The sequence below is a fragment of the Lissotriton vulgaris genome, chromosome 6 (assembly GCF_964263255.1).
Source record: "Lissotriton vulgaris chromosome 6, aLisVul1.2, whole genome shotgun sequence".
Lineage (NCBI taxonomy): Eukaryota > Metazoa > Chordata > Amphibia > Caudata > Salamandridae > Lissotriton > Lissotriton vulgaris.
Window position 1 is genome coordinate 759,955,128 of NC_141694.1, and position 72,089 is coordinate 760,027,216.

A 72,089-nucleotide genomic window follows, 5' to 3' on the forward strand; every position below is an offset into this window, starting at 1 on the left:
AACATTGCTAGGTGTTCATAACATGAATGCATATAGGGGCATATTACCAAGGGCATTATCGCCGCATTAGCGGGACTTTTTCCCGCTAATGCGGCGATAATTTTATCGCCCTATTACCAAGCTGTCGCTAACACCAGTTAGCGACAGCTTGTAGGCGATAGCGGGCATTTAGGGGCCCACTTTGCATGTCAGCGATAATTATCGCTAATGACATGCAAAGTGGGCGTACCAAGATGTTAGCGACTGAAAACAGTCGCTAACATCTCTAACTCCTATTAGCAACTTTTGGAAATATTCACGCTAAGCGCGAATATCTCCAAAAGCTAACGCCTGCTAAAAGCAGTTCTTAGCCATGTTATCCAATGGAAGGTGGATAACATGGCTAAGAGCATTGTCACGATAATGCATGAATATCGCTGATTTTTCAGCGATATTCATGCATTTCGCAGGATTTTTACCACTTTTGAGATAAACCTTGATAATATCAAGGTATCTCAGCGGTAAAAATCCTCGGTGTGCGGCGATATTTTTTTCCCGCTAACCAAGCAATAGCGATAATTATCGCTATTGCTTGGTAATATGCCCCTTTGTTCCTCGCGCTCAGCCAGCCACAATATTTGAAGTAATTAACTCACAGGAGAAGTTGTCAATTAAAAACGGATATTAATCTAAAAATAAAAGCTTCTTTTCGAAAGGCTTCTATGGCACATCTTGTATAACATGGCTAGATTAAGTTCTTTCATTTCACTTCTCACAGAGTCGAGTGCTCCAAATGTTTATATGTAATCAAGGCAACGTGTGTGACAGGGACGACCCTTGCAGCTGGAACAGACCAAAGGGAGAATGCTAGGAGAGGCCGCCATCTGCTATGAAACCACGGTTTCTTCTGTTAGGGCACGACTCTTCACTAATTAATTAATGAAAACATCCTTAATGATAGGACTGTCAAGGACAATTGACAACATGTCTGCGAGGGACCTTGGAAACGACGCATGCGGGGCGGATTTCTAGATTACATCCCCCACGTGTGCCACGCATTCGTTGCCTCTCTGAAATGGACTGCCAAAGGCACCCTACAGAAATGATGCCTTGTAAAATATGAGCACGTTTTATGCACTGCGCACCATCTGTTCAGAGCCAGATTGATGCAATTAAAAACTTTAGGTGGATAATATACTTGGTATTTTTCTAAATACTACTCTTTCTTTTTGTATATGACTTAAAAGTTTATTTCGAATCTGGGTATTTACTGTATTATTGACACAGCAGTGAAAAGTTAAATGTCATTCATCCTCTGTGGAAACATTAGCTTCCCCTGTTTCCTCACTCTTTGAAAAGGACTTGGGCCGAAAGGGGTGCAGCATAAACCACAATCACGCTCTATTATGTGTGAAAAAGACCGCTTTATTGAAGACAGGTACACCTCACAACATTAACCTTGGCCTTTGCCATACAAAACTACACCTCACTATACATTTATTCACCTACCTTGCCTCCCCCCACCCCTTAAGTTTCCCCACACTTATCCTTTCCTTGCAACTATTAAAAAACCCTTACTCAGTCATTAACTTTTGAACTTTAAACATGTAACCTCTTATCTACTTCTCTAAACATCTCTTTAACTAGCTCCTATCTTAATTTCTCCTTATTGCCTGCTCCCGGAGTAACTTGTTCACAACCATAAACTTAACCTGTGAACATGTAAAAACTAGCTCCCAACCGCCACTCAGAAAACTCCCTCTCTTTCTATGACTTTTCTGACCCCCTCAACCTAGGAAGATTTAGGCTACCTCCGTATGTCTAATACCTTGTCTGAAACCTCTTTTATCTGAATCAGATATGGCTCCATCCTGAAGCGAGACAAGTGCACTCCACCCCCCTGTAAAAATATACCACCGCATACTTCGACTAGGGTGCTCCACTTTCCTGAAAATGTCATCCCTACAAAATAATCTCTTGTCCCCACTGATCTTCCTCCATGCTTTGTCAATAGCAGCGGGTCTTTCGGCCTCCCCTCCATTGCCTCTGAGGGATAAATTCCATCCAAATAACATAACATCTGGACCAATGCTGCCTGATCTCCAATTAATCCCTTTTCAACTGCTTAAGTAAAACTAATCCTTTGCATACTACCAGGTCATTCTCCTCTAAATGCACAATGGAAACATCAGGGCAAATGTGTTGTTGCAGTAAATTGTTCAAGCAGGGCAGGAGTTTGTGCCATCTCATACCACCATCCCCGTGCGAAGAAATTTTAAATACCAAAGAGTCCAGCCCAAGGCTCAACCCTTTCCCCTTCTGAAGTTCATGTTGTTCAGCCCATTTTACAAACAAATGACCAACTATCCAAATAGACAGCTCCGCCGTAATCGGCCCGCTGCTGCACCTTGAAAGACACACATGTGAGTATGTAAAAAACTAGATGTTGAGGGACCCAGGCTCCCCCAACTAGACATATCTCTTAAAACAATCAGAAGTCCAATGCCCCTAGAGCATGATACCATCCCTAGCCAAACCCTGCTTCTCTGCATCTGTGGCCACCCCAATCCTGAATGAGTAAGTGCCAAAGTCTTGGGCTGTAAGAACTGTAACAAAGATCCACATCACCCACAATAGCTGCTCAGCAGTCACCACCTGCCCAGAAACCATGCAGAAAAACACCCCAGACCCCCTGGCAGCTATAACTCTCAATATGCATCCCTATGGTACCAAACATAAAGCCGGATCAGCACTGGCCTTCATTACTACCACTTTACCTATTCCTGTTTGATTTGTCTTAGATTGTTTGAGCTCAACTCTACCACACCTCGCTCCTCCTCCCTAACCCCTACCTTTTTACAATCCAAACCTGACACTCCTTTTCTCCCCAATAGCTCCAACACTCTGAATGCACCAAAATGCTTTCATGACATCAATGAAGAAAACAACTTGGTTTCTACAGTACTCTTGCAGATCCCTGGTATAACTCTTAGGAGTCTTGTTAAAAGTGCCCCTGACACTGGCTTTCTAACCCTGGACCTGATCCCCATCTCCTTCACCCAGCCTTCCAGGATATGTCTGCCCAGCTCACCCACTGAAGAAGCATAACCTCACCAAAGCTTGACCATAAAAGCAGTCCCTGCTAGTTTTCCTACAATCGTGAGCTTGGACAAACCTTTGTAAATCAATGACAAAATAAACTGAACAACATCTTCCTCCTATGCCCAAGCTTCCACCCACTTCTGCACCTCTCACTCTATAAGCTCCTGCCAAGCTTGACTATACACACTCCTATTGATAATGGCCAAAGATTCTACCATAAATTGCAGCCTCCTTTGTCTCCTATGGACCACATTCCCACAGGCGCCAGTGTCCTGCAAATGTCTGCCTCCGTGGCCTGCCCATGCACCCTTTCCCACTGTGAACGAGACAATGGGTCTGCAATGTAATTGTCCACCCCTAGCACATGTATGGCTTGAAAGAAGAATATCATATTTCAGACAACTGAGGATGAAAACGCTCAGTAACTTAGGCACCTGGTCATCTCTGGGGTTTTGCTCATTGGCCACATGTACCTCTGCCATGTTATCCACCCTGAAAATGACCTTCCTATGTGCCAGCTTATGTGCCTCCACTGTGACTGCTATGACTAGGACAAAGAATTCTAAAAAGGCAATACTCCTGCCCCCATTCTTCCTTGATGTGGCCACTCTTCAGCGCACCACCTACCCTGCCAGTGCACTCCAAAACCACTAGCTCCTGCCGCGTCTGAATATATTTGGACATTCCATACCCATTCCTTAGGTGCTGTCATAGGGATGACATTGAATTCTTCCTAAAACCTGCACCACATGCATGTCTTCTTTCATCCCTGCGGATAAGCGCAAATGATGGTGCTACATCGTAAGCCCTGACAATGACCTGCTCCGTACCCTATACAATTTTCTTCCTGATCATACCACTTACATGCAAAATTCAGATGCCCTAGCAGCACTTATACCTCCCTAACTGTCACTTTCTGCTTAACCAACAAGTCATCTATCAATATCTGCATGTACAGCTTTTTATCTGTCGGTAGGCGTACTTCCATGGCCACCAAGTTCAATTCAGTACCTAGAAATGACAAAACCGCGCTTGGACCTCGTGTATTCTCTGGTGCCAGGGGTACTCAAGGTATCCCCACAAGCTCTTCAAAGCTTTTTAGCTGCCCCTGACAGTCTGTAGAACCAGGTTGGCCAACCAGGAAGAAGTCGTCAAGGTAGTGTACTACTGTATCTTTACTGGTTTGCATTGAGAAACCCCATTGCAGGAAGGAGCTGAAACGCTCAAACAAGGAACATGAACTTGAACAGCCCATTGGCAATGCTTTGTCTACAAATATTTTCCTGTCATACTGAATGCCTAATAGTTGAAAATCATTGGGGTGCACTGGCAGTTGCAGAAAGGCCGACTTTATATTTCTCAGCACCTCTGCCCACCTTCTCAACCACTCCCCTGGCTACATCCACTGAGGAATATGAAACAGACATTAGTTCCTCTGATATGAAATCATTTACTGAAGCTCCCTCTGGCCAGGACAGGTGCTGAATCAATCTAAACTGGCCTGTCTCTTTTTTTCGGCACCACCTCAATAGGTGAAATTATCAGATCCAGATCAGCCAATCTTTGAATTGGCCCTCCATACTCCCCTCGCTAACTTCCTCTAGCAATTTCTCGCGCACTACTGCTTTGTGTGAAGTCACTGACCTCCAATTTACGGCACGCCTGGCAGACCAAGGCCCAGCATACCCAAGCTTAAACCCCTCACTGAAACCAAGACTCTATAACAAGGCATCCTCCCTGAGGGGATAGTTAGCCATCTAAGCATCCAGACACTCTTGTTTAATGGGTGTATGAGCCTTTTCCCATATAACCTGTGTTCCCCCTGATGATATCCATGGTTTTAAACAAGGACACACACCTCTCTGGGTACTTTTCACAAAAAATGCTTGTGAATATCAGGAAGGCTGCTGTCCAGTTTTCTATTGTCATGGTCACCTTAGGTTTCCTAGACAACTCTATTTACTCCTCCTTCAATCATTCCTTTGACCTAAGTTGCCTGCCTAGTAATTTCTGAATCTCTACATATTCCCCTTTTCATATATTTTCCTTGGTGGTCAGCATGTGTGCCCCCAGTGGCTTTATCATGCCCATGTATGGGAGCTTCTTGAGTTTAATCTTGTGGCTTCTTTTCGCTCCCTCCACCTGCGACCTATTGCTGTCCTTTCCCCCCGCTTGTTCTTCATCCTTGTGTAGTGCTGCCTCCTGTCTTTTGTCTTGAGGACCCTCTGCCGACACCACCTGTGCTGCCTCCCCCTCTAACTTCTGTGCCTCTTTGCCTACTTCAGTATCCTCCCCATCCAACTCCTCTCCGCTTGTGTCAGTCCCAACTGACACCCTGTCATTGGGATAAACATAATGAGCATATTCTTCAGTGCCCTTAATTGGCATCAAGGTAGACATATTCAATGGATCCAGCTGCCTAAACAGTTGTGCAGGGGGTCAAATGGCATTTACCTGGGCTGGGTAACCATCCCTTTTCTTCTGCTTCTGCAACAGACTAGGCACATCATTACTGTGAACCCCCCCATCCCTCCTGTGCCCCAGTATTTCCTCAATGATCTCCCCTTCGTCTATGCTATCCTCATTGTAATCTAACTGTGTGGCATCAATTTATCCCCCCCAAAACCTGCCAGATCTTCCACACTTGCCTCCCCACTTTGTCGCCTGAAGTGAATTAGCTCCTCTAGGTGTACAACAGGGTATCAATGGGTCACATAACACCCTTCAGCCCCAGCCATGTGCTCTTACCCTGTCCGTCTCACCGCTGCCCCAGAGACTGCATTGGGCCAACTGGGTTGGTGCACCACCGAGGCCACCTCCGACCTTTGTGTGGCAGTCCACAGTCCCTCGACACACTCTGCCTGGCCGCCGCAGACCATTTAATCTCTTCACTTCGGTATCGCGGAGCTGCATGGGACTCACCCGAGTCTGCCTTATTCTGAGTCTGCTGTTCCCATGAACAAAAAATAAGGTCCGGCAAGCCGGGGTTAGTAGCCCTGCCTGCTCCTGCAATCCCTGGGACCGTAAACCACTGCCAATATCCCCTGCTGATCTGCTTCTCCCCCAGGGTACCCAAGCTCCACAGACATCACCCTCTCCCCCAGTCATTTTGTGCTGCACCACCCCTTTTTGCCCTACCCCTGCTGAGTGACCCCTCCGGGCTGGGCCCCCACTCTGCCCTGTACCCCGGCACATATATACATTGGCTGGTGGCATATGTTCAGCTGTTTGGCCCTCCCTCATACCCCTTTCTTGCTCATCTCCTTCACAATATTCCAGCATTGCCGTCACTATGGGAGGCACTCCTCCCCCTCCCCATATTCTCCACACCCTCCGCTTCTCCTATTTCTGTAACCTCCCTGGCCCCTGGTTGTGTCGCCTGTTTCCATTCCTCTTCCTTGGACCACCTCGACCTGAGCCCCCAGGGAGCCCTGTCTAACCACCCTCCCAGCACCAAGGATGCTAAAGAGCCCTATCGGGGCCCTGGCCACATCTCCCTTTGTGCATTTTTCCCTCCCCACCTCAGGCTCCCTTTCCCCAATGTCTGCTGCTGCCCACTGCCCCTTGCTGAAACTAGAATCAATGCTATGGACACACACTCCTTCACCGTCTTTCTGGCCACCTGGCTCTCAACGACTGACCCACTAGCCCAGGCCTGGCCCGCCTGCTGGTCTACTTCACGAGGACCCACTATCTTGACCATGGCCTCCTCACCTGCAGCATCCAGGCCTGCCAACCCCTTTCACGAGGCCTTTTTACCCTCCCCTCCCTGTACTTGTTAGGCCTGTGCACCCCTCCCTCTCTCCCTCTGTAGTGTCACACGTCACGCCTCTACCCATGTGACTTCGTCTTGCAGCAAACCTACTACAACCCGCTACCTCCACAAACTGAAGAGCAGGATGCTGTGCGCTGCCCCACCCCCTTTGCCCTGCTATTATTTTACATTGGGGCTCTCTTCCCCTGTGGCCCATGGCACGTACCGTCAGACTCTTTTTAACTCCTCTGGGCTGTGGCAGTGAGCACGCCCACACTGCCACGTCCACACCACACCGCTGGATGCATGACATAGAGGCCACACTGCCTCCCAAGTCGTTGGTACTACAAGGTCCAAGCACCCACCTCTGTGGGCAAGTTTATTGCCTCCGCAACTTATATGTTTCCACTCCTCAGCCTGAATTAATCTGCCAGCAATCTAAACTGCGCAATTGAAGCAAATATTTCCTCTCTCTCTACAGACCAGTTGCTGTGTCACCTTACACAAAATGGTGACACAGTGCTTGCAATGGCCAGTTAAGTACCGGCCCAAACGCCCTAGGGGTGCAAGCCCCATTTGCATTAAGCAGTAGAAAACCGGGGAATCAATCTACAATCTCTTCAGAGCCAAGTTATTGTAATGAAAAATCTCGGGTAAATATTGCAAATACTGCTCTTACATTTTGTAAATGGCTTTCACTCGAAGCTAGCCTGAGCCTTGAACTCGAAATCACATTATGCACTGCTTTTATGTCGCAGCAATAAAACAAAAACTACCTGCCCTGGGCATGAGGGGGTGTCCATAGACTGCCGACCCAGACCGAGGAGAGATTTGGCTTGCTGTGGCAGGGAGTAGGTGGTGGACGTGAGGAGGGCTCCGGTGAGGTGTCAAAGGCTTGCCCTTCTTCATATCTGAGGACTCAGAACACCAAACCATGGAAAGGGGCTGCCAAGAGGAGCATGGGCCCCCGAACTTGGCAGAAAGCAGACTGGTTGGAGGGTCCTTGTGCGGTAACCACTGTTGGAGAGACCTCTGTAAAGTAGCGGGCACTAGGCCCACATACTTGTGAATAATGCACACAGTCACTGTAGTACGGTACTAATCAACTGGCCCAGGGCATGTGCACCTGGGCTCTTTTATTAGCCGGGTTACCTGACCGGTGATGCCTATGCTGGGTGGGTGTATACTGCAATACAATGCACTCTTGAACATTAGAATGTGTCTTTCAGGACACAACATCCCTCCCAAACTTTATTGGAAAAGAACCAAACAAAAGTCCAACCTATGGGAAAAACAAACAACAAAAACACAGCACTACTGAGTCTCTTCAGGCCATCTGCCAGGCAGTGCTGGACCCCTGGACTGCACAGCCAGGAAATTTTAGTCCATGTAGTCAATGTCGTTCGGACTGGGCTGGCCTCACAGTGTTGGAGACTATTTACACAATTCAATGTGGGTGCATCTGGAGCGTAGATATTCTTGAAGGCACTCAGGCTCCAGTTGACAGCAAACCTGCAAAGACTGAGGATAACCATGGTGTATGAGGACATTCCTTGAAGGCGATGATGCTTCCCAGTGCCCGCTGGCAGAGCAGATTCAAATTTGCCTCTCCTACCTTGACTCCCCTCTCAAAGGCCCTTTCTGCTGAGCTGCCACAGGATGGTGTTGACTGTGTGGATAGGCCATGTGAGGGTGTAGCTGAGGAACTGCCAACAGGACCCCAACCAAGTTGCTCATGGTGTGCAAAGGGTGATGTCTCACGGTCTGTGTGCTCCGAACAGGGCTACAGCCAAGCCGCGTGCAACCCTAAGGGTGGATAGTCCAATGGTCGAGCAGGCCTCAGGTTCATGGGGGCACACTGAAGGTTTCTGGGTGGCCAGCCTCCCATGGTGCCAGGAATGTCTTGTTGGTCTCTGGACATTTTAGGTGTTTGGATCTACTCTGGTGGTGCAATGCTCCTTAGCTGTTTCTGGTGATGCTCCGGGGTAACGATGACGATTACAGCAGCAGCCAGTGAAAGGTAGGGGAGGGAGTAGGAATTCTCTCCACCAGCTGAGTTCGCAGAGTTTTGCCCACTTTGCGATCCATGCACTGTTCCATAAAACTCCACATTGTGATGCAGAGCAGAGTTTTTTCTCTTGTGGGGCTCACCAGTGGTAAGTAGGCGAGCATTCGCTAGGCAAAAAGCATGCTGGACATCCTCTCTGCAAGATTTCGCAATACAGGCAGTCGCGACGCTCGCGTTGAGAAATCTGCTGCTCACATTGAGGTAGCTTCCACTCGAGAAGAATGTCTACTTGTCCAGCTGAAAGCAGCAACACCCTCTGGTATGATGCAGAGTGCCGTTCACACTGATTTTACAATGCAGGACAAACTCCCAGCGTTTAAAATCAGTGTGAGAAGCATGACCTAACATACTCCACCACTTGCGGAACTCCACGGAGCACGGCAGAGTTTTTCTGTCACTTTGCAGAGTTCCACAGAGTAAAACTCACAAACTTCACCCAAGCCTAGTAGCAGGTGACTGGATGGTCACATTGTGAAGTGTGGGGCCTGGACGCAGATCGTGCTTGCTTCTTCTTTTCTGAGAGATTCTTCCTTCTGGACTCCTGCCCATGATGGCAAGTTTCAGGTGTAGGCTTCAGCGCACCTCTGACTTCACGCTCTTGGTTCTTTTTTATGGGCACCCTCTTCTGGTGCTTAGCAAACCCATTTTATAGCTTGCAGTGGTGTCCATTCACCACTGAGGGCGGGCGGTTTAAAATCCTTGCTTGCGGTGGCAGACAGCCACTGGGGTTTGCACAAACTGCGCACATCTGTCTCGTGCTTTATTGATTGCTGCCTTGAGCCTTTGCTGTCTGGTTGCTCTTGGCTGGGCAGCTTTCAGCTCCCTGGTGCCCATTGTGGGAGTTGAGTCTTTCCCCTCAAACGATAGGCAGCCTACAGGGGGCAAATGGTGCTCACGTGGTCAATCTCTTTGAGGTGGCAGAGCATTACTCAGTCTTTTCCACTTGTCTCCCTGTTTGGGGTAAAGGTCTGCTTAACGTTCTCCTCATGGGGAGTGTACACTTTCCCCAAGTGCCTAGCGCTTCTCTTTAACAACGGTACCTGGGAGACGAGAAGCAGCTCACTTTGTGCAGGGACCAGCGTCTGCACAGCTCTCCTTTTTCTGTAACCGCTCCAGTCTGTAGCAAGGCTCATGCAGTGACAGATCAGGGCAGCTACTAGTGCTGTGCTGCTTTTCAGTGTCACTTTCCTTCATCAATGCTGTAGGCACCCTCTCCAATGTTCTCCTTGCAGAAGATCACTGCTTCACACTCTCTCTCTCTCTCTGGGAGCTAATTGGTAGTGCCAAGAGCTACTGCCAAGTGAAATTGTATCCACCTATCTTCCTTGTCCTCAGCTGTATTCCCTTATACTGCAGGCTGTGCAGCACTTACTTGAAAGGAGGGGATTACGTTATGATGAAAATCCTACACTTTGTACCAAAACACACAAGATGATGGACAGAATGTTGCACAATGGCAAAAAATTCACCACCAGTCACAGATCTGGGTTTTATCCATCGTTATTTTGCTCACCAAGCCACCCCAGCTCAGACATGGCCATTCTAGGACCGGTTTCTGGCTATCAGCCGTCTTCAGCCAGGATAGCTTGACTCCAGTGGCTTAGTGAGCACGGGACCCACGTCTGGGCATACCCTTCCCACATAGGGTGAACAGCAAAACACAGAAGATGATGGATGGAATGTTGCACAATGGCAAAACATTCACCCCCAGTCACAGACCTGTGTTTAATCCATCGTTATTTTGCTCACCAAGCCTGCCCTCCACCTCACACTGCCTCTAAACAAGCCTGCCAATGCGGTGAGGTGTTGTAGGCTGATGGTCTCCAAATCTGCTCCCAGGCCTGGGCATATTTTTCCCCCTTACCCAGCACTCCTAAACTGGAGCCTGGGTTGAAACTCGGTCACAGTACCAATCTATCTGTCTCTCTCCTTCAAAGCTCTCGGAAGCTTTGATGCTGGTGTGGATGCAGCGGGTACCTGTGGACTACACACACCCCCACGATGAACTGCGAGGCAGCTGCCAGCAACCACACAGGGTCAAACACGCTCATTGTCATTGTAAAGCAGTGGGCGCTAGGCCCACACATTTGCTACTAATGCACATAGACACTGTAGTAGGTTACTGGACAACTGGCACAGGGCTCGTGCGACCATTCTCTTTTATTAGCAGGGTCACCTGACCAGTGACGCTTGTGCTGGGTGTGTGTATTGTGTAATACATTGCACTCTTCAACACTAGAATGTGTCCTGCAGGACACTGCAAACCCCTCAATACACTGTGGACATGGCGAAACAACAGCAGGGAGAGAGTGCAGAAACACAGCTGAGATGGGAGAGAGGTGACTCAGGGCTCCTGCATGGAATGGGGAGCTGTGGACCTACCGGCGTAAGACTGTACCCATATTCGGTGTATGGCAGTGAAGGTCACTCGGCACAGAGAGCATTGGCTGCTTTATTGTGGCACCCCGCGGGAACCAGTGTTTGGAGCAGCGTGGTTGGGGTACTCCTGTGGGGGTGTGGGCTCCCCACTGTGGGCTTACCCGGACTGAGTGAAGGCCGCACCCAACACGGGCCAATACCGGGAATCTGCTGGAAGTCTCTGCGGATAATGTCCTCACCTGGAGAGACTGTTGGAGCTCCTGAAGTGCCCAGTGCTCGGGAGCAGGAAAAAGGTGTTCCCCTGAGGCGACAGGGGGCCAAAAGCGGGGACCTTAAGGAGTGCTTTGTGGAAGAAACCCTCACACTGTTGCTGGAACAACTAATGCAGATATTGCTACACAATGCCTGATTGGGTCTCCTGAATCAGTGTCTGGGGCCTGTGCTATGCTTTGGATGATGCCGCCCCTGAAGCCTTGACACCTGATCCTAAGAGAGGTTAGGAGAATGGGTGAAATTTGCTATGGTCAAGCCAAAATAATGTTTTTTCATGACTACTTCCTCGAAGTGCAGAGGCAGAGGCCCTCCCTGAGTCATAGGAAGACATTAATCTCTTGGTTCATGAGAGCCAATGGTACACACACACAGATAACCTTGCAGTCACTCCGTGACACCTGGGAGGCTGAATTTGGAAGCCCTGCCATACCCATATAAGATTTTCCGCACTGCCAGTGTACAACTCATCCAATTTTACATACTACACAGGGCATACCTCTTGCCAAGAAGAATCCTCTGTGTCTTCCTGGCAGCTCCGTACACATGTGCTCAGTGCCGGGCTCCTGCAGCGGATCTCAGACATGTTTTATGGGACTGCCCAATCCTCTCTCTGTACTGGCATGAGGTCCTTTCAACTATATCCATGACCACAGGCTGCCCACCCCTGGACACCTGGGAGGGAGGGGCACTGGCCATCTATGTACAGCGAAAGAAATATAGGACAGTGACCCACTTTACAGGGAAAGCATGCCATAACTATGCGCTGAAGGAGAGTACTTCCCCCAGCTGCGTGAGCCACAGGTGCGCATTAGGAGGAAACTGAGGTGATGGCTTTACATTGGGAAGATGCAATGGGTCTCCTCCGCCGTCCCATAGCCCTACTCTGGGACGAGCTGTTGTCACTGTTCCTTGACATTGAGCAGGAGCCCCCTCCTCCTCTTCCTCATGAAGATCCTTTCTCCACCTGCCCCGAGGATCCCTGGCAATTGGGGTGTCTGCCCAGTCACAATACCTGCTCCTCACTAAGGGGCATATATACAATAACTGGCGCATCCCTGCAAATCAGCAGGGATGCGCCAGTTATTGTGCGCCTCAGCTCCGCCATCATGGATGCGCCGCATTTACAATGCTGCGCACCATGGGGCAAAAATGGCACACATCTGTGCCGTAAAAGTGACGCATTGCTGGAGTTGCGTCGCAAGCGCGACGCAGCTCCATCAATGCTCTGGGGGCCCTATCTAGTTAATGCTGCATCAATCCTTACGCCTGCTTCAGGCAGGCGCGGGGTTTTGACGCAGCATGGGCCTAAAAGTGACTGAGTGAAATCTTGTAGATTTCACTCAGCCACTTTTAGGAGGCGTTCCTGCGCCGGAACGCCCCCCCCCCCCCCTGCACAGGAACACCTACATGTGGCGCAGGGCATTACAACGTGTGGCATCTCCCAGATGCATCACGTTGTAAGTACCCCCGCACCATGGAGCAGGATTTGCCCCGCCGCTGAGTCACAAAAGTGACGCAACGGCGGCGTAAATGAGGCGCAAGGGGCTTGTAAATCTGCCCCTAAGTGTGAAATGATGCCTCACCTCACATCTGGCCCCCTCATAAGATATCCACTGATCTGAACCTACCCCCCCCCCTTCTCCTCCTTATCCCTGAACCCCTCCCACTGTCTTTTTGACTCTGTAGATTGTTTCATTATACAATGTACCCTTTCACATTGGTTATGTGTAACATGTGGCTGGTTCATGTTAAAGTAACTAATAGTATATGCATAAAAAAGCAGCAACATTTTTGACAGAGTATTCCATCCATCAAACTCAAAATATGGTCCTCAGTCTTTAGTTTATTGCGGCCCAATATACAGATTTTAGAGTACTTTTGTGATGGATTTCTTTGACATGCTAATACTAAAAGGCAGTTGGATAATGGAGAATTTCCAATGAGCTGACGAAAGGTGGAACTCTTGTATGTATATGTGATAGAAGATTGAATCAGAAATAGATTGTTGAGGAGTTAAAGGAGAGGTCACTGTCAATAAGCACACCCAGCTTATGTACTTCTAGCACAAGATCAGGTTGATTTATGGCGAGACATGCTGGGTGTAAGCAGTTAGACTGGATTGAAAGGGTTGTGTGCGGAACTTTAATACTGTTTAACCAGACAGGCGCAACCTTAACCCATTTTTTCACATGCAGCTACTTACCAGGGATAAACATTGAGTCATATTGGAAAGGTTTCCAGAATTGTCTTGTAGTTATAGGTGAAACTAGGTATCAACTGCATGTATGTGGTAACCAGTACCAAGGCTACCTACAATAATGCTAAGCTGTGCCTTAAAGGCATTAAAATATGTTGGTGATAGGGCCCAGCTTTGGGCTACTCCACAAATAAGGCTGGATGTTCATAGGAGGACAGGACCCAAATATAACAATGTGTATGCAGTTTGGATGAAAGACAGAAACAACAAATCTGCTAGAGGAATTCCGGGTAATACTGCAACCCTGTCAAAAAGTACACAATGTTTAATGGTATTAAATGGAGCAGAGCGGTCAACAGGAATCATGGTGCAGGTTTGCCTTGGCTATTGAGAACAACTTCTCTGTTCTTAGGGAGTGTTGCACTATTTGTGGTGCTTTCCGAGCACATGGCAGTCTCTGGGTCTGCCTATCACTGGAAAAAAGAGACCAGTACGAGGCAGTGATTGTATGTTAAGAGCCTGAGGAATGGATCCTGTGTTGAGAGACACATTACTAGAGACAGTGATTGGTGTAACAGCTTTAAGGACGGGGCTTATAATTTAATCACTGCAGTTTTTTTGTGTTACATGTTTGAGCACTGTCACTTTGTACCTACTCTTTATCATTGTCTATTCAAATATTAAGTCCTACATCGATTTTAGGAGCACGGAACATAAAACTGGTTCACCTCTCCAAATTACAAAAATAGGAGGCTCTTTCCTTTTATGACATCAGCAGTGCTTCTTAGGAGTAATGGGTTGTACTAAAACATTGTTTGTGTACATTTGTTCGTGTGGTATTCAAAACTGATGACTTCAAAAAAGATAGTGGGAATTTACATATCACAACTTTCATTTCTGCTTGCACTGCCTCATGTCCTAGGCCAGAGGAGAATGTTTCTTATTTTTGGACCATATTCAGAGTCGCTGGTCGCCGAGATTGTGAACCCGGAAGTCAATAAACTTATTAATCTGTCCCTTCCAGATGGTCCAGCTCCTTCATTATGGAAGCAGGCCAAGATATTGCCCCTCTTAAAGAAACCAACACTGGATCCCCTGATTCCAGCTCATTATCACCCTATTTCACTCTTACCTATCATGGCTAAGGCCTGTGAAAAGGTGGTGAATAAACAACGTATAGATTTTGTGGAGGGTGCTGGCCTGCTTCATCCAGCTCAATCCGGATTCAGAGCCTCCCATAGCACTGAGTCAGCCTTGGTGGAAGTCTTGGTAGCTATTCGGGTGTGTCTGGATGCTGCCGGGAGGGCTGCTCTCGTCTTGTTGGACCTATCGGCATCATTCAATACTGTTACCCACTCGCTGTTGCTTGCCCACATGGCGAGAGTGGGGATCTCAGGTGCTGCTCTGAGCTGGCAAAAGTCTTTTCTGGAGGAATGTACACAACAGGTCTGGCTACCCCCGTACTCCTCCCAACCGCAGAAGGTGACCACTGCGGTGCCGCAGGGGTCCTCTTTGAGCCCCCTCCTTTTTAATCTTTATGTTACCTTTTTGATCTATTTGGCTGAAGAACCAGGGGCCAAAATTATAGCATATGCAGATGATACCCAGTTGTCGTTTACCTGGGGAAAATCTGAGTGCTCTACGTCCTTGGCAAAAAACTGTCTGGCAGCAGTTTTTCAATGGGTCTCCTCAGCACAGCTTAAATGCAACGAGGAGAAGTCAGAAATTCTCCTGTATGGGACCCCCCCCCCCCCCAATTTCGAGAATCTCTATGGACAGCGGAGTTTCCCATGCCTGCCTCCTTGGGCAACCCACAAAAAATCTGGGAGTCTGGTTTGAGGAACACCTATCGTTTTCCATTCAGATTAAGAAGCTGGTTGGGATCTGCTTTGGGCTACTTAAAACCCTCAAGAAATGTCTCCCGTTTCTCCCTAGAGCAGCCAAGGAAATGGTGGTTTAGGCCTTGATACTCTCTCGACTCGACTATGCGAACGTGCTGTATATCGGTTTGCCGGGCTATCTTCTTAGGAAACTGCAGACTGCCAGAATGCTGCTGCTAGACTGGTGTTTAACATCCCAATGAGAAGCAGTGTTCGGCAGTATCTGGGAACAACTACATTGGCTGCCGGTGGCCAATTGAGTCAATTTTAAAGCAATGACCCTGGTCCATCGCGCTCTGCATGCCCTTGGCCCCTCTTACCTTCGGAAGAGGTTTTTGTTTTATGCCCCCGCCTGACACCTTCGATCATCATCTCAGTTCTTGCCTCATATTCCTCGCTCTCGGCTCACAAGAATGAGGGGCAGTTCACTTGCTGTGAGAGCAGCTACGACCTGGAACTCACACCCTCTGGCTCTCCCCAGTATTCAGGATTTTTGTTTGTTAAAAAAAAACTGAAGACCTACCTGTTTTTGACTAATTGAACCTCACTACCATGTTTCTATTCTTCCTCTCTTTGGGCTCATGCCGGGACGCTCCTCTGAGTATCTGCACAAAGTATAAGATTAAATAACATAACATAACATCTGAATAGAGAGAAACCTGTATATTTCAGGGGTGCACCAGGGTGTCCTTTGGACACCCCTGCACCCTTGAAATTATTCTCAATTTGCGATTCTCAAATTGCGAATGGCAAATTGAGAATAACTTCACATTTATTCCTATGGGCCTCCTGGCCCATTGAAATGAATGGAAAATTATTCCTTAATTGTGATTCGCAATTTTCTCATCGCAATTAAGGAATACTAAGGATTCGCAAAAAAATTGCGATTTTCTACATACATCCCAATTTGCGATTCTGAAATAGCGATTTCTAAAAAATTGTTATTCAGAATCGCAAATCTGGATGATGATACATATGTCCCTAAATGAGTAAAATTTTGCTATCCATCACTGGAGCTCGAAGGGTTTGTGCTCATTAAAATAGAACAAATTCAACGGAACAGCTGTCTATGTGCTTAGCTCTTAGCATGAAGGCTGCTTACATATTTGGTGGTTCAGTTGAAAGGGCTGTTTGGGCAAAGGAAGTATTTCGCAAATTGCGGAATTCATTGTACACCTATAGACAACATTGTAAAAAAAAACTTGTTAGTCCCATTGAGGGCTCTGGACATTTTTAACGAATTGTAGAAGGTAAGAATAAATGAGCTCCCTTTCCTAAAAAGTTTCCTCTCACAGAGGATAGTATTGGGTTCCAGGAGGACCTTTTAAGATTTTTCATGTGGTAGACCAACAGCAGTTCATTGATCCAGATACAACTGCATCCACAAAAGGAACTCTCGGAACCTGGTTCATCACTGAGTGTTCCACAGGCTCGCCCTTTCAATGACAAGAAAGTAATAAAGAGAATCACATGTGTAATAGAAGGTATTTGGAACACAGGGACTTTCACCATAAGAGCATCGTGTGGCTCACAACAAAATGCTTAGAAATGAACCCTGCACGGTTGGTAGGCGATTAGATAGAGACACATTTTGACAGTGCTTTTCATCCAACACTTGATTCAATATAGCCAGGTACACATGCTTAACTTTTGGAAAATATGGATCATGAAAATATTACTACATTCAGAGCAAAGTGTTCTAGCTTTTTTTTTACAGTATTGTGTCATTTATTTATTCAGGAACAAGGAATAGAGAAAGAAGTTAGTGTAATCTGTTTAGTTTATTACTAGCAGCCCGTCCCGACGTTGTCCGGGAGAAAAAGGCTTGCAAACAATCAGTGTTCATGGCCCCCGCCCGCCCCGATGTTTGTCAATGACTGTTCTTACTAAATCCCACTTGACATTCTGTCTCTAAAGCCTTTTTTTATCAACTTTGCTGACTGTGTCAATCAATCGAATTACTTAATACACAGTGTTGCGCTGCTCGGGCCTCCAGTTTTAACCTTACATCACGTTAGCATAGACATGGGGCTTGCATCAGCAGCCCAACACACAGCGATGATTTGATTCTGTGGAGACATTTCTTGCTGACTGTGTCAATGAATTGCATTACTTAATGCACAGTGTTGCGCTGGTCGGGCCTCCCGTTTTAACCTTACATCACGTTAGCATAGAGATGGGGCTTGCATCAGCAGCCCAACACACAGCGATGATTTGATTCTGTGGAGACATTTCTTGCTGACTGTGTCAATGAATTGCATTACTTAATGCACAGTGTTTCGCTGGTCGGGCCTCCCGTTTTAACCTTACATCACGTTAGCATAGAGATGGGGCTTGCATCAGCAGTCCAACACACAGCGATGATTTGATTCTGTGGGGACATTTCAATATTACTCACCACTTGTCCGCCTCACTGCTTGTCCGACGCTCACCACTCCTCCCTTTTGATTCTGTGGAGACATTTGGAGACATTTCAGCGCCGCTTTGGAGACATTTCAGCGCCGCTCCGCCTCACCGCTTGTCCGGCGCTCACCGCTCCTCCCTTTTAATTCTGTGGAGACATTTCAGTGCCGCTCCTCCCCGCGCTCATGTCTGCCTCTGTTCCCCGTGCTCCTGTATGCCGCTCCTCCCCGCACTGGTGATGTCAGCACGCACGTCGCGGCCGGCGTTACTTCCAAGGGACTACTTTTTTTTAATTGTAAATTTTGTAAATAACATATCATTTTTTTTTATATAGCCTATGTCCTTCTGCTTGCCCTGACATTTTCAAACATGTATTGGGTGTTTGGATTGGTGGCGTACTTTTCGAGTTTACCTGGCTCAAAGGACACAGTTCTCTCTTTATAATAGTAGTATAGATATGTGTGAAACAACTACATTGGCCTTACTGAAATATAAAGTTAAAAACAACAAAATCAATGCACGTGAAAGGTGTGCATCTAAAACCATTATGTATTGAAAAAAAACAATCTATCTGTCTGTCTATCTATCTATCTACCTGTCTATCTGTCTGTCTGTCTGTCTGCCTGCCTGCCTGCCTGCCTGCCTGTCTGTCTGTCTGTCTGTCTTTCTGTCTGTCTGTCTATCCGTCCGTCCATCCCTCCATCCATCCATATATCTATTTATTATTGAGATTTTAGCCAAAGTGCTGCACACAAGTACGGAGTTAGACTTGATTGCATTTTGTCAAAAGATAATAAAGGCAGCACCTTCCACAGCTTGGGATTCTGGAAAAAATGATTAAAAGTTGGAGCAAGGGGGGACTTGGGTTAACAGCAAACATAAATAAGCAGAGGGTACTTTCAGGGTACAGTTTGTAGGGAAATAAGGGAGCACACATGGGGCACCTAAGATGGGCAAGAGAAAATGAATGCCTTTAAAAAGAGAGTACAAAAAACACTACAAAAGTGACAGCCATTGAAGTGTTGACAGACGAGAAAAGTGATGTGAATGGGTTGAGGGAGTGAAAAAGGCAGAACTAGTAGTAGGAGTGGAAGTTTCGTCAATGACAAGGAAATGATAACGTAAACCCACACATTTTAAACAGTTAAAAACGACAAGATTTGACATCTGAAGCAACTTTAGTTGTGAAATCAAGAGGTGAATTATAAACACAAATTGAGATCAGAGGAAGGGAAGCAGCTGCAACTCTTCCGCTATGGTGGTGGAGCGTCCCCCCCCCCCCCGCAGCAGCTGTAAAAAATAAAAAATATAATGATAATAAACCAGGTTTATCATAATTTTTTCCCTCTCCCAAGTGAGTCTTGTGGGTTGGGTAATCATGGGGGAGTGGGGGGGGGGGGGGGGGGGTGTGGGCAGTCACGGAGGAAGGGAGGTGGACACTGGGATTCAGTGCAGATGATGGTTTTGGCCAGCCTTCTCAGATCGGCTTCAGCATAATGTGCAGTGAAACTCTCTATTTATTTATTTATGTGTTTTATAGAGCGCGAACTTGACCCGTGACGGTATCAGAGCTCTTTACAGGAAAAACATAGTCATGTGCTGAGTAGGTATAGCATCATCCAGTTACGGATCAAAAGGAGGACAGGGTGCAGGGTACATAAGGGAGAAAGCGCACGTATTTACAGAATAAATATCCAAATCAAGATGAGATAACATATTTACAGATTACGTTAACCAATGTTTGCGGCAAGGCCCCAAGCTTCTGATGGGGTGAGCTAGCTAATCTGAAGGGAGGCAATAGAAGGCTATAGATCAAGGCTGTGGTGGTGGTGGAGGCAAAGTTTAAACAAGATATTTGCTCATGAGGAATGATTTGGCATCCTTTTTGAAGCGAGTCAGAGAGAGTATTCTTCTGATCTCCGGTGGGAGAGAGTTCCATATTCTTGGGGCAGCCCCGGAGAAAGCCGGGTTGTAGTTTTTTTTTCCGAAAGCATGCATGTTGGAGCAGGAGGTCTCTGGCAGATCGGAGTTTCTGATTCCTCCGGAAATCACAAGTTTCTGCCTCAGATATGCATGGGAGTTAGAAAATAAGGCCTTGTGCGTCATGCATGCTACTTTGAGCAGTATTCTTGCCTCCAGGTGAAGCCAATTGAGAGCTTTCAAGTGTGGGGAAATGTGTTCGTATTTCCTCGTGCCGGTGATTTGTCTGGCGGCCGCATTCAGGCAGGCTTTTAGAGGTGCCAGGGAGATCTTGGGTAGACCCGAAAGGGTGGAGCAGCCATATTCCAGTCTAGAGATGACAAGTGCTTGGATTGCCATTTTTAGGTCGAGAGTATTGAGGAAGAGTTTCAGTTTCCTAAGATAGCTCAAGTTGAATCTGGCTGTTTTGGCCATTGAATTGATGTGGTCCCGCATGTTCAGATTGTGTTGAGGGTGATTCCAAAGGATTTGGCCGAATCCACGATGGTTGGTGGGCAATTCAGGGTTGTGATAGCCTTAAACCATGATTGAATCTCAGGGTTGGTGTTAGGAGGGGCGATCAAGAGAAATTCTGCTTTCTTTGCGTTGAGTTTGAGTTGATTGGATGCGAGCCATTGGACAGTAAGTTTCAAGGCTTCGTTCAAGGATAGGATCTCTTCGAGAGATGAGGTTTGGATGTAGAGCTGAGTGTCATCAGCGTACATATGATATGAGCAGTGCGTAGTACTTCGGTAAGCGGTTCCAGGTAAAGATTCAAGAGGGTGGGGAAAGTGTTGATCCTTGAGGGACTCCAATCATGACAGGGGATGGTGTCGATAGATTGCTGTTGGCAAGGAATCTCTGGGGCCGGTTATGTAGTAAGGATCTGAACCACTCTAGAACAGTGCCATCCAAACCCATCCTGAGTTTGAGGCGCTCGAGTAGCTTTTCATGGTTGACCGTGTCGAAGGCCGATGATAGGTCCAGGAACTTTAGGAGACAGGTTTTGCCTTGGTCAAGGGCTTGGAGAGCATCATCAATGATGTGGAGCATAGTGGTGTTGGTGCTGTGCCCTGGTCTAACACCAGATTGGAAGTCATCAAGCAGGTGGAAGTTGTTGATGTGTTGACTTAGCTGCTGTTGCACACATTTCTCCTTCACTTTGGCTAAGAGGGGGATGTTGGAGATGGGTCTGAAGTTGTCAGGGGAGGCTGGATCCAATGATGGCTTTTTCAGAATTGGGAGGACTTGGACGGCTTTTAGAGAGTCGGGCATCGTTCCTTGCCTGAGAGAGGCTTTCATTATTGTGGGCCAGCTAGGAATAATGGATTGGGCGACGGAGGCTAGGCAGTTGGAAGGAAGTGGGTCATTAAAATGGTTATTAGGGTTTAGGGAAGATAGGATTTTGGACACACAGTCGTCATAGAGTTTGAAATCAGTCCAGTGAGCATGGTTTTTGGGTGAAGCCTCTGGGGGCGATGTGTCTGGAGAATGTGGGTTGAGAGGTGTTTGGGGGTATGTGATGGAGTAGAGTTAATTTCTGAGGGCTGAGATTTTGGCAGCGAAGAAGGAGGAGAATTCCTCTGAGTATATAAGAGACTTGGGAGTTTCTTTTGATGTTTTGGCCAATTTGTTGGATTGGTGTTTGACCAGTTTGAAGAGCTTTTGTGGTCTGTTCTTGGCCTTCTCTAGTGCAGTTCTGAAGAAGTCTTTTTTAGACTTGAGCATGTTCCTGTTGTAGGCATTTCTGACCTGGCGGAGGAGTTTTAGATGGGCGGCAGAGGGGTGCTGCCTCCAAGATCTTTCAGCTTGTCGGAGGACTCTCCTCTCGTTCTTAAGGGGTCCCGTGAACTAGGGGTTTCTGTCTTTGATTTGGGTTCTTTTCAACTTTAGTGGGGCTAGATCATCCAGGATGTTTGAGATAGACCCAGAATAGCGATCAAAGAGGTCGCTGGCTGTTGTGATATGAGAGGGGTGGAGGTCGGATTTGCAGCGACCCTCAAGTTCTCTGCGGTCTAGATTCTTAGTGTCTCTGATCCAGCGTTTAGGAATCACCGGTTGCGATGCCCTAGTCTTGTGGGTGCCAGATAGGAGAAAGGTGATGGCGTGGTGGTCAGAACAGTCGCATGGGTCTATAGAGATGAGCTTGACTGTTGATTCTTTGGAAATAATCCAGTCAAGGGTGGCCCCTTTTGAATGAGTTGGAAGTGTGCAGGCATGGGTCAGGGCTTGATCGGCCAGGAGGTCCTTGATGGCGTTGACATGTGAATCCTTTGGGTCTTTCCAGTGCAGGTTAAAGTCACCGTGGAAAATATCATTGGGCATATTGGGACTCTTAGCTGTGATGATTTACATGAGGTGGTCGATGAAGGATTCATTCATGCCTGGGGGGTGGTAAATGATGTGCAGGTTTCATAGTAGGGTAGAGTTGCTGTGAATAGCCAGGGCGAGGTATTCGCAGTACTCAGTGGTGTCCGCTAGAAGTTCTGTGACCAGAAGGTTATAGCGGTAGATGCAGACAATGCCTCCTCCTTTCTTTTCAGATTGTATGTCTAGCCTAGCGATGTTGTAGTTAGAATGGACTAGGAGGTCCAGATATGGAGATGAGGATTCATTGAGTCATGATTCTGTAAGGATCACTAAGTCGAGATTTTTTAAGAGGATGAGATTAGCAATGTCTGCGGCGTGCTTAGCTGCTGACCGGCAATTAATTAAAAGACCAGATAGGGAGGAATTGGAAGGAGGTTCTGGAGTCTGGGCAGACAGGTGAACAGGCGCTAGATTACTCTTGACCACCATTCTGTTGCGGAGGGTAGCTGGTCTGTTGGGGTTGATGGTGACGGTGCAAATGGCGTGTTCGGCACTTGCATCTAAAGGAGGCGGGATTGCTGGGGTGGAGTTGTAGTCTCGGAGGGTGGCAAGGATATCCATTTCAGTGAGATCTAGTTGATTTGGAGTGTCAAAGGTGGAGTTGTAGGATAGGACAAGAGTACAGATTTCTTCCTTCGATAGGTGGTGTGGGTGCTTGTGGGGTGAAGCTGTGTCAAGGATAGCGGAAGAGGTTGTTTGGTGAGCTCTGTTAAGTGTGGGGAGGTGGTGTTTGTCAGGGGCATGAGGTTGGCGAGGGAGAGTTCAGCGAGGTGGAGGAGGTTCATTAGCTCAAGGATGGAAATATGTATGCTCTGGGTGAGTTTGGTAGCTCTGGTGTGCAGAGAATCAATGTCCCTATAAGAAGGAGGTGCTGGAGGGCAGGGGGGTAATGGTTCAGGAGCGATTCTGACAGCGTGTGTAGGTGAGAGGGGGAAAGGACTAGTATGGCCTGTGTTGTAAGCCATAGGATCTGTGTTGGAGCCCCTTTGCGGGTTGGATTGAGGGCAGGAAGGGCAAGCAGCATTAGTATCGGAAGACTTAGGGGGCGTAACGGTGACATAGTCTACTTGTGGAGCTAGTAGAGAGGGGGCCAGAATTCTTGGGGTGATTCTGTTGGCGAGGCCGGGAGATGTGCTGGATTGTTACGGGTGGTAAATGATGGGAGACCTAAGAGGGGTTAGAGGGTGGCTGGCCATGCTGGAAGGGCTGGGTGAGGACTCAACAGTGTGGGAAAGATAAGCACGACCTGTATCGTAGTTCAAAGAGGGCGTATCAGTGACATGGTCTACTTGGGGAGCAAGCAGGGAGGGGACCACAGGTCTAGAAGTAATTCTGTTGACAGGACCGGGAGACTTGCTAGCGAGGTTAGAGTGATCAGTGATGGAGGATCTTAGAGAGGTTTGTGGGTTGTTAGCCTCATTGGGTGGGCTGGACATGGGCTCATCAGGGTGGGAGTTAGATACCCTGCTAGTATCGAGTATGAGGTTTCTAAGGTGGGTAAAAAGCTCTGCAAATTTATTCAGGTTTTTGGGCGAGGCTTGGATCAAAACGAAGCCGTTTTTATAGAGAATGATGGTGAGATAAGCTCGCAGCCTTGGGGAGGGTGCTATAGTTAGTTTAGTGCCATGCGTAATGTTCTTAGTAGCACGTAAATTGAAGTTGTGCGCAAAGGTTTTGCGCCAGGCCGATGTTCTTTTAGAATAGAAGATGAGGTCATTCATGACTGTGCCGTTGTCTGCGCTTTAACGTAAGTCAGAGATCAGTGTCTCAGGGTGTCTTTTCAGGGTGGAGTGTTTGAAGCATTTTGTGGCGGTTTTGGAGAGGGTTGGGGGGTAGATTAGAGTGTAAGAATTTTCCCCCATAGAGGACAGGCCAGGCCTTTCCATGTTGGCTCAGGTCGATTGTTCGAGAACCAATGGGGATAGCTATGCAGCAAGGGTGTCTGCCCACTGTGTGGGAGCCAGATTTTTACTGTGACAGTGCCACAGGGAGCGCACTATTAGTATAGGAGTCTGTTTGGCAGCTCTAGAGAGAATAGCTGTTGAGGGTGTGGATAGGTGGTTGGTCGATCTTGAGAGATAGCTGGTGAGGGTGAGGATAATCACTTTGTATTAGGAGCGCAGTCATTTCATGGTCAGGCAATATAAGGTGAGTGGAGTGTCTTTATACCATCACCATTTTAGGGTCAGGCAAGATGCCGTCTGTTGGTGAAATGGTTACTGTGAACATAATTACAGAAACTCACTTCTCAGAATGATTATGAGCAATCTGATTATGAAGAGCAGCCTTCATAGCTTAAGTGAAGTTCTCTTGCACCAAGAAGAGAGAGCAGTGTCCCCGAAGTTTACTGGGGGGCCGCCATTTTGGGATCAGGCAGCCTTCTGTCCCTGCAATTATTCTTATTCCAATATATGCAAGGCTCGTAGCATGGTGTCTTCTTGTTTAGGAATTCCCAAGGTGGGGCTCAATTTAAATGGAGTAGCACAGGTTTTTGGGACCGGATGGCGCCATGGGGAGCACAACTTTCTGCAACCCCAGCTGCATTACTGGGTTGGAGACAGAAGTCACAGGCTCCAAGTCTCCCTGGGAGCACAAATCGAGGGTGCTCATGCCAATCCTGACACTGCTCTCATGAATAAGAGAAGAGCCAGGATTGGCTGCAGGGGATTTTGGGAGTCTGTGCAGGTGGGGAGAAGAGCGGCAATGTGGCAGAACAGGCAGCTAAGTTATTTTTGTATTTGTTTTTTGTTGTATTAGTTAGTACCCTGCCACTCAATGCAAACACCAGTGGCTACTGAAGGGAAGTAGGATTGAAGAAAGGAGGTAGGTGATGGGGGAAAGTATAGGTGTTTGGGAAAAGGAGGAATAGGTGAATATGTATATTGTTCTTCCAGACTGCTCCTTTTATCTTTTCCTCAACACCTGCCATCTTTCCTCCCACCCTACATACATTCTTATATTGCCTTTCAGCCAGCCCTCATCATTCATTGGTCTGTTGTTCTGTCATTCACATTTTTCTTCCACCCACTACAGCAATCTGCATGGTGCAGTGGGTGAGCATACTTCAGCCATTGGCTAACTTTATGTGAGTAATGACATTACACTCTTTCACAAGTAGCTCATACATGCATAAAGTAGTTCCTTTGAGTACCAGTGTCTTCAAAGACAATGCATGCTTTTTATGGTAAAAACAATTGTTCTGCTTCTAGCTTTCATATGGCCTGTCATCAGAAAATCTGTAGGTGAAGGGCTTCGGCTCTGCCCACATGTTGGGAGTCATGAGTAGGTTTTAATTGGGCAGATGTTGTGTGGTTCCACAAACAAATGCTTGCCCAACCACAACTGTGATAATTTTGTTTATTTATCCAGCTGCCTGTGCTTGAACGTTTAGAGGCATCCATATGACAATGTAGTGCTATTAAAGTGTGTTATATAACTAGATAATTCATGGTGTGGGTCGCTGGCAGCAGCACAGAAGGGAGGAGGGCTGTTATTAACCTACATGAATCTTTACGTCTGCCTTGATGGTGCAACAGATAACTGCTCGTTAATACCAATATTATCCTACAGTACTTTGCTTTCATACAAATACATATCAAACCCCAGGCAATCTACTTACAACATTCCTATAAAGCAAGACAAATTGGCATTGACAATGCTTGTTTCTGAATTGGTGAGGGACTGGCAGCTCCACCAAGAATAAAGTTTTACAAAATCCTTGACAACACAAAACAAGCATTAGCTTGTTTTCTATTGATCTAACAAGAATTCGAAAGCAAGCCACCTTAGAGTTATGTCCTCCTTTAAAACCAACTTTTAAAAGGTCATATGTAGCCATATTAGGATCAAACTCATATGGGAGAGGTGACAGAAAACAATGAAACATTATGATGCAGTCAAAATAATAATACTCAAACCCTGAGTTGTGTATAGCATGCATATTTGATATCACTAATTGAATGTGTGATGGCTGAATCCACTGTTCAAATTAAAATAAGTCCCGCAGTCTCCCATGGATTACAAAAGAACTCTCCGTACGAGATAGACTGATGTGCCACACACCAGAAAGCATCTAGTCAAAGACTAATACTTGAGTTCTTGGGACTGAGCTCCCACTGTATGTTTAATTAAAAATATAAAAACAATAGGTCTGTAGGCCGAACTATGAAGGGAAAGTATGGCCGGCTGCACTAGCCAGAGAGAGTTCTTGTCCTTTGTGTACATTTTGTAGTTGAGTCGGATCGGGCTCTGCTTGCCGAAAAATAGTGTACAAAACTGAAAGATGAAGGAAAATGCATGTGCAGGTCGATTTTCTGAGCCTTTTCCACCATGGCATGAAGTATAAAATTGACCTTAAAAAAAGTCCACTTTGCAGAATAAAGTTTTATTAGTTTAGATGTAGAGAAAAAAGATCAAACAAAGGAGGGAATGAACCACATAAGTCTGTGTACCAGAGTCTCAGGAAAATAGTTTCGGAGACCCTCAACCCCACATTCACAGCTGGTAGTCTACATTAGCTCCACTGGTGTGTTTTGGTTTATTGTGTCATCATCAGTTCTATCGCTTGAGTGTCCTGTTTTCCAAGAGATTCAGCAACCTCCACCAAGAGGGAAACTGGGTATTGACAGTGGTATATCACTTACAATTACCTCATATCCTGTCAGGGAACATTTCATATGAAAAAAACTGGATAGTGATAAGGTTAAAGGGTTAGTGTTTTTTGTGGAAATGTTACTGGTCCACAACACCTTTTAGTCAGGTCAACATGTTTCCCATAAATTCTCAAATATTTTTTTTTTGAAAGGGCCATGAGCGGCAGAGGTTTGGCAGCCCGTGTAGGGTTGGGTTCATGCATGGCCGAAGGCCATGCACAGAAGGAGTAGGTCACCATCAGAGCGTTGGGCCCTGCGTCAATCCCCACGACGTGCATGTCCAAACCTATGTTCTGAAAGCAAAACATAGGTTAAAGTGGTGTTATAGTTAGATTAAAATATCCATTAAAAATACCATTTTAAAATACTACATGCTCAAACATTTTCCCAAGTACGCTGGGAAAACCAGGGGAGGTAGCGGATAGATTTCCAGTTGCTAAAGGTGTAAGGCAAGGGTGTGTACTAGCCCCTACCCTTTTTTCTCTATATATAAATGGGGTTAGTTAATATTTTGCTAACCACACCACTGACGCCCCGTCTCTAGCTGGAATGAAAATCCCCTTGCTCATGTTCGCTGACGATACTCTTTTAATTTCCAAGACCAGACAGGGTCTTCAACAGGCCCTAACAAGGCTTGAACTGTTCTGCAGCGAGCATGAGCTTGAGGTGAATGTGTCAAAAACAAAATTTATGGTACTAAGAGGACACACCCCGATTTCAGCTAGGGTTACTATGGGGGGCACATCCCTGAAACAGACTAAGTTGTTTACCTACCTGGGAGTAACGTTCAGCGAGACCCTTAGTTGGTCCCAACAGGTTGATCTCTTGGCTCTAAAGCATGCGCAGATTGGAGGAGCCTTGATTAAAGAACACAAAAGCTCCTTTACCCGGCTTATGTCGCCTCTAATCAAGATTTATGGATCGAAAGTTCTACCCTCTGTCCTGTACGGGGCGGAGCTTTGGGGCTTTAGCAATCTGGATCCCTTGAAAGCTGCTCAAAATAAATTTCTCAGGGTGGCCACTGGTCTTCCACTGTCAACACCGTGGATTCCGCTACTGTACGATCTTGGGTGCCAACCTGTGGAGGACCTTGCCAGGTTTCGACCATTAGCATTATGGCGACGCCTCAGGACAATGCCTGAACTCCAACTATATGCAAGAGCATGTATTGAGGTTAGAGATCTCCCAGGCTCATATAACGTAGGTTGGTTTAAGGATTTAAGAACTACCTTGTGCGCCCTGGGGTATGGAGAACTGTGGTCAAATCCCGCAATTGCATCCTTCCCTTCTAAAAAGGACTTAAAGTCACAATATTGGGATTGGGTTGTACAAAAGAGACATTTGGGATTGACTGGTAGTAACCTCACTGGTACATTCGTTGTTACGAAGGATGCCCCCTGCTTTGAAAAATACTGGGATGCTATAACCAAGCCCCTGGACCGTAAACTATTCCATCAATATAGATGTGGTTCCTTGCCTTTAAGGGAGTTCACTAAAAAGTGGGGCATGGGTGGGTCTGGGCACTGTCCCAGGTGCCCAGGTCAGGGTGAGAGTATAAAGCATTTTGTTTGCCCATTGTATGCTGCCCCTAGAGCAAAATGATTTCATTTCCACAGCCTATGGTCAAGTATGGTAATATGTTATTACAGTATGTTAAAAAAAGAAACGAAATTCACTCAAAAGACAAAGGTGAAAATGATGTCATGGTAAGGTATGGAAAAAACACCTGGCCCTAAAAATCCAAAGGTTAGGGTAACATTATAATTAAGTGACACAGGGCCACATGTATCATAGTTTCGTTTTGCGATTCCTAAATAGCGATTTTTAAGGAATCGCTATTTAGGAATCGCAAAATGGTATGTATGAAGAAAATCGATTTTTTTAGCGATTCCTTAATCTTCCTTAATTGCGAATTCGCATTTTGCGAATTCGCAATTAAGGAATGATTACCAATGCCTTCCTATGGGCCAGGAGGCCCATAGGAATGATTGCGAAATAATTCTCAAATTGCGAATTCGCAATTTGCTAATCGCAATTTGAGAATTATTGCAAGGGTGCAGGGGTGTCTCAAGGACACCCTGCTGCACCCCTGTAAATTATATGTGTGTGCATATGGCGCACATACATGCCCAATGGGCATGTATGTGCGTCATATGCCACCCTCACAAATGCACAATTGTGCATATTTACAAGAAATCGCAAATTACCACCAACTACAAGTTGGTGGTAATTTGCGATTTCTAAACCTGAAATCGCAAGTCTAAAAAGCTTCATACATAGCATTCAAGGAATCGCAAAATTGTGATTCCTTAAATGCTTAAGCAAAATAAGGAATCACAATTTTTTGCGATTCCTTATTTTGCTAATGTTTCTTACATTTCAAAATTGGTAAAAAGGCCTTTTGCGATTCGCTAAGGCCGAAATTCTGCGAATTTCGGCCTTAACGAATCGCAAAAGGCATGATACATATGGCCCAAAGTCACACACCACTTAACATTTAAAAATGAAAAGCCCCTGAAATTTGCTAGTTATAGTTCAATGAGCTAATTATAACTTGCACCACCGCCATACACTGCTTATGACCTCACATATATCACTCATGACTTATTTAATAACATCATTGATGACATCACTCACAACATCTGAAATGACATCATTGATGACATTACTGAACGCATCATCCAAGATAATGCTCTTCACATTACCGCTAGCTCAATTTAGAATACAGAGTGTGTAGTAAAGGGCACTCACATATATCCAATGCTGACTCATTATGTGCATTGCATGCATATGTGTAATAGAAATATTGTAGTATTGGCGTACTGGAGACAATCCTGATTAGCTATTGTAAACGTTAAATGGTGCTTAATTTAACTACCAGTAAAGTTTTAAGTGGAAACAGTACTTCATTTAAACAAAGTGGAAACTAATCTGAACTAGTGTGAGTTGCTGATGTTCATTGTAAATCAAAGTCCTGTTGCCAAAATGTGAGTAAATTCTATGGGCCAAATTACGAGTCTGGCGGTCTTTGACCACCAGATTTGCGGTGGCACAGCGGTAACGGTCCTGCGGCTGTCGTATTATAAGGCAGCCATTTGGACTGCCATCGATGCGCTGGCTTAGCCAACGAACCACCGTTCCCTGGCGGTGGTGCAGCGCACATGGCTACACAATATGCAAAGCGGGAACGCTGCGGTCCGCTAAGCATACGCTGAGCATTCTCCACCACCAGCCTTTTCATGGCATTGAGCCCGCCATGAAAAGACTGGCAGTGGGGAAACAAAGGGGGAGCCACAGGGTTCCATTCCCACGATGCCATGGGGATGCATTCAGGGGTTCAGAACATGTGCCCCCCTGTTTGCATGCACGCCAAGTTCCAACATAGCATGGACTTCAGAGTCCATGCCATGTGGAACTGCTGTTGCGTTCCCAATGTGGGGCCCATTTTCAGGGCACCGCTGTGGGAAAGGCAAATGAACAAACCGCCAGTCCCAAGTTGAACTCGTAACATGGCGGGCAGACCATGCATGGCTTTGGCAGTGCTGTGCTGGTGAAAATCCGGCACAGCACTGCCAAAGTCGTAATAAGGCCCTAAATCTGCAATCTCAAATATTTATTTTTTAGCATAATACTTAAGCATGGGATAATTACAGGCTGCCCTGAATTTTTTGTATCCATCCAAAGATGTATCACTGTGCCCTGAATGGTAAAATGGCTTTGTTATTTGTAGCTTATCATAGATATCACTATCTAATCATATGCTTTGCTGAAAAGTGCCAGTTTTCTAGCTCGGCATGTATGGCACTGTGCTCATCCTATCCTTATAAATGTATTATTTTGATTTGTCAAGTAAGAGTTTCTGATATGCTAAATTAGGCTTACTATGAAAATTTTAAAAGGGCCAACTTTCTTGAAATTATCTCTCCCTCTTTGCTTTTGGTAATGAACTTTCTGTCTGCATGGACCGATTATAGGGGGCGGAACACGTGTAGGCTGTGCCACAAAACCTTTTGTTACTGTTCTTTTGAATTCTCAAAGACTCTGAAGGAAAGAGTCTTCTTCTCATTACTCTGGATCCAATAAAAGGACTTTATTACTAATGAACAATGAATATTTTGATTTGTCCTGGCACACTTCTCAGTCATAAAATAAATGGGGAACGGGTTTCCCTTTGCTGAGGACAAATACTTTCATAATTATCCTCATTTGCACGCAGGAGGGTAAAGAACCTGGGTTCTGGAGGGCGGGGGCCACGGATCGGTTCGTCTGGTTCTGGGGGCTCTAGTGACTGTGGCCTCTTGGTGGACATGTGGCGCCGCAGATTATGGCATCGAAACCTGGTCCATTGTGGAGTGGATTTTTGGACAGCTTTGTTGGTCCTGAGGAGGGTGGCGGCGTCGGGGTGTTGCGGGGGCTCTGCATCGACTGTCCTTTTGATTAAAAGTTTTTAACTGATTTATGTGATAAATTGTTAGATTGTAACCTCTATGGGGCGCTGTGTTATTGTGTTCATCAAAGCGATAAGTAGCTTACATTGTATGTTTTTAATATATTTCTATTGTCAATAAATTGTTCTAAGAAATAAAAAAAAATAAAAAACTGGGACCATTACCCCCTTCACCTCGTAAACATCACATGCACTTACAGCATGATTTGGGTCTGCCCCTTACTCATTATCAGATTGCATTGTGGTCTATCTGCTCCTGATTCAATGGCTTTCCTTCTTACTCTTGAGTTAGTTCTGCTCAGGAGCACGTTGGTCTTTCTATGTTTCGACTGGATGATTGAATCCACTTCTGATGTCAAAGGTTACTTTGCAGTGCCCTCTTCTTAACTCTCCCCATAAGTCTCTCCTTAAGGAAAAAAGTATTGTTAAACACAAATGGCGTATTCACAAACGGCACTTAGTTTTATTGTATGTTGTACATACTACGAAGTGCTATTTACAAACTGCACTTTTGTAGTGATTTACACTGTTGAGTAAGTGCACTACTTTCCAGTGATGTAAACTGCACTTATGAAATAACTTATAGTTTTGTAGTAATTTACACTTTTGTAGTAAGACCCTTCCTCCATTATTCTCTATGGTAGGGAGTTGGAGTGCCAGAATTTGGTGATGAGCAGGGTCACTAGAATTATGTGATTATGTGATTCTGCAACTGTGGTTTGTTTCACAAAAATATGAATTTGCTGCATTTGCCGCATAATCCATCATCTGCTGCACACTCTGCAGATTTTAACGAAAAATATTTGATTTCTAGCTCAAACGGATCAAAATGTGCTAAAACCGAGACAGTATGGGGCTGATTCCGATCCTGGAAAAATGCTGTACAAACCGTGGTATGGAGCGTTTTCTCCATACAACTCGTACTTGTAAGGAGGCCCCTACAACCTAGGAAGTACGATCCGTATAAATAGACGCACTCCATACAAATTGTAAAAAAGACCATACAACTCGTATATACAAGCGATTCCGATTCGGATTGCTCTGTACGCGACTTTCCCATGTATTCCCGGCAGCAGTTTACAACCCGGCAAGTATGATTCGTACAATTGGCATGCGGAAGGGCTCTTTTTGTACAAGAGCCAAAAAGTGCGGGAAAAGCCTTGTACGCCCCTAAAACAGTACGAGACAGACCCCCCCATGTACGCGTCATACACCCCAAGAATACAGGGGTACGGTGCGTATGCACAGTGCGTACGGATGACATGGAAAGTGGGGTACGGTGCGTACATACGCGATGAAGGGGTACTGGTCGTGTACGCACCGTACAAGCACCGTACCCCAAAATCACCTGTGTACGAACCGTACCCCAAAATCGTGTATGTACGCACCGTACCCCAAAATCACCTGTGTATGAACCGTACCCCAAAATCGCGTATGTACGCACCGTCCCCCAAAATCACCTGTGTACGAACCATAGCCCAAAATGTACGCACCGTACCCCAAAATCGGCCATGTACGAACCATACCCCAAAATCGCGTATGTACGCACCGTACCCCAAAATAGGCCATGTACGCACCGTACCCCAAAATCGGCCATGTACGAACTGTACCCCAAAATCGCCCGTGTACGCACCGTACCCCAAAATTTCGTATGTACGGTGTGTACATGTGCGATTTTGGGGTACGGTGCGTACATGGGCGATTTTGGGGTACGGTGCGTACATACGCGATTTTGGGGTACGGTGCGTACATACGCGATTTTGGGGTACGGTGCGTACATGGGCGATTTTGGGGTACGGTGCGTACATGGGCGATTTTGGGGTACGGTGCGCACATATGCGATTTTGGTGTACGCACCATACACATGCCTCGCATGTGGGGGGACCCCTGTATGCCTCATACCTCTATACGACCCATACCCCGGTAGGAGTCGTACCCCCAGAACGAGTCATACCAGGGTATGAGGCGTATAGGGGTTCGCTTCGTTTCCCGGTACGAGTCATTCCCCGTATATAGGCCATTTTCCATACAAATCGTATGCTGACAAACTGGTACGAATCGTACTTGACGGGTTGGACAGCCTTTTTACAACTTGTATCGTCTTTTTTACAAGTCCGTGTCGTACAGCTTTTCCCGATCCGATTTGTAAGGATTGGGCCGATCTATATGTATTTTTCCCGTACGAATCGTACTACACAGTTTGGAAGGGACTTGTACAATTTGTATGGAAAAAAACTACAAATCCTATTTGTATGGAAAAAAAATCCAGGGGCCTCATTTATGAGGCCTTGCGTTAGTTTTGCGCTTCTGATGCGTCACTTTTTGTGACGCATCGGCGGCGTAAAGCATGCCTCCTGTTGTGCACTATTTACAAAGTGACGCATCTAAGCAGATGCGTCACTTTGTAAACCCCTGCGCTACATTATACCTGCGTCAGGTATAATGTATGCAGGGGGGGCGTTCCCCCGTAAAAAGCGTCGTAGAAGTGACGCAATGAAATCTATGAGATTTCACTGCGTCACTTTTAGGACGCCGTTGCGTCAAAATCTTGCACCTGCCTCACAGCAGGCGTAAGACTGACGCAGGCCCTTTCACATGGAGCTTGCCCCATGTGAAAGGACGCATTGCTGGAGTTGCGTCACTTTTGTGACACACTCCAGCAATGCGTCACTTTTGCGCCATACTCCTTGCGACATGATGCGTCATACATTAAATATGACGCATCAGGAATGTCGCAAGGAGTGCGCACTGAGAAGTGACGCATCGCTGCATTCGCGCAGCGATGCGTCATTTCTCATAAATGAGGCCCCAGGATCGGAATCAGTCCCTATGTGTTGGTGTGCAGTGGCAGTCCTTTCACAAAGGTGAACTTGTTTGTCTTCTAGTTGCTAATTCCTGTATTCGGTTATTAAACTGGTACTAATAATGTGAAATCGTTGCCCTGAAAGTATACCTATGAGTCAAAATTACAAAATAATGACGTAATACTGCTGCATTATGCAGCTTAATTTATCTTTTTTGCAGCATAATTTAGTCAACCCTGTCACATAATTTGGTGCTCCCCTGCCGCATAATTCCAGTTGCACTGGCAATTAGTGCCAGACTTAGTGCAAAAATGTATGTTACCAGAAAAGTCTAGGGGCCAGATGTACGACCATTTGATTTTGCGAGGATCTAATTGCGATTTTTCGGACTCACAATTAGAGACTCGCAAAATTAAATGTACTAATCTGTCTGGGACACATTTAGCAATTCCCAAATGGGTTGCAAATGATTTAGTGATTCCCAAATGGTTTGCAAATGAACCTGCCTCATCATTCTCATGAGGCAGGTTGCAATTTGTGATCAATTGGGAATGGCTACAATCACAAGAGGGTGGCCTGCTGGCCACCATGTCTGAGATTGCTTTTTAAATAAAGCAATTTGTTTTTGGTAATATAAGCCTTTGGGCTGCTTTACAAAAAAAAAAAAGGAAAGTTTTGTTTCATTTTTTTAAGAGTAGGCAGCAGTCCTTGGGACCCCTACCTGCTCTTAAAAAATGTTTTCTCCCATGTTCACAAAGGAGAACAGGCCCCTTAGGGACCCCTTCCTGTTTGCGAATGGGTTACCGCATCCTCTACGGAGTCGGTAAATCACGAATATTTTGCGACCGCATTATGGTCGTAAAACATTTATACACAACAGTGCTATTCAGTATTAGGAAGGGACCCCCTAAACACGCCTCTACCTAATACAAAATCGCAAAATCAAAATGCGATTCTGTAGCAAGTTACCTTTTGTACAAGGCAAAATGCATTTTACCAGTCACAAATGGCCTGATGGGTATTTGCGTCTGGTAAAATACTTTGTACATCTGGCCTCATGTTACTACAAAAGTGCAGTTTGTGAATACCGAAAAGTGGTACACTCAAAAGTGTAAGTTACCTTTGTGAATGATGCCCATGAGTTTCACTGTCAAAATCTATTGGCTTTGCCAATGCTTGTTTCCTGTCTGCCTCCCTGTTCCCCGATACTGACTGTCGATGCTGGATCCAACCTCTAAACTAGAGACCTCTTCAGAAATATGGAATGAACTGTATACGAATCACACATAGCTCCAATAACATATAGCAGACAAGTGAAACGTACTGCAGCTAATGGGGTTGAACGTGTGGTGATGTATCTTTAGGACATCACTGAACATAGGTTCTTTAGGTGTCAAGGATGCAGATAGATTTCACAGGCATTTGGCACCAGTGGATGAAATGCGAGCAATGCCTGCCTGAGAGGCCCCTGCGCCCAATGCCAGTGACCTGCTGCCCCGCACAGGTTAAGAGGCACACACTTGTGGAATTCTATATCTCAGCGATAGACAGGGCCCGTGAACTGATGGACAGGCTGCACATTCTCGCATCTAAAGCCCGCGCGCCGGCTCCTCCTTCAAGGCCAAAGATAGCCCATACGGTGGGAGCACGCATGAGAATTTGCAACACAGGGTTTCTGGGGAAACAAAAGCCCTTCGCCAGAAATTAACAATTAAACACGTACTACGCTGCCCCGGCTTGATGACTGTGATGCTTACTTCCGGGTCATGTGACTGACTAATGCGTCCACTGAAGGGGCCTGTATTTGACCTCATGGGCTAAGATTAAAATCCGCGACGGGTCCACTCAGCCTTTCATCCTTCTGATAAAGTGAATACTGTTAAGTTGGAAAACAATAAACATCTGGGGCCTTATTTATGAAGGCCTTGCGTCAGTTTTGCGCCGCCGGTGCGTCACTTATTGTGACGCACCAGCGGTGTAAAAAATGCGCCTCGTTGCGCCATATTTAAAAAGTGACGCATCTAGGTAGATGCGTCACTTTTTAAACCCCTGCGCCACATTATACCTGCGTCAGGTATAATGTATGCAGAGGGGGAGTTCCCCCGCAAAAAGCCTCGTAATAGTGACGCAGTGAAATCTATGAGATTTCACTGCGTCACTTTTAGGACGCTGTTGCGTCAAAATCTTGCGCCTGCCTCACAGCAGGCGTAAGACTGACGCAAGCCCTTTCACATGGGGCTTTCCCCATGTGAAAGGACGCATTGCTGGAGTTGCGCCACTTTTGTGACACACTCCAGCAATGCGTCACTTTTGCGCTTATAGATACGTCAGAAATACTGACGTATCTGTAACTCCTTGCGACATGATGCGTCATACATTAAATATGACGCATCAGGAATGTCGTAAGGAGTGCGCAGTGAAAAGTGACGCATCGCTGTTTTCACGCAGCGATGCGTCACTTTTCATAAATGAGGCCCCTGTTACTCAGCGCCAAGATACTCCTGGGTGAACGTATGCTTTGCAAATACATGTTTATTCATTCTTTATTCGCTCCTGAATAACTCCCGATGACGTTACAGGTAAACTAATGAGAACGCGGATGACTCAGTATGTTAACTGAGAACATATATGTTAACTGAGAACATATATGTATTGCCAAATGAGGGTATACATTGATGAATATAAATCAAAATTGGTGACGCAAATTAGGTTCCACTTGGAGAAAGTTAATCGTTTTTTTTTTCAAACTTGTCTTACAATTGGCATCATTTATGTCTTTGTCAAAAGAGAAATTTGGGTCCAGATTTACAAAGATTTTGAGACATAATTATGGGAAAGGTGGCTCAGGGCAGCGCAACAAGTTACCTTTCTGCGCTTTCATGCATCACAAGGAAAGCACAGAAATGCAGAATATGTTTACAATATTGTGCATTCCTGTTCTTTCCCCCTGCGCTGACACAGTTTAGCAGCCTAGCGCCAATGCAGGCACCCTTGCACCATGGTACAAGGGTGCCTGTATTGTTGGTAGGATTGTTTTTGTGCAGGAAGGGGCACTTTCCTGCACAAAAACAATCCATAGTGCCGTTTTCCTCTTTCAGTGTGTGCTACAGATTGCAGCACACATAGAGGAAAAAACGAGGAGAAATAACTTTGTTTTTCACCTGAAGAGGCGTATCTTTTTGATGCATTCCCAGGTTTACCAGGTTTGGCAATTATGGGAATGCATAAAAAACATGGAATTTGCGTGGGAACACTCATTGCAATGCTGATAGATGCCTCCCTTGCGCATAGTAATGCTGCGCAGCGATTCAAAGCCATGCATGTACCATGTTGTGTGGTGCAAGCTTGATGCAAAGCCCTCTTAAATATGTACCACAGTGTGGGGTTTGCGTCAGTTTGATGCTGACCCAATGCAGAATCCATTTTGGTATTCACAAAGCAACTCACATGCACTGCCTTATGTTACTTTGTGCTAAGGAGGGGCTCCATGGGTAGTGCATAGGTGTTTCCATACATCCACCCCTAGGATTTTGATGCAAATCCATATTTACAAAGAGTTGTAGACAGTGATTAGGAGACTGATTTTATCTAGGCTGGATTACGCCATTGTTCTATACCTTGGTCTCCTTGAATATCTGATCCAGTGACTACAGGTCATGCAGAATATGGCAATCCGTTTCTTTTTTTAAATCCCGAAACGCACCGCATAATCTCAGGACAAACTTCAATAGCTGCCAAGTCATCAACGCATTAGGTACAAAACTTTCAACTTAACCATCAAGCCTTTCATAATAGGGGTCCTATGTACCTAAATGAACGCATTGAGTCCTATTGCCCTGGGACGCTTCTACCTCTAGTTCTGCAGGCCTTATTGTGACTCCTCGCTTTCAGAAACAGCAGAGGGGAGGCATTTCCTTCAATGTTAAGGCAGCAAGCTTTTGCAATAAATTATCTGAATAAGTGAGACTCATCCCTGCGGAAGGTACATTTAAAAAGAAACTGAAAACATTCTTATTTAGACTTTAGGGGTGAGTATGGGTGGACAAATGCCTGTTTGATCTTCTTCTGTATGTCTAAAAGCAGCAGCACACTCTTTCAAGTAGCCGTGCGCTATAGAAAATATGTTCATCCCTTCATTCATTCATTCATTCAAGTCACCTATTGTCTTAAAATTGGCTGTCTTACATTTTTGGTCACAGTGGGGGAGGGCGGAGGGGGAGGGCGGTGGAATGGGGGGAATGGGGGGATTCGGGGTTTCTATACTTAGTGTAAGTGGAGAGGTGGTCATAGATAGACCCTTAAGTGCCGCAACTCTTCCCATGATTCAATTGTGGCACTGGTGACAGGTGAGATATATATGCCTGTAGGGTTGATGTTTATTAAGGAGCCTATGGATTTTCCAGATATACAATCCAGCTATACATTGGTCTATAAAACACCAGTTGTTCTTAGTGAGTGGTCTGCTTCACTCCACCATGTAACGCAGTTGGGCTGTCAGGTAATAGTGAATGATTTTGGGTATGCCAAAGCCACCCTCTGGTACTGAGAAATATGCCCGCTTCTGGGTCATGCAAGACCCCTCTTGCCCAAAAAAGGCTTCAATCAATTACTGTACTTTGTGAAGGACATGGGGAGGGAAGTGGCCACAGAGTGAGAGTCTGCAAGATGTATAGTGTCTTGGGGAGGAGAGTCATCTTGACCACAGCACTGCGGCCCAACTAGGAGAAGCCCTTGACTGACCAGGATTGTCAATCGAGTGGGTCGTGGTCAGAAAATCTGCGTAGTTACATTCTAGTGTTTCACCGAAGGCGGGGCAGATTTTAAGTCCTGGGTAGACAATCCAGGAGTCCACCCACTGGAAGGGAAACCGTCACTCTAAGAGTAGCTTGTCCTGCTGTGGTATCGTATGGTTAAGTGTCTGTGATTTTGAATGTTCACTTTAAAGACGCCTAGAGTGCTGAAAGTCTCCAAATCTTGGAGCAGAGCCAGCAGGGATGTTTGGGGTTGTGGGAGAGCAACCATGAGGTCATCTGCTTACAAGGCTATCTTTTGTCCCTGTTGGCCAATATGAGGGGCTCTTTGGAACCTCTGCTAGGACTCCGCGTAGAGGGCAAAGAGTAGTGGGGAGAGGGGGCCTCTCTGTCATGTGTCTCTAGCGATAAGAAAGGCTCGCAAAGTAAAGCCATTGAGGATCACCCAGGCCATTAGTACAGTGCAGTTATACATCAACCAGCTTTTGAAGCGTAAGACCGAATGTCTGACAAAATATCGAATACACAAATATCGAGATACAAAATTATCGCAACAAAAATATCGATGGCAAAAATATCGGAATCCTATCCCTAACAAGGTAAGTACAAATATATTGGAAAAAATATATAGAATGACAAAAATATCGTTTTTTGTAAAATATTGTTTTATTTTTATAAAATAAAAATCTAATATTAACAAAATAATACTTATAAATGTAATAAACATATTTAAAAATATACTATAATATTTTAAATTAATACATAATGTAATACAAATTAATATTAATAAATATATATTACATAATATATTTTTCATTAATAATAACTCTAAATTAATTATTTTCATAACTTATAAACAAATAAAAATATAATAAATTACTAATACATTTATATACATAAAATAATCATATAAATAACAATTAATAACAACATAAAACTAATAAAAAAGCTAAATACATTTTAGATAGCCTATGAGTAAAAATTACTATTTCCACTCCAGAGAGTGCGACAGTAGGGAAAGTGTTGGATAGAGTAGGGGTAACAATTACTATTCCCACTCCAGAGAGTGCAACAGTAGGGAAAGTGTTGGATAGCGTAGGGTTAAAAATTACTATTCCAACTCCAGAGAGTGCAACAGTAGGGAAAGTGTTGGATAGCGTAGGGGTAACAATTACTATTCCAACTCCAGAGAGTGCAACAGTAGGGAAAGTGTTGGATAGCGTAGGGGTAACAATTATTATTCCAACTCCGGAGAGTGCAACAGTAGGGAAAGTGTTGGATAGCGTAGGGGTAAAAATTACTATTCCCACTCCAGAGAGTGCAACAGTAGGGAAAGTGTTGGATAGCGTAGGGGTAACAATTGCTATTCCAACTCCCGAGAGTGCAACCGTAGGGAAAGTGTTGGATAGCGTAGGGGTAAAAAATACTATTCCAACTCCAGAGAGTGCAACAGTAGGGGAAGTGTTGGATAGCGTAGGGGTAATAATTACTATTCCAACTCCAGAGAGTGCAACAGTAGGGAAAGTGTTGGATAGCGTAGGGGTAAAAATTACTATTCCCACTCCAGAGAGTGCAACAGTAGGGAAAGTGTTGGATAGCGTAGGGGTAACAATTACTATTCCAACTCCAGAGAGTGCAACAGTAGGGAAAGTGTTGGATAGCGTAGGGGTAAAAATTACTATTCCAACTCCAGAGAGTGCAACAGTAGGGAAAGTGTTGGATAGCGTAGGGGTAAAAATTACTATTCCAACTCCTGAGAGTGCAACAGTAGGGAAAGTGTTGGATAGCGTAGGGGTAAAAATTACTATTCCCACTCCAGAAAGTGCAACAGTAGGGAAAGTGTTGGATAGCGTAGGGGTAACAATTACTATTCCAACTCCAGAGAGTGCAACAGTAGGGAAAGTGTTGGATAGCGTAGGGGTAAAAATTACTATTCCAACTCCAGAGAGTGCAACAGTAGGGACAGTGTTGGATAGCATAGGGGTAACAATTACTATTCCAACTCCAGAGAGTGCAACAGTAGTGAAAGTGTTGGATAGCGTAGGGGTAAAAATTACTATTCCCACTCCAGAGAGTGCAACAGTAGGGAAAGTGTTGGATAGCGCAGGGGTAACAATTACTATTCCAACTCCAGAGAGTGCAACAGTAGGGAAAGTGTTGGATAGCATAGGGGTAAAAATTACTATTCCCACTCCAGAGAGTGCAACAGTAGGGAAAGTGTTGGATAGCGTAGGGGTAACAATTACTATTCCAACTCCAGAGAGTGCAACAGTAGTGAAAGTGTTGGATAGCGTAGGGGTAAAAATTACTATTCCCACTCCAGAGAGTGCAACAGTAGGGAAAGTGTTGGATAGCGTAGGGGTAACAATTACTATTCCAACTCCAGAGAGTGCAACAGTAGGGAAAGTGTTGGATAGCATAGGGGTAAAAATTACTATTCTAACTCCAGAGAGTGCAACAGTAGGGAAAGTGTTGGATAGCGTAGGGGTAAAAATTACTATTCTCACTCCAGAGAATGCAACAGTAGGGAAAATGTTAGATAGCGCAGGGGTAACAATTACTATTACCACTCCAGAGATTGCAACAGTAGGGAAAGTGTTGGATAGCGTAGGGGTTAAAATGACATACTTATAAAAAATTCTTTTTTTTTAATAATACAAATATGAACTATTAAATAAATATTAACCATTTACAATACATATACATAATTATTAAAAACATGATTAGCTAAATATATGTAACCAAAAATAATCATTAAAAATACAATTTTATAATATTTATTTACCAATTAATAAATAATTAACAATTATAACATTAACTTAACAGTGATTTTTAAATCATTATTACTTAATTACATTTAAATTAGCCACCATATTCCCCTATAAACACACAACCCGCAACAGAACACATTTATCAATTAATGAATTATTTAAAATTAATTAATAATTAATTAAAATTAATTACCAATTAATTACAATTAATCTATGCTTCCTACTAATTAATAATTAATTCAACATAATGAAATTACTTCCCACCCTATTCCCCTATAAACCCATAACCCGCTACAGAACATATTTATCAATTAATCAATTAATTAAAAATAATTACCAAATTAATTAAATGTAATTACCAATTAATTAAAATTAATGTATGATTCGTACTAATTAATAATTAATTCAACATAATTAAATTACTTCCCACCCTATTCCCCTATAAACCCATAACCCGCTACAGAACATATTTATCAATTAATCAATTAATTAAAATTAATTAAAAATAATTCTCAATTAATTAATAATTCCTACTAATTAATAATTAATTTAACATAATTTATTTACTTCCCACCCTATTTCCCCAGTAAACCCACAACCCACTACAGTACTAAAAGACAACATTTAATTAAATTACATTAAAAATAAATTATAAAACATAATAAATACAATATAATATACACAAAATCTATTTAAAAATCGATATTAGTAACATCGAAATTATTTACTTCGATATTACTGACATCGATATTAAGAGTGTCGATATTACTTACCTTCTATATTATGTCCCTTCGATATTTAAACTTCGATATAATTGTATATCGAAATTTAAAACTCGATATTTTGTCTGTGTACCGTAAGACCAGACCTTTCTTGTAAATGTAAATTGATACTTGTATAGCGCACTACTCACCCGCAAGGGTCTCAAGGCCCTTGTACGAATACAGCTGTGGAACCCATCCTGGCTTTCCCTGTGAGGCGTCCACTCCTGGGCACCCACAAGGTGGAGGCCAGGCTTCCTTAGCGTTGTGGGGGCCGTTGTGGAGATTAAGCAAGCTATTGCCCAGAGTTGCAGAGTGGGACTCCATGATTGGAATAAGCACCGAGGAGAGAATTATCAGGTCCGTGGAATTTTGAGCCCAAGACCCGCTGAGGAAGGGAATTGAACCCTGGTCCCGGGCTAGACCTCTGAATCAAGGTCTGCCGCTCTAATCATTGAGCCACACTTCTCCACATTGAGCCACACTTCTTCTTCTTGTCAAGCTGTCATCCCGGAAATGGCCAATGCACTCGGACAAATGCTTTTTTAGTGTCAATTAAATTAAGGAGTGAGGGAGTTCGGGAGCGATGTGCCTTGTTGATAAGGTGTAGCAGTCATTTGGTGCTATCACTGCATCCCTTCTCCAGTATGAACACAGCCTGGTTGGGGTCAATCACCCCAGCATGAGTGGTGTATGCAGACGATCTCAAGGATGCTTGTGAATAGTTTTGTGTCAACATTCAATAAAGAGTTGGGGAGGTAGGAGAAGTGTTTCATGGGTCTTTCCCTGGCTTGGGTATCACTGTGATTACCACCTCCCTCATGGACTCGGGGAGAGCACCGTGACACAGAAGGAGTTCTACAGGCACACTAAAAGGTGGAGCCAGTTGTGTAGAGAATGCTTTGTAAAAACTCGGGGTGAAGCCATCTGGCCGAGGACCTTCCCGGGTTGCAGTTTCTTTATGGCTGAGAGAACGTCCTCCAAGTGGATGTCTTCTTCCAAGGCTTGCGCCTCCCCTCCTGGGAGTGGTGTTATGGGTAAGCACAACTCGGCGTCTGCAGAGATTGCTGTGTCTGCTATGTAAAGGTTCACAGAGAAGTGCTGAAAGTCAGATGCAATATCTTCATCTGTGTGTGCCGTGCACCATGCCTGGGGCTGGATTTCTGATAACTGGTGTTTGTGAGTCTGGACTCGGAGTCTGTGAGCTAAATCTCACCTGGCTTTATTCTCTCCAGTGTAATATTTATTTTTCATGCGGAGGAAGGCTTATTCCACTCTGTCCACGTCAAGGGCTTTAAGTTGTTTACATGCTATTGTCAATAGCCTCAGAATCTTTTGAGACTGGGCTTGCTTATGGGCGATTCCAGGGCTTTAAACTGACTCTCTATGGAGGAGCATTAAGCTTTCCTAGTGTTGTTCAACTGTGTGAATATGGCTATGGGGTCCTCTGTGAAATACATTTAAGGTTTACCAGAGCAGGAAAATGGCGATGTCCGGGAGTCAAACAAGATATGCAGTACACTTAGGACCATTTGTCAAAGATTCTTCAAATGCTTACATGACCAATAAAGCTATGACATGTCCTATGGCACAGAGCACCCCACATTGAGAATTCACTCTTGTTTGGTTTCTCAGTCTGGCCCTTGACCCAGTGACCCCCCCGCTGCCCCCTGTGACCTATTCAATGATCATTCTCGGTCACCTGTGAGTGTGCAGGGTTCTCAGTTCCAGCCTCATCAGTTTCAGAGTGTTCTAGCAGGTATTGTCTCAGGGGCACTGACAATGTGCCTCGAGGCCCCCCTCCGTACCCTCCAGACAGCCGCTGGCTCTGCGGGGCTGTCCCCTCCTCATGGGAGCCCCGCAGACTCTTCCCGGCACTCATTCACTGGCAGAGGCGGGGTAGGCTCCCGCCCTCCGTGCTGCCTTCTCACGCTGCTTCCCCCGGGCTGCAGGAGTCTTCGGGGCTGCTGGGCCAGCACGGGGTAGGCTCCCGCCTGGCTCTACAGTCAACACGGGGCTCCCTTGTCACCGCGGGAGCCCGCAACCCACCTCTTGGTTCGTTCTCCAGATGCCGGCAAGCCCCGCCCACCTCCAGGCAAGGCCTCCAGTCACTCCTTCCTCTTCCAGGCGTTGTAGGCAGCGCGGCGGCCCTGAGTTAATCCCGGGTCACGGCGATGAAACATTCTTGGTGGTAACTATGCGGGGTTGGCACCTGCTGGGCTAATTAAACGTGCCAACGCGAGGTAGGCTCCCGCTGGCTCTAAATCAGCACAAGCGCCGCCATTACACGGGGTAGGCTCCCGTTAAATCAATGTCAAAACCACGGGGTAGGCTCCCGCTGGTTTCCAAACATGCAGGCAGTCCCCACACGCGGGGTAGGCACCCGCTTAGTGCAGCAAGCACTACTGGGCCAGGTCAGCAGTCAGTGGGCACTCATCTGGACAGGGCGGTAGGTCCTAGAAACCATCCTCCTCTGTAACGTGGCACTCCTCCTGTACAGCAGCCTCAACTCCAGCAGTGGGCTCTCACTGGCCCTGTGGACAGTGGAGGGGTACAGATGGACTCAAGGGCCAGCACACAGGTCCATGTGGCAGCACCCCCTGGCGGCAGGTCCCCTCTAGTTTGCGTCCCTGCTCTGTCTGAGCACATGGTGGAACAGTCCCCCTACTTATACCCCCCTCACCCCACCTACCAGACAGTGCCAGAAGCTTCTAGAAGCCTCTGGGGAAACTGGTTCTAACTGGCTCAGGGGAGGAGTAGAGCACCCTGGGTGCCAGGCTTTCCCTCCAAAAGCTGGGATGGCTGGGAACCGAAACACTAGACTGCTAACCCACCACAGTTAGGTGGCACCACAAACAGCCATGGCATCCATTTTAAACACAGTATGTTACCAGGGTACATTCTTATGATGGGGGAATTATAGGTGCACACACCATTGCATTACATTTAACCTGGCGTCTCACACCATACATGGCCTATACATTTCCCTACCATGGGGGAGACATCCTAAAACAGGGGGGTGAAAAGCAAAACATTTTGAGAAAAAGGGCCAAGTCCAACACATAGCAATCCATCTGGTGATCTTATCTGTTGTCGCATCCAGCACCCACCCATAGTTTACTCTCATTAATTCCTCTCTGTCTCTTGTCACCACAATATCCAGGTATGTGACTGTGCTATCACACCAGGCCGGGGGATAGTCCAGGTCAAACCTTTTAGCCGTGTCTATGAGGGGGAAGATTTGGGATTTGCTCCAATTTATGTTGACTCCTGAATACATGCCGAATTGTATGAATTATTTATTTATTGCACTTGTAGAGCGCGCTATCACCTCAAGAGGCATCCTGGCGCTGGCAGTGACAAAAGCGGAGAGGAAGGGCAGTTGTAGGCGCCTGAGGGCTACGGCAAGCATGGAAAAAGCCCAGTTTTTAGCTGTCTTCTAAAAGAAGGCAGGCAATCAATCTGCCTAAGTTCCATGGGCAGAGAATTCCAGAGCTTGGCCGCAGCCACACTAAATGATCTGCCTCCTGCTCTAGATCTTTTAAAACTAGGTATAGCCACCACCCTGGCCAGGGAGGAGCGCAAATTATGGGCCGGTACATACCATAAAAACATCCTTTGAAGGATCCAGCCATGAAGGGCTTTGAAGGTCAGACACAAGGACTTGAAGGTCACCCTCTCCCTCACTGGGAGCCAGTGTAGCTGAGCCAAGGCCATAGCAGAAGAAGATCTCAGAGGCCAACCTAAGGCCAGTTTGGCAGCTGCGGACTGGAGTCTCTGGAGCCTATCCATAAGGTAGCTCGGGGACTCCAGCAATAAGGCGTGGCAGTAATCTACCCTGCTTAGCACAGTGCAACGTACCACCTCTATCCGTGCAGTGGGCGGTAGCAGGGGCAAAATTTTTCTCAGAGGGCGAATGATAGCCATACAGCTAGCTACCACCTTAGAGACCTGCGCCTCCAAGGATAGATCGCTGTTGAACATGACACCCAGGTTCCAAACTACCTTCACCAGCTGGACCAATGAGGTGAAGTCCTTCGGCCAGAAGTTGTCAGGTAAGGAAGAACTAATCCTAGGCCGAGGGCAATAAAGCACCTCGGTCTTCCCAGAGTTAAATTGCAGCGAGTTAGCTTCCAGCCATTCTGCAGTGGCTCGCATGCAGCAGTGGAATTCCTCCAAGGAGGTACGATAATTCCCCTCCAAGGATAGAATCAGCTGTGTGTCATCAGCATAGTTGACAATTTCGATCTTAAAATGCTTGATGTGCACTATTAAGGTCTTCATATAGATGTTAAAGAGGACTGGGCTAACTGCCGAGCCCTGTGGAACGCCATGCGAGACAGTGGAGAAGGCAGATTGAAAGGGCGGAAGGGATACAGCCTGTTCCCTGCCTTGAAGGAAGGACTCAAACCATCGTAGGGCACTCCCCACGACTCCAACATCTCTCAGCCTGCCCAGCAATATGATGGTTCACCGTATCGAAGGCGGCAGACAGGTCAAGCAGGATCAAAACCCCTGCACGTCCCCTGTCTGCCCACCAACGAAGCTCGTCCAGTACGGTCACAAGGGCCGTCTCGGTGCCATGAGCTGGAAGAAAGCCGAATTGAGCTTCGTCCAAGATCTTATGCTGTTCGAGATGTTTAGTGAGGGTACCTGCCACCACCCGCTCTACAATCTTAGCTGGATAGGGTAGGAGCGAAATAGGCATGAAGTTCTTAAGAGAGTTCGGATCAAGGGAGGGTTTTTTTAATAGAGGGGTCACCATTGCTTGTTTCCATTGTGATGGAACCCTACCCGAAGCAAGAGACTGGTTACATACCAGCCTGAGCGTAGGGAAGAGCTCCTGCTCATACCCCTTCCAGATTTTTAATGGGAGCGGGCCCAACTGGGACCCAGATGTTATACCAAACGCCACTTCCCTAAACTCCTCCGCTGACAGCTGTACACATTTTGCAAGGGGCTCAACTCCTCCCAGTGCAGACAAAGTATTGGGAGTCAGCAGGCTGCCACCGTCAATCGTTACCAGTGATGGTTGTGGCCTCACCCCCAAATCATCAATGATCAGTTTGATTTTATCCTGAAAGAACTTAGCTAGGTTCTCGCAGAGCTCCTGCGAAGTGGGGAAGTAGTTCTTAACACACTCTGGACTGGTAAGATTATTCAAGATGTTGAAGATACTACGAGAGCTATTAGGGGCATCAAGGATCATCCTCGAGAAATGTTCCACCTTAGCTCTGTGAATCTCCTTCTTATATTCCCCTCGCTTGATTTTCTAATTCAGCTTATCCCTATCCAAGTACGCATGCCTCCACTTTCTCTCTGCCTGTCTACATTCCTCCCGCAGTTTTTTAAGGCTGTCTGTAAACCAAGATGCAGAGGGTCTGCCCCTGCTCAAATGATGTTTAACAGGAGCAGAGGTATCCAATACTGCAGTGATCTTTGCGCAGAGGGTAGCGTAGTTCGCCTCTGCCTGTAGGGCGGGGGAAATGCATTCCTCAACCATAAATGTCGGTGATGCATCTTTCTTCCGAGCAAGGGCCTTCCAGTCCCTACTCACATATTCCCTTACTTGACCAGGCGGCCCTGCTATGGGCACATCTGACTTTATAAAAAACTTAATCAAGGAATGATCAGTCCAAGCCATAGGTAACACATCCCCAACCGTGAGAAGATTGATCTCAGAAAAGATCAAATCCAACCGGTGCCCTCCTGTGTGAGTAGCTTGTTGAATGCGCTGAGAGAGGCCAAGAGCCTCACACGAATGGATTAAATTGAGAAAATCTGTATTCAGGGTACCATTCAGCCAGAGATTAAAATCCCCCAGAATCACCAAATGCGGATGACTGACAGCCAGCATTGATAATAGTTCCAACAGCGCCTGTTGCTGGGCCAGCGGAAGACTCCCGGAGGTCTATAGCAGATAATACCAGTCACAGCAGGCCTCTGCGAAATCTTCATAGAGAAACCAAATACCTCACAGCCATTACACTCTTCCAAGTCAATAACGTTCAAACTAATAATATCTCTAAAAATCACACCCACCCCCCCTCTCCCACTCGTCCTAGGCTTATGACACATTTTAAACCCTGATGGGCAAGCAAACCCGGCATCAACATCACAGCCGGGTGCCATCCAGGTTTCGGTCATACATAAGAAATCTAAATCGTGGGTCTCCAACAACAATTGAATGTCAACACAGTGTTTGGAAAGAGACCTCACGTTCAAGAGTCCCCCAACTAAGGAATCACCCTTCAAAATGTCAGTTAATGGGGAGGACGTATGAGACGACAGGAGGGTCCCTAAGCCACAACCCCTCTCACCAATAGTGATAAGTTCCTTGCTGGAGTACCTTCGTGGTTCACCCTCAGCACCCAGTACCCGTCCTGGCCAAATAGGGGCAGCCTCTCCGGCGCTGGGCACGTCCTTTGCGCGGACGGGCGCAGACGGGCTTGCCTTTGGCGCGCCTTAGGCGCGCCGACCGCGTTCCCGCTGCGCGTGTCCGCTGTGTGCTCGCTCCAGCGTCGGCTTTTGTGCCCCCATGAGTGCCAGAAACTAGACCGCCACTCTTCTGATCAACCTACTTCCAAGATGGCGGGTCCACTCGCACGGACGGACCCCCCACTCGAGGAAGAAGCAAAGTGAGACGCGGCGGTTCCGGACCACCCAATACACGAATTCTAGTAGTATTGGGTTACGACTTTCCTCAAGGTCTCGAAGGTACAGGGTAAGATTGTCACCATATAATGAGATTACAATTTGTCACTCGGGGTAAATATTAGCATGTTCGCTGTGATGCTGTAGCAGCTTAGCTGCCATTGGCTCCATTGCGAGCACGATGAGGAGGGGCGATGTGGGGCATCCCTGCCTCGTACCCCTAGCAATGCCGAAGTCAGAAGATCAAATCCCATTAATTAGTATTTAAGCCTGAAGTTAAGTGTAGAGTAACCGGAACCAGGCCAGAAAGGGGATGGGGAATCCCATCCGTGGAAGGATCCAAGCTAAAGAGTTGAAGGCTTTGGTGGCCTCAAAGAAGACCGTCACGACATTTGTCTAAGAAGACCGCCACCACAATATCCTGTAGGACAGTAAACAGGGTTCGAAGGTTGTGCGACATGGCTTTGCCAGGCACAAAGCCCAATTGGTCCGGCAGTACCAGGGCATTCATGAGAGGGCTGATACTATTCACCACTTTTTTATCTAGAATTTTGGTATTGCAGTTAATGAGGTATAGTGGTCTATATGAATCGCAATGATCCCGCTCTCCTAGATTTCAGGAGGGATATGATGAGCGCCTCACGCATTGTTTGTGGAAGGATACCTATTTCTCTCACTTCTTGGTAAACATGTCAAAGAATGGGGATGAGAGTGGTGCTAAAGGCTTTGTAAAATTCAGCTGTGAGCCCGTCAGGGCCTGGGGCTCATCTAGACCGCAATTGCATAATTGTGGCCCGAATTTTGTCATCTTCAAAGTCCACCAGGAGAAATTCCCTTTGGGCATCCCCCAGCCACCCTAGTGCTGTATCTTCGAGATATGATATAAAATCTACCGGCTGTGTCCTGTGTGTTGTGTATAAAGTACTGTAAAAAAATGTAAACATAGCCAATATATCGGGGGTGTTCCTGTGTAGCTGACCATCATCGTCCACTATCTCAAGAATAGTAGTAGAGAACCTGGGTGGTCGAATCAGTTCTGTTAGTGCCTTTCCTGGTCTCTCTCCCTATTGGTAATATTTCCCCCTAAATTTACATTCCCTGTCCGCTGTCTCCTGGTAATCCGTCATCACTTCTCTGATTCGCTTTTGTACCTCTGTAGTGGGTGCTGATTGGAGTTGGGCTTCTAGGTGCTTTCATTCTTTTTCCAGTTTCAGAAGCGTGCTTTGTATATCTTTCAATATCCCGCCCCCTTTTGCAATGCATATCCCACGAATGGTTACCTTGAATGCTTCCCACACTGTGGAATATTGTGACACTGAATTTATGTTGCGGGGAGAGAAGTCTTCTATCTCTTTTTCCAATTCGGATCAGGAAGCAGTGTCTAATAGGGCATTCGTAAGAAGCCATCACGTCCGATATGGCGAGTCTTCACAATGGTGGGGGTGTGAGTGTCAGCTGTACAGGGGAGTGGTCAAACTAGGTGTGGGGTAGGTGCACTGATTGGATTACCCATGGTTTTAGTCCTCTGGACAGCAACCACCCATAAATGTGTGACCATGACGAGTGCACTGTGGACAGGCAGGTGCCCTCTCTGTCAGTCAGGTGTAAGCACCTCCAGGCATCTATCAGTCCATGTTCCATAATGTTTTTTAGGTGGCGTTGAGCGTTAGTGTAGTGGTGCGGCTGTGGGTGCGACCTGTCCATTTCCAGATCTAATGTAATTTTGAATTCTCCACCCCACAGTATATGGGTGGATCCAATATCTAGGACTTTCCCCCATAGTATTTGAAAACATTCAGGATCATCAATGTTGGGCCTGTAGCAGCAGACAAACGTTACAGATTGGGATGCCAAGCTTCCCCACATAATACAGTAGTGACTCTGCGGGTCAGTTTGTGAGCCCATGGCTATGTAAGGAAGATCATGTTTGATTAGTACTTCTGTACCCTGCGCGTAAGTCGAATACGAGGAGAAGCAGCGGTGTGTTGCCCATCAGGCCGTGAACACAGTTTGTGTCAGGGGGCCAAGATGGGTTTCCTGTAGCATAGTGCAGTGTATGTTATGTCTATCTAAGTACGTTAGGATGTGCCTTCCGCTTGCGAGGGTTTCTGCGGCCATGCACCTTCCATGTTAGGATATTATAGCTAGGGGGGCCAGGACGGTTCATTCCAAATGTGTGTGCTGAATCTCATGTTTGGTGCCAAGGTTTTGCTCTGTGTCAAAGTTACGGTGGTCTGGTCAACTGTGATCATGTTGTCGCCTTGTGCCATAAATGTCCCTTCACTCCTGCCCCCTCACACAACAGCAGCCCAATAATACTGTGATGTATGTTCCCTCCCTCCCTCCATGCCAAACCCATAATGGTGTCCCAAATGGGGGAGCGCGTAATAACTGCTTTGTCAACAGATGTCCAGATCATATTAGAGAATTCCTTCTGGGTAGAGTCAAGAGGGGGACACAGTACTCCCTTGTATGTGCGAGGGTGCTCAGGAACTGGTGTAGTAACCCATCTGTCCGAGTACTCCAGATGTACAGCTGGGTGAAGATAAGAGCAATGATTCCAGTTTTCACCACCATGTTATTTTCGTTGCATATCTATCTGCGTGGGCTTAGGGTGAGTGATATCGTGCCAGTCAGCTTTCGACTAAGACTGTTATTTTGGATGCCTAGTAAGCATAAGCTAATAAAGCCTTCATTCAATGTCCGATAGAGCTGCAGTTGATTTGGTTGGGCTAGAAGAAGAGTTATGCCTAGATGGATTTTTGAGTGTGGACTTGAGGAAATTGTTAACGTGTTGGGGGTTAGTGAAAAAATGCTGTTTGCCCTGATATGTGATTCTTAGACGCGCCGGAAACAGCATAGCATAGGTGATGTCCGCCTGCTGGAGTTTTTTCTTCACTGGGAGAAATTATTTCAGAGCCTCCTGAACCTCAGTGGTGAAGTCCGGATAGATGGCTATCGACACTCCTTCAAACTATAACGGCTGTTTCTCTCTCGCCAGCCGCAGCACAGTATCATGGTCCCGGTAGTTTAATATCCTAGCAATTATCGGCCTTGGCCAGCAATCGGTGCGCTTTTTCCACTATTAGCACAGCAGAAAACGATTCTCTGCCGAACAGGGTGGTGAGCAGGCGCTCAACATATTCCTCCATTTTGCCCGTATTCGTGGACTCGGGCACACCAAGAATTCTAAGGTTGTTTCTGCGTGACCTGGATTCTAAATCCTAATTCTTTGCTGCTATTACTTTCAAAACCCTTTCCATGTTTAGTAGTTGTTCCTTGCATCCAGTAGAGGTATCTTCCAGATCCGATTTATGCTGTTCAGCTTCCTTGAGGCGCTTGTCATGCTGATCTAGCTTGTACGCAATATTGTCCATATGTGTGCACATGGTATCCATTTTCGGCTCTATAGAGGTTAGACTTGATTTCATGATGAGGAGGAATTCCTTCAGGTCCTCTGTTGAGGTGTGTGCACCAGCAATAGATGCATCCGTCATGTCGCCTTATAAGTCTGCTTGTGTTCTGGTGGAATTACGAGCTTCAAATGGCAGTTTAGTTTGTTTCCTGTCAGCCTTCCCTATTCTGTCTGCTTTATGTTGTGTAGCCCAGCTGTCTATTCTTGATCTTACTGCAAGGGTTGGGTTCTGGAAGTTCAAATGTATACTTGACTGATTCCTGCTTATTTAGCACAAATGTCTCTGTATAATATTATAGGTCCTGATTGCGCCTAGCCACCAGTCCCCAGTGTTATTATGGACTGTCAGGCAGGTGATGTATTGTTAGGGAGTTCTTGTTCCAGTTTTGCAAGCTTATATCGGTCTTTTGACACTATGTGGGGGTGGGACGGTGTCCGTGTCTACCCGCAGCTGCCACGGGTGAGCTGTTGGGTCAGGTACTGGCCTTCAAATTTCTTGCATGTCTCCCCTCACCCAGTCTGCGGGGGGTACTGAGATGGGTTCGCTTGTGCTGATTATAGGTTGCTGAGGCACTCCACTCAGGTCTGGGGTGGTAGCAGCCCCTATACGTTCGCATAGCAAATTGTCCTGGGCATCTTAATGTAGAGACACGCTATGCGGCCTCACATGCAGGGTGATTGTGCGCTAATATCTGTGCTATAGCAGGGGTTTGTTTTAGCTGGACATTCGCCTTGGCGCTCACATGCGCTGCTTTCTTTTCTGATTGTGGAGCAGGGGAGGCAGCTCCACCCTCACCTAATCCGCTGCCCCGCAGTGGCTCTTTAACCTCAGATGCACCTTCTCAGTGGCAGCGTGAGCTAGATGGTAGAAGTGTCCGCCATCCTGGGAATTATCCGGGGTGCAGCGTGTTTGATTTTTCTGCACCGGAGAGGTCGTTTATGTAGATTTCACTGGTGTTACATAGTGCCGGAAGATTTCCAATAATATTTCATACCAATGTATCCTCCAGCCTCCGACATATGGGCAGGATATTGTTGTTTAAGCCTTCTGAGCAGCAAGAACCTCACTCAAGTGCAGCCATCTTTCGCCCCCAGAGTGAATATGTAGTTGTGTACCGATATCCTGAGGGAGGGTAGTCTCCCAGGATGCTCCGACTCAGTCTGCAAGATGCAGCTTTGGAATTTAGTGGCCAATAGGACTGCCACTACTGTCCATTTTGTGTGCCCGCATGAGAAAAACTGTCTGTGAAACCAGCGGGATCTCAGCCTTGGCCAGGGCTTCTTCAGGAGGTGTGTCTCTAGCAACAGGCATATATTGCAGTCTGAGTCTCTGATAAGGGATAGGAGTGCTAATCTTTTCGCTGGCGCATTCAACTTTCTAACATTTAAGCTAAGGACCATAGCCATATGCATTGGGTAGGTTTGGCTGTTTTGACGTTTGGTGTGGGAGGGTGCTTGTGGACTGTGGCTGTGGCAGAGGTTTCTGACGTTTTGTTGATGGATGTAGCTGTTGGCCTAAGCAGGAGCTCAGAGTGGTTTACCAATTGGGGGTGTAACCTATAACTGCACTGCTCCCTCCAAGGGAGCAAGAAGTACTACTGACTTGCGAGTCATGGTGGCAAGCATCATATTGAGTCTGTTGCGGGGGGATATATGCTCTCTCCCAACCAAATGCCAACCAATGATAACATATACCTGCGACTCCGGGTTCAATAGGGGATTGTGATTGTAGGTGCTGGGTGAAAGGGCCTTGTTGAGGGGGGACGTAATTCACTCCTGGGGGGCCGCATATTTCCAGCATGATGAGGTTTGGAATCAGGTGGTGTTGGCTTATCGCAGTTGTTGAAGAGTTCTGTGTGTTCTCAAACACTCTCATCTGCTGATGGTGTGTAAGCATTCCTTTTCAAAGTTTTGTGGTGTCTCCTGCCACTCAGCCACAGCTCAAGTTGCTGCTGTAGCTGTTGCGCTGGGCCGTCCTCACCAGAGCCCTAAGTCCCAGGGCTGAGTGATCCTCTTCCATGGTGTGTACCACGTGGGTTTTGGCAATGAAAATGAATGTAAGGCAAAATGGGGTGCTCTATTTGTTTTTAACTCCCTTGTCACACAGGAAAGTGGTTGTCAGTTTCAGTTTTTGGCATCTCTGAAGAGTAATAGGCAATAAAGTTTTGTAACTTCACACTTTTGTGCCTTCAAAGAAGATGGGGGCTTGGTCGCGGACCGCTGCCATGATTGCTTCCTTCTGTCAAAAGTGGTGGACAGACGTGCATATGTCTTGTAAGGCTCTCTAGAGTTAGAAGGTCGGCCTGCTCTATGTGTACAATCTAATACAATGTCTTCATCCACTAGAGCAGGCAATATGTGTTGAAAGAGATGGGTGACATACCCCTCTAGATCTTCAGAGTCCACCAGCATGAGAAGACCCTTAATTATAATGTTCGAATGGCGGGATTTGTTTTACAAGTCTTCAAGATGGAAGGTCTGTATTGCAACATGCATGTCCATCAGTTTACAGCTGCAGGTATCTAGTTCCTCTTCCTTAGCCTCACTGCTTTGTTCCAGGGTATGAAACTGTTGACCAAGTTCTGCCACCCATGTTTCACCTCCTTGATTTCTTAGGTGATGTCAGTCCATATCGTCACAATGTCCTCTTTGAGTCCATCAAATAGCGTCTTAATATGAGAGCGTGTGAGGGGAGCTTCAACCTCAGCCTGGTTGGTGGTCGTACCCTGCAATCCCGCCTCTAGTACTCGCCAGGTGGGGTTTTTCCCTGCTTGTATGTTTTTTGGGAGAACGTTTTGAGGAACATGTCTTTGCGGGAGGCATCTTTTTTAGTTCTGTGTGCTGCTTCGGAGTGGAGTGTGGGCGAGGACTGAGGGGTCACTTGTAATGTCTGTAAGGGTTAATCAGAGGTGGTTGTGCTCACCAGGTGTGGCTTGTGCTGTTCTGTTCTGACCCAGCAAGGCCCAGTAGGCTATTGAGGCAATGACACAGGTGGGTAAAGAGATAAACCTAATTATGCAGAAGGGGCGCTCATGCTTGCCCTCGTGTGTTGCAGCTTCCTTGGCACCTCGCTCTGTTCCCGTCACATAGTCCACCCCAGTCTGGGCCCCAGTCTGGGCCCCAGCATATCTGTTGATCAGCTGCCATGGGTGGAGGGGGAGCAGGGCAGGCAAGTAGGCTTAGTGCTGGCTGGTTGGGCCAGGATAAGCTCTCAATGGAAGTTGGTGGTCGTGCAGGCCTCCATGGCCACCTGTCACTATGAAACTGATGGTGCCCAATGAAGCATCCATCGGAGGCAACAAGTTGATGTAGTCAAAAACCACTTTATTCGATTTAGTTAAAAATCATAAAAGCATACTACAATCAATAAAAAGGGCAATTTGATATCATAGAAATTACATACAAAATTATCATTTATATACACAGTTTAAAAACAATTTAAAAACAGCTAAAAAAGAGAAGGTAATTATTAGCCAACATTACAGATACAAAGAACACATTTCATCTTCCAAAGAGTACCCCCATATTACATTTTCAATCGCCTCCTCCTAATCCTAACTGCAGCAACGAGATAGTTTGCCACGCTAAACATGACCAAAGGTGAGTCCAGCAGTTGGAGATACAGGAGGGCTGGTTTTGCCTGGAGAAAAGCTTTATCCTTCAATAAGGGTACCTGGTACTTCTGTCTGGGCATGTTATAAAAATAGCAAAACAGCATTAGGTGCGTGTTATTCTGCAGTGAAAAGTTGTCACATTTACACACAGGAGCATCCTCCTGCTTATACCAACCCTGGCTATCACACAGAACCATATAAATCTGGTTGAACCGGAATTTTACTAAAAGCCACCTATGAAAAGGGATATTCACTGTAGCAAGGTACGGTTGAATATCAAAGCAAGTAATAGTCATGTAATGGGCTCTAACCGTGGGCTTAATAAGTTGTTGATCCTCTCTCTCCAGGGTCTTCAATTTGGAGAAATTGAGCTTGACCCAATCTAAGTCAGATTTCTTCAGACCCATGGGGGCAGTAAATATCTCAGGGCGTCCTAATTCCAGAGAACACCTATGGATATATGACAGCCAAGCAATGTTTTTGGATTTCTCCAGTTTTAAGCAGTCCAACAGTTTAGACCTAAGTTATTATTGGTCCAAGTCCTAATCCATAAGAGAATAGGTGCCATTAAAAGGGTATCGGTGATATACCCTAAACCTAACTCCTGGTGAACTGAAAATGTGGCTGTCGATTGGGGGAGTCCTAGTATGGCCCGAAGGAACTTATTTTCCTCCCTTTGGATGATTTCGGTATTCACATAACCCCACAGACCTGAACCATACCTGGCTATTGCCAGAGTTTTTGCCCTATACAAATTTAATAAAGCACCACTCGGCTTCCCTCCCAGTCTTCTAGAAAAACTTAAAATAGCATTTGTTGAACTCCTCACCGCTTTGGTCTTGGCTGTGATTTGCGGTAACCAACTGCCCTTTGTATCAAAAATCACCCCAAGATAAGTAAAAATTTTGACATTAGTGATCACTTCACCATTACAATAAAATGATTTGGTATTGTTTTTAACAGCCCCAAAAGCCATAACATGGGATTTAGAATTGTTTACCACTAAGTCAAGTGAGGACATAAACTCGCTAAATGCGTTTAATAGTCTCTGGAGGCCTAAATGTGTCTGAGCTATTAATGCAGCATCGTCTGCGTACAGGAGAACAGGGATGCGAGTATCCCCTGCACGCGGTGTATCCAAGGTAGCAGTTAAAAGATTTTTCTCCAATGAGTTTATGTAAAGAGTGAACAGCATGGGGGCAAGAATGCAGCCCTGCCGTACACCCCTGCTCGATTTAAACCAGCCTGTGCGATTTCCTTCTTGGTCCATTCTAATCGATGCCTTTAAGTCTTTATGAAGTTCAGCTAGAAAGTGTACAAGAGGAGGATCAAGACCCAATTTCAGCAGCATGGTCCACAGCCGAGCTCTGTTGACTAAATCAAAGGCCGTGGACAGGTCCATAAATGCAACAAAAATTGCCCCCTTTGATACCGTTGAATATTTAGAAATTATCAGATGGAGATTTAAACACTGGTCCTCTGTACCTCTTCCTGAACGAAACCCATACTGGGCATCCGATAAGATGTCATTATTCAAAGACCAATTATTGATTCTTGCCAGTAAAACTTTGCCCAGGACCTTCATAGAAGAATCCAACAAGGATATGGGTCGGTAACATTTGGGATCGTTTCTTTGACCTTTTTTAAAAATAGGGACAATGATTGAAGAAGCCCAAGTTTTTGGCAAACCCCCCTCAAGTACACAGTTAAAAACATTTGCTAATACCTCTGCCCACATGCCTGGGTTTAGCTTATAGAGATCCAGAGGAACCCCATCTGGACCGGGGGCTTTGTTTGCAGCTGAACCTTTTATAGCAACCTCCACTTCAGTTTTGGTGAAATTTAACTTGGGGGGAAAAGTTGAAAAACAAGACATAACAAATGTCTCAACCATTTCATTAGACCCATAGATATTAGAAAAATGTTTGATCCACTCTGCTTCAACTATATTTACTTCAAGATCTGAGTTATTTGATTGAGCAAATAAAGGGTTATTGATTATAGACCAAAATTTGGAGCTTTGTTTGAGGGTAGTAGAATCCATCAAGGAATCCCAGGCTTCCTCATTTATAGCCTTTTTCCTAGTCTTTGTTGCCTCAGCATATTTCTTCCTCAAGTGTGCCACCAGTGACCTATCTCTGGGGGAGTGTTTAAGCTCTTTCAACAGCGCAGAATGTGCCTTGGAACATATGTGGTCAAACCAACCAAAAGCTGGGGCAGGTCCCTTCTTTGGTCTAGCTGTAAGCTCTTCTTCCACTTTAGCACAAATATCCTCAAAAGCACAAACTACCTCCCTCCCCCCCATCTCTGGATCCCTACATGTCCTCAGTTCCACTGTCATGTTTTGCTCAATAACGGCAAGGAAATCCTCAGGGCAAACTTTACACCATTTGATGCGCCTTCCCTGGTCTTTACTCCTTACATCCTTCACAGAGGTGGCCCTCAAGGTCCCTTTGCATAGACCAAAGGAAGCGTCTAAGACTAGCGACACCGGGTTATGGTCACTGAACCCACTTACTATGGCATTATAAAACAATACATAGCGGAGCAAACCCGGGGACAAAAAAATATAATCGATGATCGATTCACTTCCCCTCGCGTTGTATGTAACCACACGCTCCTTTGAGTCTAAAAACCCAGGTTCAAATAAATCATTAGAAGAAAGCAAATCCTCCATTGCCACACCCTTAGGGCTGTGCTCAAAATGTGGCAGAGTCGTATGATCAGGGCCAGTATCATCCTCAATCTGGCAATGTAGCCCACACAAATGAACATTAAAATCACCCATCAATATGAGTTGAACAAAAGTGGTTTGTTTTGACATGTAATTGGTTAAAAATGAAGATAACTCTTCTAAAACAAAGTTTGGGGGACCCCCCTGCGCAGAATTATAACAGTTTATTAGCACAATCTTATTATTATCTTTTTGCAGAATTTCCACCAGCTGAAAATAATATGAGAAGCTGGGGATTTCCTTTACAGTGCCTGTTACGTTAACTGAGACTAAAAGCAACAGGCCCCCCTATCCCTTCCCGCTGTGGAACTCTGTGCTTTGACAAAAGATGATGTATAACCGTCTACCCACAGAGCATTTTCTCTTGCCCAAGTTTCCTGTAAGGCCACTATATCATGTTCTTTTATCTTATGTAGCCAAATCGGGTCATCCTGCTTGGAACGTAATCCCGATATGTTCCAGGAAAATAGCCTGAAGTTACCCCTACTCAAAACGAAAGGGTCATTTACGGCAGTAGTTGTGTTACATGATAGGTCAATAGGAACATTTTCATTACAAGGGGCATTCCGGGTATTATGATTATGCTCTAGTCAATCAATGTCTAAATTATTTGCCAGAGCCGAGAATCTATTCGACAGTAGTAAGTCATAAGTAGGGATGTTTTTTACAGAATTAACTGTGCCACCAACCCTGGATTGCTTGGTCACCCATTGGTTCGCTTGTGAAGGCGAGATAGGTTTGTCTTCCGCCCAATCAGCCCGTACATTGTTAATATGATGTGACATAGTGTTCTCTCCACCACCTAACCTAAATGCAGGGGGATAGAAGAAACCAAGGGGCATTGCACGAACACCTTTGCCTGCTGGGTCCAGTGGGGAGCAGTCCCAAAAGAGACGGCTGGAGACGTTTCTCGATTTAAAATTAACAATTACGCAGTCTCCTGCTACACTTTTCCTAGTTGTGCCCACCCAGTCCACCCTTCTTCCTGTCAAAATATTATCTGCAATGTTACTTGCACCCGTGCAATTCGCGTTACACCAATTCTTGATATGCTTCAGAAGGGTTTCGTGATGTTCAACCTCCCCAACAGCAAGTTTCGGTACATTAACCAATATTGCTACAAAAGGTGTTGCATTAGGAGGTAAATTTACTGGGGGTACCATTCTCCCCCTGCCCCCCTGTGTAGCTCTAGACCTTACTATTGGGGTTTCACTAGGTACGACCTCTAGCAAAGGTGCGGGTGAACCCTTGTTTACTTTCCCTTTGTTTTGAGCAGGGTTCTCAGCGGCAACATTAATAGCCCCAGTGGCTACAATAGAGGATGGGCCACCAGTCTTGGGAGCTGAAACCTGTACCGCTGTTGGACATGACGCCACTTGTATAGTAGTTGAAAGAGCCCGTGTGTTTAGAACATCGTTGATGCGCTCGCATTTCACCTTGACGCAGTCCTTCAATGTTTCGGTAATGTCAGTGGCAATCTGGATTAGGGCAGATTCAAGCCTGTCCGAAAAAAGTTTTTCAAGAAGAGCTGAGATACCCTCCTCAGTAACAAACAATGCACGTTGTGCCCCAGGCTGACTACATGCTGTGCTTCCTAGATCACCCGTAACCGCTGGAATAAACGGCCTCACTGTTTCAGGCAGTACCGGGGTCGGGAGAACCGTGGGAGATTGTGGCAGAGTTGGCCTACAAGACTCAATAATGACCCTGGGTTCCAACGGGATACAGTTAATGGTAGAGGTATTTGATGAGTCCGCGCCTACCGGGATAGTTTCCAGACCCAACTCGCGCTCTGACTCTGCGATCTGGGTAGATAGTTCAGACACTTTCGTAGTCAAATACGTGATAATACTAGTGGTGTATTTAGGAACCTTAGCTTTAGCCTCGCCAACAGCCGCTGTCACGAGTTTACGCTTACCCATGATGTTAGAGATGTGGCCCGTCCCGTCCCTGATCGGCCTTGGACGGCCTTAGATGGCCTGCCCTCTGCCCGGGCTCCACCCGGCGTCGCCCGCGCGCGTCCCGCGAAGCGGAGGGAGCGTCTGCTCTATGTAGCGCCTCCGGGCACGAAGAGTGCGGGAGGCAGGAAGTGCCTGCAAAGCTCGCTGGGAGCTGTAGTCTCCAGCCGCGGTGTTGATGCTGTAGCGGCGAGACTACAGCGTTCCCCAACCAGGAGCTGGCGCTGGCGCTGGAGCTGGAGCTGCTTGCTGCGTGGTGGTGTTAGTCCAGTAAGCTCCTCGCTGGGATTGACCCCCCGCTCCACCGAGGGAGCGTCTGCTCTATGTAGCGCCTCTGGGCGCGAAGAGTGCGGGAGGCAGGAAGTGCCCGCAAAGCTCGCTGGGAGCTGTAGTCTCCAGCCGCGGTGTTGATGCTGTAGCGGCGAGACTACAGCGTTCCCCACCCAGGAGCTGGCGCTGGCGCTGGAGCTGGAGCTGCTTGCTGCCTGGTGGTGTTAGTCCGGTAAGCTCCTCGCTGGGATTGACCCCCCGCTCCACCAAGAGAGCGTCTGCTCTATGTAGCGCCTCCGGGCGTGAAGAGTGCGGGAGGCAGGAAGTGCCCGCAAAGCTCGCTGGGAGCTGTAGTCTCCAGCCGCGGTGTTGATGCTGTAGCGGCAAGACTACAGCGTTCCCCACCCAGGAGCTGGCGCTGGCGCTGGAGCTGGAGCTGCTTGCTGCGTGCTGGTGTTAGTCCGGTAAGCTCCTCGCTGGGATTGACCCCCCGCTCCACCGAGGGAGCGTCTGCTCTATGTAGCGCCTCCGGTCGCGAAGAGTGCGGGAGGCAGGAAGTGCCCGCAAAGCTCGCTGGGAGCTGTAGTCTCCAGCCGCGGTGTTGATGCTGTAGCGGCGAGACTACAGCGTTCCCCACCCAGGAGCTGGCGCTGGCGCTGGAGCTGGAGCTGCTTGCTGCGTGGTGGTGTTAGTCCGGTAAGCTCCTCGCTGGGATTGACCCCCCGCTCCACCGAGGGAGCGTCTGCTCTATGTAGCGCCTCCGGGCGCGAAGAGTGCGGGAGGCAGGAAGTGCCCGCAAAGCTCGCTGGGAGCTGTAGTCTACAGCCGCGGTGTTAATGCTGTAGCGGCGAGACTACAGCGTTCCCCACCCAGGAGATGGCGCTGGCGCTGGAGCTGGAGCTGCTTGCTGCGTGGTGGTGTTAGTCCGGTAAGCTCCTCGCTGGGATTGACCCCCCCATTGTGGTATGTTCTCTTGGCACTAGCCAACTCCCTGGTTCACATTCTGCCAGCAGTCATGTGTTATGAGGCGTTGCCCTCTGCTGGTTAGGGGCAGCCAGTTGTTAGCGGGAGGACGCCTTAGATCGTGAGGCCCTGGTCCAGAAATGGTCCCTTTGTGGGCTTTCTATAGGCTGGCTAGATAACGGGTGGGGCGCTAGCTGCAGGGGCACCGCGGTTTCATCAGGTAATGGTCTATGGTGCACACCATATTGGGACATTGCACAGCTGGAGTGCAAAGGAGTTCAATCTGCTGCAATCCTGCCCCTTGTAGGATATAAAGGAGCTCTCATCTTCCAGGCTCTTTCCCTGCTGATCCCGACATCAGACCCCAGTAGGGAATCACCAGAGCTGCAGTCAAGGCAGTCGGATGTGGAGCTGAAAGCAGCTTCTCCTATTCAGCCGCCATCTTAGCCACGTCCCTTCACCCCGATGCTGCAGTTTAAATGCCCTCTAGTGACACATGGCAGGGAAAAATACCTGCACCGTGTAGGAAAAGCCTATTTTTATATAATCTCAATTCACCCTTAACATGATATTGTAAACCCACAGGGCAAGGTGCTAATATATATATATATATATATATAGAGAGAGAGAGAGAGAGAGAAAAAGGGCACACCACATATTGATATTAGTGTGCCCTCACAGTGAAATAAAACCCAAACCTATTTCACTATGTAGGCCCAGCTAACCTTTTTAGGCCTGTGGGATTAAAATCATAATTTCCCACTTCCACTTGGGTAAGGGCTAGAATTTTTTTTTTTGATAAGTTAAGCAGAAAAGTAACATTTTAAGAATGTACCGCTGTTTGAGCCAGAACTGGCTAAAAATGAGTTCTGCCATTCATCACATCCCCGGAGTTGTAATACACATCCTTGGCTGGAAGACATAATGACCCTGGCACAGAATACATTTGCTTGCTCTTGGCCCAGGGAAAGGCAAATGGTTGTTAACTACTGACTACTTAGCAGGGGTTAGCTACCTAGGAGTAAAAAGGAACAATTGGCAGAACAATGGCCAGGTTTAGCACTACCTCATTTGACTTGGAGATGCCAGATAGGGCTTCTTCTATTCTTAACCAGGCATTCCTACCACAGGATTCAGCCAAAGTAGGGGGAAAACCAGTTTTGGCCCTGTGAGGAAAGGAAGTAGCCAAGAAGCTGAATACAGACCTTGATGGTGGCAACTGGCTGCTGCCATAGTAAAACAGGGCTTCTGGGTAATTTTACAGTAAGAGAAAGAGGAAGTGCTGAAAAGGGAGGTGGGGGATTGGAAGGAAACTGTTAGGCTGTAGAATTCCTCCAGTCACTTGCTAGAGCACAGCATAACTCTGGCACTTCCACCACCACTGCCACAGAACATTCCTGGACCTGGAAGCCTCCATCTGAGGATGAAAGCTTGCTAGCAGAAGAATACTGACTAATGACTTTTGGATCCTGCTGGAAAAAGGGCTCACACAAAGACTGAAGGCCTCAAGAACCCTTGAATTCTGCTGGCGCCCCAGGACTGGAGCTGTTCTTCAAGGGTCAAGTGGGTGCCCTCCTATTTCCGGCTTCAGGGAAATAAAAAGCAGAAGGAAGCCTGCTGCAGAGATGGTCCTCTGAAAGATGGTAAGAACCAGGTTGAGTTTTCTTGCATATTTAATGAAAGTTTGAGAATTTCCACATGAAGGGGGAACTCATATGCAATGGATTGATCAAGTATAGTGTTTAAACTTGAAGTGCCTCATTAGGAGGTCTATCTTATTTCTGATAGGGCAGTAAGCAGAAGTTATCAGCTTCAACAGAATTATGAGATACGCTGGAATACTACAGACATATTTACTTTAAGCAGGCAATTTGGTTTAATGGAAGCAACCAGTATCTTTGGGTGAATGTTGTGAGGAAAATGAGGAATTGCTAGGAAATCAGAGCTGGGGGGCTTCTAAACCAAATGCTACTAGTGGGCCTTCAGCACTGATTGTGCCATCCACATGATAGCCTGTAAATGTAACTCAGACCTGCCACTGCAGTGTCTGCACGCAGGGCCCGATTCACAGACCTAACTTAGGAAAAAATCCTAAATTTACTACCATTTTGGTATTCATAGAAAGCACCTACTCATTTTGGTATTCACAGAAGGCACTTACTCATTTTGGTATTCACAGAAGTTAGGAGTCCTAACTTTAGGACTCCTAAATGCCTTCTGTGAATACCGAAAGTCTTAAAGTTTGTATTTTTCTCAGTTTAGGAGTAGTAAAGTTAGGACTCCTAACTTTAGGACTCCTAAATGCCTTCTGTGAATACTGAAAGTCTTGAAGTTAGGATTTTTCTCAGTTTAGGAGTCCTAAAGTTAGGCTAACTTTACTATTGGATTATTGGAATATTGGTTCAGTAGTATGAACCTAGCACTAGCAACAAGGCCACTAACACGGTATAGGGTCTATCAAAGTTCTCTGTAAATTACTTTTGTGCTCAACAAATGGTAGCTGACAGCGAGCAGGCGGGCCTAATTTAGGAGAAAGAATTGTAAAACATTTAAAAACACCCATACATCAAATAAGTAAGACAGAGCAATTTATAATAGGTATAATGTCTCTGAACAAATAGACAACAGTACTGCAAAGATCCAAGGTAGGGAACCAGAGATATACATTTTTAAAGATTATCTACATTTTAGTGCTTAAAAACCAATAGCATCACTCTGAAACATCTGGTCGCGATTGACTAGGACAAAGTCAAAGTTTGAGACCAGCCGCAATGGAGCTCTTGTCGGATACACTAAGCATGAGGCCCCCGGTCAAAATGTTACCTTCACATTTAAGAAACTTTTCTGAAACTTATTCTTCCTACGTCGCTCGACCGTCCGGCCCTTTCACAGAAGGCGGATTCTGTGATCGTTCGCTGGCTTGCCTTTCTGTGATGCCTGGCCAAATCCTGGAAGTCTGGAGCTCAGGAGCTTTCATCAAGCTCAACCTGAAACCCTGTCTGGGTCGCGGTTAAAAGTAGTCAGTTTGACTTTCGAGGTCGGGTCTGTCACCTCATAGAACTTTTCATAAAAGTTCTCCAAACTTCAGAAGGTGCTTCCTGAGCGTCTCCTTGCAGGTTCAAAGTGTCCAAAACACTAATCCAAGGGTCTGGAATCTCCTAAATGGGCCTTGGGATGTCTGGACTTAAATTCCCACAATGCTCCTGGCAAAATCCTTTAAAGTCCACTGGAAGCACTCCAGGATGGGAACTCTTGGTGGAAATGAGGCAGGTGGGCTATGGTAATCTGTAGCTTGCAGGGAGTCCACTCCATAATCCTTCTTGAAGCAAGGTACTGTCCCCAGGGTTGTAGTACCAGATTGTGAAGCAGGTGCAGTCATTCAGAAGGCAGGCCTGTGGGTGCAAATCCACATTCCAGCAGGGTAGCACTTCTTTTCCTTGTAGTTTCATGCAGTAGATTGTAGAGACTATGCAGTTCTCACATATTTGTTCAGTGTTCTGGGTTGACAACCAGGGGGCACCTCTGTCCAATGAGATGCTGGGTGCCAAAAAGCATGACAACTTCCTCCAAAGTGTTGTGTTGTCTTATCCCACAAAGCATTGGAATTCTAACATCCAGAGAAGTAAGAGCTAGCTAAACCAGTCACAGAGTGGCTCATTTCCATTAGCTCTCCTCCCCCTGACCACCTCAAATTCCTGTCCTAAACCTGCAATCTGGCTGGGGTACAGGATGTTGATGTAGGCACCCCTAGCATTTCTTATTGATCTGCTCTCTCTTTGATATCAGTTTAATTTACACAGCCACCGCTGCAGGACCCATCCTTCTCATCTTCAGAGCTCTCTCCATCAGATAACCTCTGGTCTGGCCAGGTCTCTTATCACCTAATATAAGCAGCCTGACTAACCCTGTTAAGGCTGACAATCAGCATAGACCACTAGGAACCTGGATTTTGGCTTACAGAAGAGAACGTTCTATAACGTACCTTTTGTACTAGTTATGATCATATCAGCAGTGGCAGGTTGTTGCATTTATCAGCACCAATCTTTTAAGTCCTTGAATGATATTTTTGTTATTTCGTACCAATATTTATAAGTAAATAACATATTGGAATGTTAGCCTATGGGGCTAGGTATCTACAAAGTGTAAAAAATAAATAGGCAGTTTTTCCCTCACCAGGGCATATAAAACATATTTTATTAGGTGGCCCGGCATATTGTTAAATGGCCCCCACCCGTGAGACACCTAGGAGAGACCCTGGGGATACCTAACATGTAACAATAAGGAAGATTAGGTAGATTATCACTTTTAAAGTGCCTATACCACCAAAGTCGAGTTTGCACACAATCTTACTTTTAAAGGCAGTCCGCAAGGCCAGACTGCCTTTAAAATGACAGCAGGCTTGCAACAGTGCACAGATACAAGTGCAGAAAATCTGCTGGCCGCTAAACTTCCATGCACTATTACATATTAGGGACTTATAGGTAGTTTGAATCCCTAGCCCAATTATATACTAGAGGCCAATATCAATTGTCAGAATTTACTTTTAAAGACAGGCTGCAAGACAGGACTACTTTTAAAAGGAGAGCAGGCACATCCAGTGCACACATGCAAGTGCAGGAAATCTGCTGGGTCTCTAAACTTCCATGTAAATTGCACCCCCTGGCCCATTTATCTACTATGAACTAATAGGGTCTGTCATTGCTAATTGTAAGTGTACCCTATTACATGTACCTCTTTACACATAGCACTGGCTCTAGGCCTGGTTAGCAGAGCACAGGGTACAGTCATAGTCAGGTATCACCAGTATCTTTCAGCACAAATGGGGTTGAACAGGGCAAAAGGATGACTTTCTAACAATCCCAACTTCTCAATGAGGCCTCAGTAAAGAGGTCTTGCCAGTACCTAATAGTGCAGTCATTTCCAGTCTGCCAGATAAAGCTAGCAATGTCTTCAAGAGCATACTTATTTCATACAGTCTAAGTTGTGAGAAATAGGTTTTGTACAAACTTGCAGTCTGAGGCATAGGTCGGCCAACGCAGAATTGGATAGTTGGATCCCAGAGGAGTATCAACTAATAATTAATTAAGGTTTAGAGTTGGCATGCATAAAGCTCAAAAGGCAGGGAAGCACCTTGCTCCTGTGACATTATTACTATATTTTAACAATACCATATCAAGCTCACCTCAGAATCAAGATGGCCCTCATTTTGACATATTGGTTGAGGTGCGGTGGTGTGTGCAAATTGTAACAAATACAGATTATACAGTATTTAAAAATAAAATTACCATGATATTCACTGCTGCAGATTTGTAGAAGATGTTACTGAAGGTGCCTCCATAATAGGGGTACACTGTCTACATTTCTCTCTTAGGGCAGTGCTAGCTTTTTGAAACACAGCAGAAAAGTGTGTTGTCTCCCACTCCTCTGCCACCTATCCCCGCGTTCACCTTCCCACTGTTTCGTTGGCCTGTTGCAAGATAAAATTAAAAAAATAAAATAATGTATGTCCTAACAGTCATTGCCCATATCTATTCTCCAAAAATGTGACATGAGATAAAGGTGGGGCTAGGTCCAGCTCACAAACGTCCAAGAGGGCACACAAAATGGAGACAATTTGCTGGTCTTAGTAGTTCTCCCATGCTCACTGCTTCATGACAGAAAATCAACCAAAAGTCAAACTCAAATATTAGCCTGCACTGCCCTTCTGACTTTACTTTACGTCACCAAATGCAGAAAATTACATCAACATTGAAAAACAATATCGAGTGTCCTTCACCTAGCAACAGAATTCTTTTGTTACAATTAGTTAATGTGACCAACTCTCGAGAAAGACCAAACATTGGAAAAATATCATGTGATCACCGCTCTGCAACAGCCACTCCACTTCTTATGCTTTGTCATTAAGAAACTACTTACAATGGTATATTTGGATATCTGTTGCCTCCCTGCTCTTAGGGCCATATGTATGAAGCCGTTTTTGAATCGCAAAGGCCAAAATTCGCAGAATTTCGACCTTTGTGATTCTCAAACGGCCTTTTTGCATTATTTCCAATGTATCATACTATCGCAATTTAAGGAATCGCAATAATTTGCGATTCCTTAAATGATATGTATGATACATTTTTAAAGTGCGAATTTGTGTTAAGGAATCGCAATTTACCACCAACTTGTAGTTGGTGGTAATTTGCGATTTCTCATAATAATGCCCTATTTTGCATTCGTGAGGGTGGTATGTAACACACATACATGCCCATAGGGCATGTATGTGTGCCACATGCACACACATGTAGATTTGAGGGGTGCAGCAGGGTGTCTTTGAGACACCCCTGCACCCTTGTAATAATTCTCAAATTGCGATTAGCAAATTGCGAATTCGCAATTTGAGAATTATTGCACCATCATTCCTATGGGCCTCCTGGCCCATAGGAATACATTAGAAATCATTCTTTATTTGCGATTTCTCAAATTGTGAATTCGCAAATAAAGAATGATAAGGAATCGCTAAAAAATAGCGATTTTGTACATACATACCGTTTTGCGATTTCTAAATAGCGAATCGCAAAAATTCGCTATTTAGAAATCGCAAAACGATATCTTGATACATCCGGCCCTTAGTCACATATTATCAATCATGGACAATGTTACGAAGAAAAATGCTACCAAGAAATTACCTTCACCCTATCAAACAAACATAAAGGTTCCCAGCTCCAGGCACCACCAGGAATGAGCCTGTTTATATAAAACTCAGAAGCCTCTTGTCTGCCCAGAGTCATGTCACCAGTATTAGAAATGGATCTCAAAATTAAACATGTGCACTCCCAACACTACATTTGGACCCACTCCCTTGACTTAATTTAACTGATTAATCAAAATGACACATAAAATGACACGTTTTCATTCTCGCCATTCTGCCAAAGCAATCCACACTTCCCCAACTGCCTGTCACCAGCTCTCACAAGCTGTAGAACACGAACGGGTGGTATGGCGTGAAGACAGAAGTGGCATTGTGTGGAGCGGCAGTGTCTGGCGTGCAGTAGAGTGGCATTGTGTGGTGTTGAGTTTCATTGTGTGGCATGAAGTGAAGTGGCACTTTGAGAAGTCGAGTTGAGTGATGCATTATACCGAAAAAATTGAATTCTCGTCATTTTGCAAAAGCAATCCACACTTCCCAACTGCATGTCACAAGCTACAGAACATAAGAGAGAGATTGAAAATTGGGTGAGCGTAAATGTCTGCACTTTTCTTCTTGTGTAGCACACGATTCCTATGAGAACAATGGGCTCCACGTGTGGGGGCCACCCACATAAAAATAAGAACTTTTTCAATGTTTTTCATTGTGAGAATTCCACATTAACTGTAAATTATCTCTCATATCTGACTGACCATTGTTTTGAAACATTTTTGCCATAAACCATTCTCCTGCAATACATAAGCTAAGCAATTTACATTGCACGACATAGCAAATTACACAAGATAAGAGCACCCAAAAATCAGGACCTGTGCGAGATTAGGTTTTCGTAAGAAAAATTGTAAATCAAACGCTGTACAATTCTAAAAATTATTTATTTCGATTGGCTCCTAGCCCACCCACATCTACAAAAGAGATTCACAGCTACTACCTGAGACAAATCTCATAACAGTTTCCACCAACATACTATAATGCTTTCTTCCCATAACAGCTGCCTATGAACATCACAGAGTTCTAAAAAATATACAGGGGCAGATTTACAAGAAACTGGCGCATTTCTGCATCATAGCAGAGATGTGTCAGTTTACTTGGGTCATGCAAAAAAACCTTGCTTCAGCATGGATGCGTTGCATTTACACTGAATTGACAGATGCGTCATGCATCTGTTGGCACAAAGGTCACGCATCGCTGGAGTCGTGTCGCAAGCACAACGCACCTCCAGCAATGCTCAGGAAGGCCTATACTATTGTGCTGCATATCTCGTTATGCCTGTTTCAAGCAGGCGTAAGGTATTGATGCAGTGGCGTCGCAGAAGTGGCGCAGTGAAATCTTGTAGATTTCACTGCGTCACCTTTACGAGGCTTTCTTGCTTCCGAACGCCTACCCTGTATACAATATACCTGACACAGGTATAATATGGCGCAGGGCTTTACAAAGTGACCCATATTTCTAGATGCATCACATTGTAAATGTGTCGAAACGTGTCGCATTGTTTACACCAGCGCTGCATCACAAAAGTGACGCAATGGCAGCGCAAAGGTGTCGCCAAGGGGCTTGTAAATCTGCCCCACAGAATATATCTTGTTCACAGAAAGTGCCTAAATGGTTAATGGGCTGCTAGAGAAAAATATTTGGAATCATTTCCTGTGCAGAACACTGAATATGTACACAAATATGTTTCTTGTCTTCTGCTGTAAGTTTTTGGAAACAAAGGAATGTTACATTCCTTCCCATTTGCTTAAAGCATACATTTAAATCGTTCTGAATCAGGGAGGATTTTATAGTGCATGACCATTTTCACAGTGTTTTAAAATACAAGCCTCTTTTTTTAACATGGTGCGCAATGCTATTTTTAAAATAAGTTTTAATTTATTAACCCTGAATGTAAATATTTATAAGTTATACTGAGCAATATATTTTATAGACAACAAATCTATATTTTTGAATGTGCTTTATCAGTTCCTTAAACTAAAGTCACAATGAATATTATTTTAGAAACCAATCCACATTCATGCAGATATATGCAACTACTGACAAGGGAAATTGGGAAAAATAAAAAGAGAAAAAATAATACACAAACAGCAACTACTGTAGAGGGTTTCACTACTCATTGCAGTGCACATCTATTCATTTCAAATATGGCATCTGCCCAGAACTAGCTTCCTGTACCTCTACAAAATCAACTCACATGCATTTAAGGGAAAGATTAGAAGTAGAAAGAAGATGCCGGGCATATAGAGGTATCCATATTACCTATAATATTTATTTTAAACAGCTGGGGCATATCTGCAGTAACTCCTGAGCCTGCCTTACAGGAAGGGCACAGCTAGAATTCCTACTAACCCTGGGCGTAGCACTATGCTACGCGCGTGGAGCGTGCGTTGTATGCGCTACTATGCACTACACAAATTGCACGTAGCACAGTGCACAAATGTGTAGCGTAGCAGGCATTTTTTGCTTGCTCGCGGTCCTCAACGTCAAGTGGGTGACCGCAAGCGAGCAAAATCAACATCGCGGCGAGACTTTTTCCTCGTTCGCGATCAGCAACATCAAGTTGCCGATTGCAAATGTGGAAAATAAACCTCCCGGCGAGATTCTCAACGCGGAGAGGTCAGGTTTCTCATTGCGAGTGATCGCGTATGCTGGCGACCGCTCGCGATGAGAAACTACCAGACCATGTTGAGAAAGCTGCCGCTCGAGTACAAAAGTACGAGAGCGGCAGAAAACGTCTGCTTGCACTGTGCAAGATGCCGTTTGCAATGATTGCACAGAGCGGACAATCATCTGGCACTATGCAATCAGTGCGAACAGCATTTCCCTACCACACTACACAATTCGCATAGCATTCGTAGTGCGAAGTGCACTTCACGTAGCTACGCGTAGTGCTACTACGCAAACTACGCCGAGGGTTAATTCCTACATAATGATGCTCAGTAGTACCTTACATTTGTCCTTAAAGTTGAATTTAGAACACTATGGTGAAGCTACAGTAGAACAGTGGAGACTGCTGGTGGTGTTGGAAATGCATGTTTCATCCAGCATACCTGACTTTATTTCTGACATGGATGAAAAAATATTTAAGAATTTATTGGAAATGTTTTCTCTTTTCAGCTATCTTGAGAATGAACAATATTTTCTATAACAAAATGAAACCCCTCATTTCATGCATTTACTGCATCACCTTAGAAAGGCTTTCAATTCTACTGGGCTGACTTCAGAAACAGGTCGTTTTGGTATGCCTCA